The 72089-nt window shown below is 36.7% G+C and overlaps 2 protein-coding genes and 1 long non-coding RNA gene across 3 annotated transcripts; 2 read left to right on the top strand and 1 right to left on the bottom strand.

Annotated features, from left to right (window-relative positions):
* Positions 1–40043: 40043 nt before the first annotated feature.
* LOC126784869 (3-hydroxy-3-methylglutaryl-coenzyme A reductase 1-like) lies at positions 40044–42247 on the bottom strand. The gene has a single exon (XM_050510397.1). It carries the CDS (start codon positions 42134–42136, stop codon positions 40361–40363), a length of 1776 nt encoding a protein of 591 aa, XP_050366354.1. The 5' UTR covers positions 42137–42247; the 3' UTR covers positions 40044–40360.
* A 14648-nt stretch (positions 42248–56895) lies between these two features.
* Positions 56896–57552, top strand: LOC126784756 (uncharacterized). The gene is made up of 2 exons (XR_007670982.1): positions 56896–56973; positions 57333–57552. It is a non-coding gene; the product is annotated as an uncharacterized LOC126784756 (long non-coding RNA).
* Positions 57553–58436: 884 nt separating this feature from the next.
* On the top strand, positions 58437–60440 carry LOC126783784 (3-hydroxy-3-methylglutaryl-coenzyme A reductase 1-like). Its single transcript, XM_050509317.1, has one exon. The coding sequence runs from the start codon at positions 58564–58566 to the stop codon at positions 60346–60348; it is 1785 nt and encodes a 594-aa protein (XP_050365274.1). The 5' UTR covers positions 58437–58563; the 3' UTR covers positions 60349–60440.
* The last annotated feature ends 11649 nt before the right edge of the window (positions 60441–72089 follow it).

Here is a 72089-nt window from a genome sequence, read left to right as displayed (position 1 = left end):
GCAACTTCCACGACACTGAAAGTAATTTCCTCACTCGTTTCGGCAATTACCTAATAGTATGATAAAATACTTAGAAAATGATACGTAAAATATCAGGTGACAATTTCCAGTACAGCTAAATGATGTTCATGCAGCGCCAGTGTTCACCGACCGCCACCAATGACCACCAAATTTCACCATCACAATCTACTTGACATTCCTAACAACTTCCTAGTTCACCACAAAGTCTAATTCTGAGCCTAAACACTTCAATTTAACAAAAACCGAAAAGCCCCAAATTAAAACTTAGGATTTTTTTTCTTCGATTCTCATAGCACACAACGTTTTGAGTTAAATCTTTTGGAGGGTTTGTAGTATGGAAGGAGACCTTCAAAATGGGATAAGAATCTTACCGATTAGTTGCCGGAGGAGGGAGATCCGACGAGTTGAAGTTTAGCGAAATATACATTTTCGGGAGAACTTCCGGGCTTCACCGCTCCTAAACGGCGGCGAGATGGCGGGTGGGTCTACCACCAATCGACAGGGGATGCAACAACCTTTCAAATGTGATGCTCTATGGTGGCCGGACGGCGGAGATCCAGCGGCCCAAAGTCGACTGCTCGGGAGAGAGAATTTCTGGATTTTTTTCGGAGTGAACAGTACCAATCCGAATGTTTGATTTTTCTCCCCCTTTTTCTCTTTAATCCCCCTATTTATACTATTTTCCAAAAATGTCCAAATACCTTTTGATTCGTAACTTCTTCATACGAACTCCGATTTAGGCGTGCCACATGTCCACGAATTCATATCGATGAGCTCTACGACTTTCATGTAAGAAGTTTTCTAAGAAACCCCATGAGTCAAAAGTCAACTCTTAAACTCGTCAAATTGAATGTTTCCGAAAAATTAATTTTTCGAACCATTTCGTTTTCATCCTCGGCTAATAAAATTAGACAATGACCAACTTAATAATATCTGAGAACTCATTGGAAATTAGATACGAATTTTCGGGCTTCACCTCTCAAATAAAATGACTTCTCATTTGCATTCAAGAGCCAAATATTTTCCAAAATACTACCTCAAACATCCTTCACCAAAACAGCAAGTCATTCTCCTCCATATACAAATTTCATCTCCACCGAAATCACCATTGAAGACACACCTCCAAGGTTCATACAACGTGTGATTCTCGCAACTCTTCTTCATGAGTTTGTTCATTTTTGATTTTCTACAATACTTTGTCTATGAATATTGTAGTATGATATTTGTGTGCGATTATTGTTTTGTATTAAGAATCAAAATTTTCAGATTGTTTTATTGGATTTTTGATTCTTTGCCGAATTGATAGTTTCCTATAACTATTGAGTTTGTATTTTCTATTGTTGTATTCTAATCATCTTTCTCATACTTTTAGATAATTTTCAGATATGTGCATATGAATTTAGTGCTTGGATGCAGTCCCTAAGATTGTGTTTGAGTGCTAAATTCATCAACCATATTGACACAAATCGAATCATGCCCTAAGTAGGTTCTGTTTGTGTTGATTAAAAGTGGTAAAAATTCTGGAAATTTGCATGTGAAACCATGGTGGGTGACGCCATACATGAAACATGTCTCCAACAAAGATTTGGTGCTTAAATGTAATCTTGTTTGATTTTTACTCTAAGTGTTATTGAATTCGATTGCAAGCAAATTTAGATTAGGCCCTAAGTCAATATAAATGTTAAATGAAATCTCTTTCATGATTAGATGATCCCCTAAGGCTCTAATTGTATTGGTGTCTAAAAAATATTTAATTAGTCGAATTAGAATGCATGATAGGTTCGAACTTTTAATTATGTGATGTAATGGTAAATTTGGTTTAAGTTTGTTAAAGATAAGTCGATCATGTAAATAGTAATTTAGGATTTATTTTCATTAGTAGTTAATAATCAATCTCGAACCCCCCATTAGAGTTTCATTCAATTCCCCGGACTGAACGATCCCTGCTTTTTCTATACTAATGATGACATTTTACAAGGTTTATTATAAACGTTTTAATTAACGACCTATCATAAACATTATCTTTTCAGTATGTTGTCAAATTGTAAAGCAAACTAAATAATCATTGTTTCATTATTTATTAAAATGTATAGATTATTTTGAGACTCCTGATATTATTAATATATTTTTACACAAAACAATAAGAGAAAAAATGTGCATAGGTGTTAGAGTTATTAGTGGCTTTGAATTTGAAATACTTTATTAACTAGTGCTTCTGCTATATATTTTCTAGAAAGTTTAGATTGTTACAGAAGAATGTAATACGCATCGAATAGGGAGAAATATCTTCTTTATTCATTGATAAGTAGACTTTATGTATATGCATTACATTGAGTATCCCGTTGAATAAGAGATTATATTTTTTTCCTTATATAGACTAACATATACTAATAAGGACAAGATACACCAGAAGATTACAGAGAGTAATTCTCCTGCAACACTCCCCTTGTATTGCGATCCTAATGTGTCATAGTGCAATATTGTTGCCTCGGTAAAAACATTGCCAAGCAAAATAAAAACCTCTTAGGTAAAATAAAAACTTGGTCGAAGGGAAAAAGAGCAAAACTCACCAACTACAATTGATGATAATATGTGGTATAGAGTCCCCCTGAAGTCTGTAAAACAACTCCCCCTAATTGGTAACTCAATCTCAGAGTTTAGATAAATAGTATACGAACGCTCTTCACATTCTTCAAAAGTAGCAATGGCTCAATGACTTGAATATCAAATCTCGCCAAACATTCTTATGTGAAACATGTACACTTATCCGTACATGGATCAAAAGAAAGAAAATAGCATAACAACTCAAAACAAGAGTTTGCAATGAAAAAACAGATTCACGTGTGGTATGACCTTCACACACTTAAACAGTCATAAATACTTGATACAATAGGTATGGATGAACTGTAAAACGTTCTGGAAATTAGACACCCATGGATTTCCAGTAATTTATGGTCACAACCTAGTTCATTCTGAGTTGATCAAAAAGCTCGGTCGAATGTGACTGGGCTGCAGTTTCCAGACATATCCGTCCTATTTCACTAAAACAGTTATAACATACTCAATATAATAGATATAGTTAAATGGTTGGTGTCTCTGGAAATTAGACACATAAAGCTTTCCAATGATACCAACTTCACCATTTCCAACAAGTGAGATTCCCTATAGGGCCCGTAGAAGTTGACATACGAATATGGACAGATTCTGATATCGCTTCATTAAAGTGTTTTTTATGTTGGGATATAGGATTTGATGTCATAAGCATGCTGTGACCAAGCATTGACATGTGTGTGGGCGCACTCAGCCATCATCTTGGCCTTATGAGTTTAAACCGAATGAGGTGTCGAGTCAAGTATATTACAACAAGTACATGCATACACATATCGTATTTGAGAGTTTCATCTTTTAAGACTTATCATCGCTCAAATGGCAGAAGCACGTCTTTTCCTGACTTTGACTGATTCATGGAATACTTGTAGGCATTAGTTCAACGTCCTTACTGCCTTTAGCCAACCGATGAATAACATTATCAATAATGGTCATCACTTTCAAGACCTAGTATTCTCAAGATCTTTTCATTCCTAAGGTGCAGTTGCATGCAATATTGCATATCCTCAAACAGTTATGGGTAAATTATAAGCTTTAACTGCTTAATTGTCGCTCCTGCTCATCCATTCATGCAGAATGAACATGAGGTTAGAGGGATGTCCAATCCCGACTATGCAATAAAAAGTCTTCGAAGTGAATTCTCCTACATTGCCAGGGTGATGAGCCTTGAGTTTTGAGCAAAGAGCTTTGGAAAACAGCATTTGGCTCTTAGTTCATCAATAGTCAATCACACTTCATTTTACTATCCCTACCTTAATCAATTTATCGCACTCCGTGGTCTGGAGGCACTTGAATTAGGTGAAAACCAATCCACTTAGGATCTTTATCTATTACTCTTAACTTAGTCTGAACATAGATGATATGTGACCACAAGCTGCAAATTCAGTTGTTTTGGAAACCACCTAAATGACAAGGTATTATGAGAACAAACTATCTCATATTTGATTCCAGGGCGTTTTGCTAGAGAGTTTGTGCCATAAGGTGAGTCTAAACTCTTATCTTTCTCACTACGCCTAACAAAGATATAACCGATAGGATTTACATTTGCGGTGTTGGGATTACCTGACCAATGACATATCTCTTTGTTAAAACTGGATCGTACGGCTTTCCAGGAGGCTATGGCGACGACAGGAGTCGATCATCACCATCAATTCCTGCTGGATAACACTTTCCATATAGGTCAATCTTCAATGTTGGAATTTTGCTTCAACATAGTATGTATGATTCGACATCAAACTCATTCAGCATCGTCATTCTTCGAGATCTCTCATTTGGATTAGTATTAACATTGAGGCGTCCCCCTCCAATGATAACCATCATCCAAGAAAATAGACGAGTGAGTATCATTGAACATAGATCAAGTTGTGCCATAACTCGCATTCAGCAAGTATTATCGAACCAAGTGGTCTCTCTACACCTAGGTTGCACGGACACGTGACTTAGCCCCCGTATCGCGTGTCCCACACGGACACGGACACGGATACGCTCGGACACGAGAAAATACGCTCGGACACGCATATCTTATACGGACACACGTATCTTGGATAGGGACACGTCATGGACACGCGTATACTGTATGGGACACGCAATGGACACACAAATACTCAATTTAATAGAGAAAATCCAAAATTGTGAGCAATGAAATTCGAACCATGAATGTCTCATTTACCTTGCAACTCCTTAACCACTCCTGAAGAATGACTTTTATTAACATTAATGCATATTCTAATATATAGGAATGTAAACATTTTCAAACTCTATAATTTTTTAAATAAGTATATATATTAAAATTAATATTTAATTGACGTGTCCACTATGTGTCCGTGTCAAAAAAATTAATTTATGGTGTCCGCGTATCGTATTGTGTCTAATACGGAAACTCGTGTCCGTGCTACATAGGTCTACACTTTCGTAAGAGCCATGGCCTAGTGATACCATCTACCACATTTTTGGAGTCTCCGCGTCACCAACAAAGAGTGACTACATGTCCATTTGTCAGACATCAATCCTTACAGGCCTAGTTGCATCATGTATCTCTAATCTTGTTACTTCCATTTATATGACTATTAGGAACATGATGAGGCACAGGGAGACAAACCACGACAAAACAAGTCATTGAATTTTGAACAAACTTGTTCTTCTCTCCCCCTAACGACGGGGAGATTGGCTCATCAAAAGTGACTAAACGAGATCGCATGTTAAACTCTTTATATAAAAAAACATAGGTGGAAGTTCATGTTTTATTCAAAGACGAATTTAAACATCAAATAACCCATCATTATGCACTTGTGGAGGCGTAATTTGGCACATAAAATATGTGGACGATAAACCGTTAACAAACATGCATATTGTTAGACTTGAAACACTAACATGTGAATCGTTACAACCGTAATGTCAATGATGGTGATATAGATGGATATATCGTAAAACAAGACAAGCTACAAGCCGTAGCTTATGGTTCGAATTGTTGGTTCGTTGGAAGCCTAGGCACATCAACAACCAATACCGAACCTCTGTTTTACACTTCCTTGAATTGTTCACTGACTTTGCGAACCCCGAATGCTATGAAATTTTAGGATCAAGTAAACACGGGTGTTAGGAATCCAATGCCACCAACCTCACTTCCGGAACCAGTCGGAAAGACACTGAACCAGCCGGAACACTTGGCGGAGGTCAGTCACATGTGTCAAGCGGTTCACCATGTTTTAGGTCTCCAAATGGGCTCAAATTTTGTGAGTAGGTAGCCTTGGATGTGAGGAATCAGTGGCCACAAGTAGCACCTCAATAGACAAAAATAAGTGAACCGGTCCTCACAATGACAAGTCTGCAATCTGTAAATCCTTAAATGTAAGACTTTTTCAACTTTTGTCATTGTTTTGGGTGCTCCATAACATCTAAGTGTTATGGTTTAAGTTTATCCATGATATATATATCACCACAATATATTTTATCCTCAAAGTGAATCATGATAAGCCAATTTCGGCTTCCATCTTATGTCACATTCTATTTAGCATAACAGGGTGTATGTCACTCCTAAACTTTGCTAAAGAATAGGCTTGGAGATTGAGCATAGTTAATGAATGACCATAAAGGGGGCTTATGCACATGATAATGCATAGATTACATCTCCATTACTTTGGAGGAATTTTATTGATCCGTTTAACTTCTTTGCTAAAAAGAATAGCCTAAACGAGTCATCGATTCATTATTTCGAATCATAGTATCGTGAAAGAAATACAATTCACACTATTTCGACTCATGAGATGCGCTACATCATTAGAAGTGATACATAAGAACTCGTTTATAATGAGTTTATAAGTGATAAATAATGTTGGTACAAGGATTGTCTTCAAGTAGCTTATCGTCTCACCAATTTGTATATATGGTATCGTTGTGAATTCATCAACATAGACAACTACTATGACAAAAACCATTTCATAGGTTCAATTGCTCTCTTAATGCATAAAAACATGTGACTTGAATCATAATGCCATAAGGCATTTAAACTTGAGCACTTGAACCGCTCTTAATTCTATGTGTGATGATCTCGTCATCATAGTCACAATGGATGAAAACTAAATCCATTCATAACTTTTCATTTAGCTATGCACTCAACGTCTCTGTAACATATTCATAAACAAGAATATAGAGACAAGTAGTCTTATGTTAAGATATAAATATCACAAAATAAAGCTCGGCAAGTGCATTGATATAATCCCAAATGACCGCTTAACGTTACTTAAGGGTTTTAGACCCTCAAACGTCATTTACGAGTGATTTTGACATGCAAATATCATGCATATACACCATAGATTCAAATACAAGGATCGGTGTTGCCTATGCATACCCAAAAAAGGTTTCCGGCTTCAAAAAAATAGAGCCAAAAATGCTAGGAGTTCGTGAGGAGGCCATGCGGGGGAGACTGCGGAGACCGTGGGGGGGGTGTGCAGAGGTTGCGGGGGGCCTCGCAGGGCTGCTGCGGGGCTGCCAATGGCCCTTGGCTCGGCCAATTTTTGATGCCATTAGGGGTAAAACCGGGCGGCGGATGGAACATCTTGGCGATACCGCCAAGGCCATAGCTCGCTAACCTGTTATAGTTTGCAGAAGGTTTAAGTTGCCTAATCTAAAAAATTAGGTTCTCCTAGTGGTAGTAAATTGTTGCAGACCTTCTAATGGAAAGATAAAATTGAGCAGTATGCTATCAAAGTTGTTAAATTTACTATGGTTCGGTGTAATCGAAATATCTTTCCGTTATATATGTTGGAACAAATAAAATTATTTATTTTCTCTAGTTGGTGATTTTTAGAATACACGTGGTTTGTTGACCCTTATGTATGATATTATTGTAATTTATCATTCTCTGGCATAAGTATTTCTTGCAAATCCATTTATTAGTGAAACTGTTGTCACCAAATGAGCTTCTAGTTGTAGTGGTGAACATATGAGTGTCATTTCTTGGTTGTTTTGAATATTAACTAACATGTTAACTAAAACAAATGTTAATTAATAAATTGTTGATGCAAAATATCTCATAACCCAATACAATTTGATCTAGTCGCATAAGCTTCTCTAAGTCGTGAGTTCGACTTACAATATACGTATTGTAGCATATTGTTGTTGTTGTATTAGATAAAATTAAAATGATCTAACAAATGCTTAACATATATAACTAGTTAGATAAAACAATTATTACGATTATTTTACACTTTTTTTTGTTTTTGAGAATTCTAAACCTATTTTGAGGCCATTTATATTGCTTAATTACTATCTCCATCACGTCATGAAGTTTGTTATGATCTTGTTGTGATTCATGCTGATGTGCCTTTGTAAAGAACAATATTTTATAAATTCATATGTCAAATTAATATAGCTAGCTAGCTAGGATCATTACACCAACAAATTAAGATAATCCATTAGTTTTTAAGTTTTTATTTTATAGTTCCATATGATAGCCAACCAAAGGAGAAAATAGTTAAAAGAGTGACAACCACTTATTCACAAGTCAACAGGTCAATGTATTTTTAAGTTCAGGTGAAAGAGCAATATGCTTGTGTATCAAACTATTAATCATAATAATATCCAGGCGATTTCAGAAATTGTAAAGCAATTAGTCTCTTGTAATATAAGTACGGCTCCGTGAAAATCGATATCAAAATTTGATCAATCAATCTGATCGAGGCCCATGACTACTTTCGATCGACCTACTTCAATCGACCGGCAATTTGAAGACATAATATATCATAAAGAATTATTGATGCATGGTGTAGTGTTTGCTGTTAATCTGTGCTTACATACATGTTTATTATTCTTAAATAACATAGATAAATACACACACATATATAGGTTGGCGCCATGTGCTTCACGAGGATTTATATATATATATATATATATATATATATATTCTATTAAGGGATTCATCTTTTGGGTCTTTTAAAGGGATACGTGATTTAATCAACTTTCGATCACATTTTAATATCTCTATCATTTAACATTTAGAGTATAAAGTGTAGATCACTTTTATGAATTTTTAACAAAAATAGAGGTGTTTAAAATATCAAAACTGAGATTTGAACTTATAAACAAAAATGGTTCAGGTTTGATAGATTTAGTGCGTTAATTACTTTTACAAAGTTTGATACTTTAACAATTACATTTTATGTTAAAATTTTATATAATCGATCTACACACTACACCTTAAAAATTAAATAGTGGAGATGTGAAAATATAATTAAAAAATTTGTTAACGAGTTACTCTTTAAAATAAAAAAAATAAAAAAATCCCTCATTTATATATATATATATATATATATTAATTTGGTTGGCGCCATGTGCTTCACGTGGATATGCATATAGAAACAACAAAACAGTTGATACCGATCGATGGAGTGATTGGAGTTGTGTCGTGAGCTGTGACCTCACTATTCATGCACTAAAAAGTTTAATTCACACGCAGTTGAACAGATCGAGCAACAGAAACAGAAAAGGGTCGACTGAGCAAATGATGAATCGAAACGATACCAAAGACCCAAAGTAGAGATAGAGATAATGATATTTATGTATGTATCGTGGATTCTGATCTAAAATTACAATAAGGTTGTGATCTCAGCATGCATAAGAAAAACACGACTGGTAAGTTATGGCATCTATCTGCTTGATTTTCAAGTCTTGCATTCATTTCCGTTCTCTAGTACTGCTGTACGTACTGTCGTTCATTTAATTGATTACGTGCGAACGTACCAATTACGTTTATATTTTGCTTGAACGATAACTCGAAAAGTTAATTAAGTAAGGTCGCATTCACCATTTTACACTTCCTTTAATTAATTTCCATGATTGCTCCTCCATTAGTACGTATATATCGTTTGTGTCTATACTACTTTTTTTTATATATAAAAAATTGCTAGTGACACCCTTAATTTTATTACGAATTAAGAAAGAGATAACGTTCCATAGTCCATTTATAAAATGAGCAAGTCTACTACGTACCCCTTGTTTCTGAAAAGATTCGTCAATAGCCAATACCACTCTAATATCAATTAGTCATTTAGTCTCAACTGGTTGGCGCCTATTTCGTTTACTGAGAGTGTAAGACTTAGAATTCAATCGTGTGGCACTGCCATGTGGTATACCCAATCAATTATAATATGTCATAGTATAATTAACATGCACGCGGTGAAAATGGTAAAAATTTATTTATATAAGAACCAATTAGAAACAATCACAGTAAAAAATAGACCAATAACATTAAGGTGGTACGCCACATGAAATATATAGCGGGTATATATAATAATTTCTCTATCAGAAAAGACCAATTAGACATTTAGACCTATTCCAATGTTAATATCATCTAAACTCAAAAATAATGTTGGAGAGCTATTTTATTGAACATTAGGACATGTAAATGGGTTACATGTCAAGTGATCTTTCCAATTGTATGTCACCGTTGTTTTAAAGCAAACAGAGTCGTCAGTAGAGTGTAGTTATTTTTGCTAGTTTGTGTTTTGTTAAGTACTTGTTTGTATGAATTTCTGTTACTATTTTAGGGTTTTATAATCAGAGGTTCAGGATTCACGTCCCCTAAATATTTGAGAACAGCCACACCAACCATTTATTTTATATAAAGCTGTAGACATATACATATATGCATGAGATTGAGCTAGGCATTAAAAAAATGAAGTAGAAGAGATCAGACCAAAAGAAGTAGATGATGATGAACGGCGGAGGATGATGATAGAAGACACAATGGTACAGAAATCAAATAACCCTTTGATTAAAGAAGAAATTATTGAAAATGGTCATTTGAAGGTAGAAATGATAAAAAAAATACCCTTATTTATCACTTGACAAAAAGATACATTGTTATAGTATGTACATGATAAAAAAGTCTATTTTCATATTTAAGAATGATAAAATTGAATTATTTTCATTATTTATTTAAACCATTATACCCCTTCATACTCTCTCTCTCTCTCTCTCTCTCTCTCTCTCTCTCTCTCTCTCTCTCTCTCTCTCTCTCTCTCTCTCTCTCTCTCTCTCTCTCTCTCTCTCTCTCTCTCTCTCAAAGGAAGGATGAATGCCAAAACCAAAACACCACCTGAGTCGCCGAACTCCCCGAGGATCGAGATCTCCTCTTATCTCTCTCCTCTCTCCTCTCTCCTCTCTCATCCTCGTCGGAGTCGCCGACTCTAATGGGTCTTCTAGCTATGGAATAGGAGGAGGATAAGGTTAGGCTACGGTTTGACCTTTCGGGAACGACAACAACTCATCAATCTAAATTTCTAGAAACTAGATCGAAAATGTGGCATCGACCTTGAGTACTCCAGGGCTAACTCCTCAAAATTGGTGACACTAGAGGTGAGGTGAGGCTTTGGCAACACATCAACCATCAAATTCCTTCAATTCACGGCCATGATTGAACCACGGTTGTTTAGTTATGAATTTGTATATATATAATGCTTTTATTATTGCATTGCTCCATTGTTATTGTTTCATGCATTACAAATACAGTTACGAAGACAGTTACTTAATGTTAATATAGTTACAGAAACTATTACATCAACAATCTCACTATCATTGTAACTATTATGTTATGTTACTAGTATTATATGCCAATCATTATAGTTATTTGGTGGTGTGACTGTACTTGTAAATATGTCAATTAGTTAATGAAATAGTTCGTTTGAAAGTTACATCAACATCTACTTGTTCTTTATGTTGATTTCGAAATGTGACTGTGGTGCAGTATAAACAGTGTTAAATAATCATGTAACTGACCGTGTAACTACTAATGTAACTAGACTACTCTAGTAACTTATGTAACTACTAAACTAACTAGCCACTAAGTATGTAATTAGTCTTGTAACTGCAACATGTAACTAATAATTTATATGGTATAACCCAAGACTAATCCTTATGAACCAGTTTTGTCATGCTCGTCAAATTTGCAGGCTTATCATGATAAAAGAGTTTGGATGTAGGGGGAAACTTTTATACTGGAAACTTTCTAGGTAACTATGTTAGTACTATGTCGCTATTGAGTAACTATTTGATAACCGTGTGTATAGTAATTTGATGGGACGTGCGAGCGTCACACAATTAACCCTGTAACATGTCATGGTTAGTATAGAATAAGCAGGGACCGTTAAGTCCGGAGAATTGAAGGGAATTCTAAACTTTTAGTGTTAACAAATAATGAGGGGTTTGAGATTGATTATTAACTACTAAAATAAAACCTAAATTACTATTTACATGATCGACTTCTCTTTATCAAACTAAACCAAATTCACCAATGCACCACATAATTAGAAGTTTGGTTCTATCATGCATTCTAATTCATCTGATTACATAATTTTAGACACCAATACAATTAGAGCCTTAGGGGAACATCTAATCATGCAAGATTTCTATTAACGTTTAGGTTGACTTAGGGCCTCACCTAAATTGCATGCAATCAAATTTAACAACACTTATGGTAGAAATCAAATAAGATTACATTTAAGCACAAAATCTTTGGGAGACATGCTTCACGGTGGCGTTACGCACCATGGAGTACATGTAAATTTCTAGAATTTCCCACTTTAATTAACACAAACCGAACCTACTTAGGGCAAGATTCGATTTCTGTCAATATGTATGATGAAGATAGCATTCAAATATAATCTTAGGGACTGCATTCAAGCACTAACTTCGTATGCACATATCTGAAAATTATCTAAGAGCAAGTAAAAGAAGAGTATACTAAGTTCTGACAGATATAGCAGTTGTAGAATTCCCTCATTCAAATTGTTTTTCCTATATTTTACCATATTCAAAGAGTCTTTTCCATAGCAATGGTCCTTCGAGTTAACCATGACGTTTACTTTTAAGACATAGTGAATCATCTTAGGGGTAGTCTTGATCCTTCAATTTGTTTTTTTGCGAAATCATTTTTACTGAATAGGTCAGCAGCTGCTGCATGTTATGGTTATTGTGAAAATATCTCTGAATTCATATCGATCAGGTTGATAAATATTATTGGCTTAGTACACCTGTTGATTGGATTCATTCAATAAGTTGATGGTTCTCTAGAGAAGAATTTGATTTGGGCATTTTGTAGTATATTGTAGAATTATAGATGAAGTTTATGGTTTCTTCTTGCACGATTGTAGAATGGATTGTAAATCCTTGTATCTTGTTTGCTATGAGGTGCAAGGAGCATTGTTATGTTATAGATTTGTTGCTTGATTTCTAAAATCTACTATATTTATGATCAATTAAGAACCAAAGATGACTGCTATAGTGTACCAAAACAGATGAGATGGATCAACAGGTTGCGAGATTTCAAGAGTGCTTGATCAAATGTCGATGTCGAACTGGTGTGGTTGCACTATAGGTCTACAAGTGCTCGGACCTGTGCAAGTTCAAGTGGATAAGTGATGATCCTCTATTGCTCTATGTGGCTTCTGCTTCCTGATTTATTAAGGGAGGATAGGCGATGAGCTTTGCGAATTGTAACTACTGCTTGAGTACCTACAAGTACAACAATTGTAGAAATATGCATTACAGAAAAAATAATTCCAGATACAAAGAGAACGGTTGCCACAGCACTGGTTAATTCAACCATGCTATTTGCTTTTAAGACATAATTCAGTCTCTTATAGGGAGTTAGGAGCAATACAAGTAATATCTAGTGATCACTTTGGTTTTGAAGAATGTTTTCTTCTGATTTAAAAGATGGTTAAGCTACTTGGAATATATACATGATGAGATGATAACACTTATGCTGACAGATGACATGGGATGTACTGCTAGAAATAAGTACCCTGCCCAAGATTTTAATTATGGAAGCCACAAACTCAAGCTGTATGGTCGAAATTTCAGGGTTCAAGGAGCTGCTGATAATTGTGTACAATTGCCAAGCTGTCACTCTCTTCTCAGGTTTGCCGTTTGCTCTACCAGTGTATGAATCCTAGATACTTTACAATTTTTACTGAGTCTGAGAGCTATACTTTACAATCCTTAGAAGACATTAATGTTGGAAGACTTGAGATGGCTAACCTTATACTTGATGAACCACAATTGGAGGGATACTTATTTGATGATGTTGATGATGATGATGTTATAGGAATGGAGAACATTGTGGAGGATGACATTGGAGTTGAATGAAGTTATTAATTATTTGTGTTTGAATTTCATTATGTATTTTATTAAAAGTTTGAAACTTTGTTGGACTTGTATTTGTATTTGGCATTTGTGTTGATCTTGTTCTAATTTAAGAAATTATGTTTGTGGCTACTTTTTTTTATTAGGTATATATATTTAAAATAATATTTAATTAATGTGTCTAAAACGTGTCTGTGTCTAATAAAAATTTCATTTAGCGTGTCTGCGTATCGAATCGTGTCCAATACGGACACTCGTGTCCGTATCCGTGTAACTTAGCTTATGTGATATTTTCTTGTCCTTATCAAAACAAGCTATTTGATCTGCTAACAAATTAACATTACCATTGTAATAATCACACATTTAAGATAGACAAGTTAGACAGATGTTAGAAGTTGCAGTGTTATATATATCAACTACTTCAACATGATGTCCTAAAGTTAAATGTTAAGAGTCCAAATGACTAATTGAAAAACAAAATTTGAATTTAAACAAACATTAATAAGAGAATTTTAACCTCTGGAACTTCCAAATGAATGGCATCTCATCTTTCTCATACATGTAAGAATTTTCCTGCACATAGAGAACCACAATATATGTAAGCATACTCACATAGAACCAGAGCCAACCTATATATTTACCAACTTCAAATGTAACCAGGAATTCATCCAACTCTAGTGTTTCAAACTTGAGTACTTTACACTGGAGTGCATCTCATCATTGTCATCCGCCATAAACATATTTTTAAGTTAAGATTTTAAAATTTTGAAAACAAAACGCCATGCCTAAAATGCCATGGAATGTTATATGTGTAGTAGTGAGGGTAATTCAAATGAGTACTCTTTGGAGCATCCATTAAAAACCATGGAGCAACAAAGTACTCAATCGTATGACTTTTCTAATTTGAATTTAAAATGATGACAGACAGAAGAGTATGAGATTGCAAAGTTGCAGACCAAGCCCAGAAGAGCAATCATCAAAACTAATTGTGACACAACAGGATAAGTCGATCAAAACCCATTTCCGGAATTAACATAAGTACATCAAAGATTGAACATTACCTAGGAACAAGAATCAAAATATTAAACAAAACATCATTACTCACTAGAAATCATGAATGAGAGCTTGATTGAGGCTTCGATCGAACTCAGATCGAATCCTGATGTTTTGATATACGAAGACAGAAGAAAGAGAGGCCAGAGGTTATGTAGATAGGTGATGCTTCTACAATCGAGTAGTGAAGGAAGAGACCCAGTTTCGATGTTGAGGTTTATCGTGTAATTCCATCAAGTTGCTGAGGGTACCCAGTGGGATTCTGAAAATTTCATTTAATTTGGCTACAATATTCCACATGTTCGCTCGGCTTCTGCTTCTAAAAAAAGGTCTAGAGGTACTTCGGCTTTTCCTTCTAAAAAGTCGGCGCTTCTTAGAGAATCCCCTAGTCATGGAGTTTACCAAACACTAAATAGAGCTTAGCTTATAATCACTAAAGTTGAAAAAGCTTTTCTCTGAATTTGTGCCAAAATTTGTTCCCAAAATGCCGCCTGAATTTCTGCTCTCCCAGCTTTTCTCTGCATATACAAAATATGATTTATTTTCTTTTTTTTTACCATCAAAACCATAGTTGGTTTTTTTGTGAGTTTGTGACAGATGGACATTCAGAAATTCACAATTTAGTTTAATTATTATTTATGTATGACCCGATCATCTAAACTATTTGAAAATCATTTGAATTTTAAAAGTGTGATTTACGGAACCGTTCATATTAAGTAGTTACCGTTCGATTATTAATTTAATTTAATTTTAATATCTTAATAATTATCAAATTAGCTGAAAATTAGTAGAAATGATCGTGTCATAATATATATATATATAGAATAATGTATAATGAAAATATTTGACAAAAAAATGAGAGAAATAAGTAACTTAACTCCGTATTACAAAACAAAGCTTTACATGTGTGTGTATTAATCTTCACTCTTATATTGTGGGAGCCTATTTGGTGCTTTATCGGCGTATAGACACCGGCACAACGTTGATTATCTAATTGACACGTGGTTTTCAGATTTTTATATTGAATTACCTGTCAGTTTTCCATTTTTACTCTTTTTGTAATCATTTTTTATGTCATTAACTCTGGCGACGGCGGTTTGCCTCCATCTTCAATAATACACAATGGTCTAAATAGCGGTTATCGGCATCGTATCGGTTTTGTAAAATAAAGATATAACGGGGATATATCGAGATATATCGGATTATATCGGATTTATCGTTTTTACTAATTTTTAATTAAATTTAATATATTTGTAAACATATACATCAAAATATACCAAATAAACTTGTGAAATTGAAACTTATAGAAGTAAATCTATTAAATAAACTTCATAAAAAAATATTTACTTATTTTGACAATTAAAATACATAAATAGTATTAATTAATAAAAATAAAGGTGATCATTCATCATAAACTCTCTCGTCATTGAATATTATCAACGAAATTTTCATTTTCTTTAAATTATTTTTTCAAAACGATGTGGTTTTAAAAAAATATTTAAAAAATGGCACCGATATATCGGGTCAAACTTGGTTTGACCTGATATATCGCCATTTGACTTGATTTTTCGGGTTGACCGATATAATAGACCGATAAACAACTTATCGTATCGTTTTCTTAATATCTCTGATATATCGGGGATATATCGAGGATATATCGAGATATTTAGAACAATGATAGTACAGCGCCAAATAGTGTTTTTAACCAGTTCCAGGGGCTAAGGACAGAAACAAACAATGGTTGAAGAAAGAAAGGTGCTCCAGTGAGAATTAAGCGAAGCTAAAGCTACGAATAACTCATGTTATTCGTCTTCTTCTTCTTTGTTGTACGTAGGTGTGATGAAGATTTTGAGCTTCTTCTATTCTATATCTGATGAAATCTGTTTTCTCCCTCCACTCTTCCAAACTTAAATCTCGAGAAAAAACCCAGAGCTGAGAGAGAGAGAGAGAGAGAGAGAGAGGAGAAACCCAAAGAGAGACACACAGAGAGAGATTGATTGATTGATTGATAATCAATCAAGATTGATGTTGTTTGTGGTGAGTGAGTTGGTGGGGTCGATAGGTAAATTTAGCGGAAGAAAACCGATGATGCTGAGAGGGTAAACGAGGAAAACTCATGCAATAATTCAATAGTGGAACCACATATCACATGCATAATGGACACGGAAAAACTGAAGGTGCATAGAATCAGTTTCCCTTAATACTGTATATCAATCCAAGAGCAAAAAGTTTCATAAAAAAATGAACTCCTAAGGGCGTGTCCTGTAACGTTTTTTGAAATCATTTTTACAAAATGAAAAGGATAAAATGAATTTCAAGTTTTCAAAATCCAAATATGCATTTGGCAGATTAAAAAAACTAAAACTAATCTATCTAGTCTTCTTCTTTCCCTGCACATTGATATTTTCTTTTTGCGTTGTCAGTGTTCCTCAACAATCATGTAATTTTTTATTTACTATTTCAGCATTTCCAGTGCAAGGATTCGGATTTGTAATTCTCTCTTGGTTAAACAAATTTTTGGGTAGAGATTGAAAAAGACGATAGCCCAAATCCACATTTTTGCTCAAGATCAGATCGAGGAAGATAATATTGCAGATAATTGAATCCTTATCGTCATTCGAACAATGAGATCCTTCAACCAAAGGGCCAAACTGATACCCCACACTACCAATTGATCATTGATCGGAACCAGATCTGACAATGTCCCCGTCAAAATAGGAACTTTGATCAATCCTGCTTCCTCCTCTTTCATGACAACTCCTCTATTTAGAAAAAGTAAAACTAAGTATTGGAATGAATAATTTGTTGAGTTGAAATTTGCAAATGCAACAGATAAAGCATATGAGATTTATGGAGGTGAAAGACGAAGATACTGCTGAAGGTCTGCATAGATGAGAGTGTAGTACTGTTTTATGTTGAAACATATATATTGTCGGGCATGTTCTCGTAAAACAGTGAGAACTATATATTGACGTTTCCCAAATTTACTCATAGTCTTGAAATTGTAAATATGAATATGTTTTCCGTATTTTCAAAGTGGAATGCTGCCGAACGGGTATCACACGTTTTTGTATTCATAAAACAAAAAACAGTATTATAAAACAATACCGAACATGCCCTAAATTTACCAATCTATCACTTAATTCTTACAAAAAAAACATGAGTCTATTACGTAAAATCAAAATAACAGGAAGAAATCATAACAAAAGGAAAAAAAAAAGTTTAAGAGAGGCTATTCAATGATTCAATAATTATTAACCATGCTCCTCCATACATGCATTCAATGATTCAAACAAGAGAAAGTTAAATAATATCGAGAACATAACTAGTTTCACTAAAGGAAAATTGATTTTTCACGACATATTATTACGACGTGCATATAGTCGTGCAACTAAAAGCACGCCATAAACGTATAAGTTTTAGGATTTGTTTGACGACATGCACATAATGCGCGTCTTCATTTCATCCATTAACTTTTTGACTAGATATTAAATTACGAAATTCTCTCCCGGGTGGAAAGAAAAGAGTTGCTCAAAATTTCTCTCTGACCCAACACAGACTTTACATCTCAGGATTCCCAACCATAATCTCTCACTCTCACTCAAATCTCAATACCAAAAGGACCGGCGATGTATGACGCCGACGCCGACGCTGGAGCAAGGACCATGATCCTTCTTGTCAGCGACAGTGACAAGTAACATAGTGATGTGAGCTCATCGATGTCGTAAGCCCTCTTTCGATAGATCTCAAAACCCTAACTCCAATCTAATTGAACGAATTGATCTAAATGTGTAGGTATTAACATTAGAATGGAGAGGAGATCTTATTGGAGAGCAAGGATTGAAGACGACCTCTTCGAAGCCATCGAGGCGCGTAAGCTTTACGAACCTTTATTTCAGTCCAACTTATCTTTACATACTTCAATTTTAGATTGTGATTATTCCATATTGCTATTCGATCTATATATGATCGCAAAACTGCTTCGATCTTTCTCTGTTTTCAAATTTATGATGGATTCTACTTGTTCTTTTTTTTTTTTAATTATTGAAACAACTTATTATATCTTCTATCATGGAATTAAGTGTGTATTTCTCATGATTTTAAGATTCGACTTGAAATTTGTAGCAAAAATTACTTCATAAGTGATTAATTCGGACTTCTAATGGTGCAATGAGTTCTGTGTAGTACTTGTTGGGATCATTTTGACATTTGAGAGTTAATTTGGATTGTGAATTTGTGATGCAGATGAGTAATTTTATAGAGGAAATTTTTGTACAAATTTTGTGCCGTTGGAAATGGAGGTTCACAAATGTAAGGGCACCTATTGGTAATTCTTGTGGTGTAAATATATCTGATAAGGGAAGAGGGGAACAAAACAATTCTATACTTAGGTTGCATATACATGTACCTAGGCCTATTTTGTGATACCCCGAAATTTAGTATTTACTACTTAGTTATATTAACTAAGTAATACCTAGGCCTACTATAAGGTTATATTAACTTAGAATTAATTCAATTTTTCTTCTAATATTTCTCTTTAGAAACCAATGATGCTAAGGTTCATACTTTCAAGGATATAAAATTTCTTTTTGTAAGTATTAGACTACGATTTGAGTACGTTAGCTCATATTTCTTGCGTATGCTCGATACTTTTTTTGTAATCGAGTTTAAGACTATTACTAATAGTATTATCTTTTATGCATTATATTAGTGTTAAATAGTGCAAATATATTGAAAATCTTATAAAATGAATATATTAAATTCCTTTACTTTTTAGAATAACACATATAAATGTATTTGTTATATCTACATATATTTATATAGTCCCTATCCAGAGTGAAGCTTCACTCTGAAATTACAGAGTGAAGTTCCAATTTTGGCACACTTTTCGGTCAAAATTTTTTCACTATAAGCGATTCAATATTTAAGTATGGTATTCAAGATCATCTCTACAAAGTTTCATTCAATTTTACAATGGTTTGAAATTTCAAAATTGAGATTTACATGAACGGTTTACGTTGAACAGTTTTAATTCATTCATTGATTTAATTTAATTTCAATACCTTAACGATGTCTGAATTAGATGAAATTTTGTAGAGATGATCTTGAATACCATGCCTAAATATTGAATCCATTATGGTGAAAAAGTTTAACTGATAAGTGTGCCAAAATTGGAACTTCACTCTGTAATTTCAGAATGAAGCTTCAATCTGGATATGGACTGTATATATATAATCTTTATGCCAATACATTTTAAACCTAACTGATTTTTTATGTTTTATCCCATCACACTATTTTTTTTATTTGTGAACAACCACCCTAACTAGCTAGGCTATTACTCAATATTAATTCTTGGTTTCTTAAGTCAAGAAGGGTAGTTGAGAATTAAATTTTTGTGTTCCTTCTTAGCCTATTTATATTTGTGAGCTGCCTCAAGCTTTCTTCACACTTCAAAATCAGAAATCATGGAAGTTTAGAGTTCCCTTAGTTGATAGAAAACTCAACCAGCCAATGTTCCTCAAGCTAAAATTATAGCTTTCACTCTTTCTCTCTTAAACAAGTTCATTTTTTACTAATCCAACTTTGGATTCACATCAAAATATTCATTTCACTCCTGAAACTTTAAGGTAAGTACATCTTACATTCTTATAATCTTTTGTTTTTTTTTAAGATTTATCAAAGTGCATAGCTAAGGATAAAATAAAAAAGACCATTTTTTGGTAAGAGTTATATTTTCGTATTTCATAACATCTAAGTTTGTCCAAGGTAATAATAGCATTAAATTCCTCATAAATGTTTAAGTTTGTCTAAGTTTGTCTAAGTTCGTATTTCATGAATTGTTTTTCAATTTAGGCCTTTGAATCACTCATAAATGTTTAGAAATGGAGAAGTTATGGCTAATCAAAGTTAGAGTTAATAAACTCACTGAAAATCTCTTATAGCACTCACGACTTTAAAAACTCATATCTCACTCATTTCTTAACAATTTTCCACAAATTTTATATCAAATTAAAGTTTAAGACCTCTACCTTTAATCTGGAAAGTTTCATAAGAAATGATGAAATATTTGTTACAAGTCGAATACGTAGACATCTAAGATGATAACTTGATGTTCGATTTCTGCACTGCTATTGTGTTTGAACTTATTGGACTCAATGACTTTGAGCTGGACTGTATAATTTATCATATTGGATTCCTTATGAAACATCCTTGAACATAGACTCCTCACTTATCTAATTTGGACGTTTATTGATTGAGTTATCGACACAGAAAGTTGACGGACTTTAACATTATTATTTGAAGGACAATTGCTACTTTGGACAAAGACTTTCCTTATTATGGGAGAGATGACTACTAATCATTTGACTACTAACTAATATTGTTTAATTATTTTTAATTTAAAGTGCATTTACTTTATTGCACATTTACTTTCAAGTTTATTGACTTGTTTATTTCATGCATACATTGAGTTATTGATAAGTATTTATATCTTGGTGTAAGGTTATATACTTTATTAGTATTTAAATATTGTCTTAATTACTAAACTTTATGATATTCTATTGACGATATTGAGTTGGAGGTGTGAAACCGGGTGATTAGTACTACCCCATGCTTAAGTGAATTAATGGTAAAATTATTTTGTGCTTTGTGAGTTAGCTTTGGGCCCTAGTTCCTACATATAGTGCTCTATTATACTCATAGGAGAATTAACCTTAAGTATACATACTTTGGTTTTGGACTCGGTATGCTAAGGCTTATCTGTGTTTTGGGTAAACGTGAACCCTAACATGTGACTTTGTGATTAATTACCAGTTTTCTTAAAAATTCACTTAATTGATTGAATATATTAATGCTGATATGTATATCTATATGCATAAGTAAGATTTCGTGTGACCAAATACACCTGGTTCTTAGTACATTTTACTTGGTTGTACATATTTGAATTTATCATTAGTCAAATTATTATAAGAATGTAATATGTACTTACTGGGTCTGTGTTACTCATGATGCTACACAATCTTATTTTCAAGTAATGAGTAGATGATTGGGGAATAAGATGAATCTACTAAGTAAAATAATGGTTTTTCTTCAATTAATATTTCAAGACAATAAATGCGACACTCATGTATCTTTACTAAAATTCAGTATTTCTAAATCCGTTGTATTGTAAAATAACTCTGATTTTGTTTCCTAATAAAAGTATTATTCAGACATATTTTTCTGTCGGTTTTATTGAGGAAATTTTATTGTTTTTAAAGTCACACCTCTAATTCAGGAACCATATTTCTATATAATAATAGTCTCGAATTCGGGGCGTGACATATTTGGTTGAAGCTAGAACGTCTTTCACCGAAAAATTTGTGTTTGCCTCTTTCAATTGTTTCGATTTTTGGCTTGATCGGAGTGTTTCAAGGGAATTATTGAGATTTATAAGTATAGACTGGTAAAACTGTGAATTGAAACAAAATGATGCTTTGACGCTGCATAAGTAGGTGTTGTCGGAAACTGAAAGTGATATGTGATTGGTCTTTGGTTTGACAGTTTTTTATTCGATATGTTAGAGATAATGAGCTATATCTTGTATTTGCCTTCATTGAGTGATCTTATTTATGACTTGCAGGAGGAATTATCCAAGTTGAATGAAGAATTGTGCCATTTGAGAACTTTGGTAAGTACAAACCTACTTAATCTACTTCTTATTGGTAAGAATTGTGCCACTTGTGGTTTTGGTTTCTGCCAGTTCTATGAACTGAACTATGAATATGTTTGGAAATAGAAGATTAGAGAACTATAATTGTCACCATCATTGCATTTTTTTTTTAAAATGAAACAACATTGTCCTCTGGCTGTTTGCAGTGCTCTAATTTGGTTATATGTTCATTCTTTAAGATGAACATATGTATGCTATAATACTGAATCAATTCTCACAGACTAAATTTTATTTAGAAAGAAATTTATGGAAAACACATGAACATGTGAAAAGTCTCAGAGGTTGACGAAGGTCCCAGAAACAAATTAACTTCATGTTCATATGAAAGAGTGGGCAATTCAACAAGTATCAGGTTAGCATAGAAGTGTCTATTAACTTAGTTTATATGCATTTAGACTATATACTATATACATATATTATCTTAGTTGGATTAAGTACTTAATATTCTCAAACTCAAGTAATTGCACCTTCTCTTCAGGTTGCTGCTCTTTCTGCAACCACTGCCGGCCTGGGGCAAGGCAAAATAGGCACCAGTCTAGGGCCTCAATTTTTGGGGGCCTAAATAAAAAAATTTGTATGCATGCATTTTTTTTTAAAAAATCAAGAAGAAAATTATTTTTAATTATATATGAGTTATGCTATAGTCACTGATTATATATATATATATATATATCTCTTACTTATTACAATGCATGAGTTATCCAATAATCATTGATAATATCTCTCAATTTTTATTACAATTTTTTTCCTTTAATCAATTTAAAGCATAAAAACCTTCTTAATTCATGTTTTTTCTTTCTCAATCGAAGGCATAAGATGTAAGATTTTTGAACCTCTTTATTTTGTGCTTTCTATTTTTGATTTTTTTTAGTTGAGATAAGATTTCATTATTGTAATTAATTGAAAACGTAGGACTTCTGAGCCATTTATAATTAGGGGTGGATTGGTAGGTATACCAATATCATTTTCCCAATACCGCATACCAACTAACATATAATTGGTATGAAAAATTCACTATTTTTACCAACCAATAAAGTTGGTATACCAATTAATTGGTACGGTTAGTACTCGGTTAGTAATGAGTCTCTACCAACATGTTTATGACCCGAAAATTTAAAAGGTCAAATCCAAATAAGTAATAACAAATAACAATAAAAATACAAAATTTTATACAACTTCAATCAAACTACCAAATACAAAGTCATAAATTAAACATGCCAAAGTCCAAAAATTATAAATTTAACAAAAATCTACGGTTGAGACTGTTTCAGGATGAAATAATTGTGTATTATTGAATGATATGAGGGCCTATATATAGGCATTACAAAACCACAATCCCGTAGGATTCAGAGTCCTAATCTATTACGGAGATGTTAATCTATCTCCTAACAGGAAACCTATTAGGCTAAGACACACACAAGGGTAGAATAGTAATTCTCCCGGAACACTCCCCCTTGTGTCGCATGCCTAGGTTGCATGGTGCACACATCGTTGCCTCGGTAAAAACCTTGTCAAGCAAAATAAAAACCTCTTGGGTAAAAACAAAAGCTTGATCGAAGGGAAAAAGAGCACAACACACCGTCTACATTTGATAGCATCATGTGAGCTAGACTCCTCCTGAAGTCTACGAAACAACTCCCCCTATTAGTGCCATAATCATGGAGTACAAAGAACAACGTATACAACATTCATTACATGTTTCTCAAACGTAGTCTTGGACTAATGATTAATCATTAATCTAGCCACACATCCTTAGATCATACATGCTATACTTAGCCAAACTTACATCTTAGGAAACAAGATTGCATAACAACTCAAAACAAGAGTTTGCAATGAAAATCAGATTCTCGGATATAATGACATTCACTCACTAAAATGGCCATAACTTCTTCGTCAAAATAGGTATTAGCGAACCATAAAATGTTCTGGAAAGTAGACACCCGTGGCTTTCCAATGACATAAAGTTCACAATCTAATCCGATCAGAGCAATTCACAGTGCTCTGTCGAATTTGACTGACTTGTAAATTTCCTAACAGAACTGTCCTACTTTGCTAAAATGTCCATAACTCACTCAATATGATAGCTATGAAAGAATGGTTGGTGTCCCTGGAAAGTAGATACATAGACCTTTCCAACGGTACCAATTTCACCATATTTTATTGAGCGAGTTGTCTTGTAGGTCTCGTTGAAGTTGACCTACGAAACTAGACAGATTCTGATTTGTCACATTCAATGTGTCTTTCTCAAATAAATGGGGGAATGAACCAATGAAGGACTGATTTTGGTCCGAGACGGAACCGTACGCATCCTCTACACTACCAGTGTCGACTGCTACACCAAGGTGTACGTTGATGTTGCTGGAGCTGCTGGCTGCGTTGGTGTGGATAGGATTTGTGTTGGTTCACTAAGTGTAGAACTAAACCCATGTCAATGGAGCAATGCAAGTCCAATGACGATGCATAGGCGCATAGTTAATCACATCATAATGAAAGCAATAGTGTCCCAACAACACTTACATATATGAATGTATAGCTCATTGAATCTCTTCATCATCTATACTTAGACGGAATAGAGAATCAAGAATCAGCTTTCATATGAACACATATGGGTATGAGTTCTTGCAATCGATTGTACTACGTTCTCTTGAACGTCGCAATCTGATTACATAAGCTCTCTGTGGTCTGGAGGCATTTAAAGTCCCCTGGGCACTCTCATATCTGCGTCAAGATCCCTTTACAGATATTCTATGACCACTATCATATACTGCAAATTAGTTTTCATGGACACTACTACTGATCAAGTAGCGGAAAGCATTATGTACATAACGAGAGAATATAACTCATTGTAGTCAATACTAGGATAATGAGACAATCTTTTCGCCATAAGTCCTGCATATATCGCATGACTTCATCTTTCTCATTACACTTACGAACAACGACCAACATAACAAGTCTAGTTCAGCCTGTATTGATTCTTTCCACTTCGGTCAAGTTGCTCATCGTTGATACTTTACAACAGAATAAGAGCATAAGCGAATACATCATCAATCATGGGAGATCAATCCATTAAACACATCGCGCGCTGTATACGATCAATTTGTGAGAATTCTATTATTCTCTAACATCAACAAAAATAGTTTGTAGCGTCCCACAGAAACTTAGTTGATACACATGTTTAGAGAATATCTCTTGATGATGGGCGAAATACTTGTGCCTACACACTTCGCTTCTTTCTGGTTTTGATTCCAGAGAATAATGGTCTCCCCCTCATCTAGGTAGGAGCCAAGACCGAAGCTATGACCCTTACTAGTCCATCTTTGCGTTTGCCGCCCTTGTTTTGTGGTGCAATACCACGGGCGCCGACAACACCACAGCGTACGATGGTGCCATCGCCGGCTTCCTTCCCACTGTCAAGGATGGTGCCAACGGTGCTAGGACCAGGTCATATGAAATTCTCTCATATTCTGAGAGTTCCAACCTTACCGGCACATCACAGCATTTATGTGCGATCTCGTCACTTTCGCAATATCGGTAAAGTCATTGAGCATCGAATCTTTGACTTTCTGGAGGTATATAATGCGTTGCACATTTGCTCACTTTGAGTAATACGGAATCTTAATGAGACATAGTGACACACCACGTCAATTCCTGGCGTTAAAACCGAAATTGGTGCATTCCATATCTCCCCCTAACGGCGGGAAGTATGTCTCATCGAAGTGACCATATGCTAAAATCGCAGGATAGAGATCAACGGTTGTAGATTGGAAATAGCGGACAAGTGTTGGTGATTCATAAATCATAACCAACCAGAACACTTAATCGTTTCAAGTAGACCCATTGAGATAACTATAATAGAGGAACATAAACAACTTTAACCAAATAGGCGTTTAATGAAAAGAACGTTAAGATTGTATCCAGTAACCATCTGGTACGCACTAAACGCTTAGCAAGTTATGGGTCTAAAGCAAATAAGTGTCGCTGCATGCAACATCATTACAGATCTCTATGCAAAAATCGGCAGGTTAGTACAAATAACCAAGTCCGAGCTTTACTGGATCGTACAGTGAATGAACATGAGTAATAATATGTTCAACGACGATCCCAGTAGACATGCAAAACAAAATCATCAAAGTCGTGGAGGTGAACTCTCCAACGATATCCAATCAAATAGATTTGAGAAGATGTGAAGGGTGGTGAGCCCTTAGTATGATGATCATAGCTAAAAACTTTAGCGAATGCAGCGTGTCTTGTGGAAAGCAAAGCGACGTGTGACCAACGCGTCGATGCTCTTAACCTTTACCATAAAAATACCGAAAAATGTCCGCATTCGGTTGGATAGGGTCCACTAATGTCACCTTAAATACTTCGTAAGAATGGAATGTTCTTGGTTGGAGCCTTAGCAAATAAGGACTTCCTTGAAATCTAGCAAAAGAACAAGCTTTGCAAAATGAGCGATGGGCATCGGAGATTACCATAGAGGCATTAGAAAACACGGGAGCCATCACAAGCTCCTGTGAAGGAGGGGATACCGCCACCGACAGCCTTAATGCCATGGAGCCGCCGAAATAGGCAGGCTCGGCCTCACCGTGCATGGCACGGATAGGCTCGGCCTCACCGTGTGGAGCACGGGTGAGGTGGTCCTCCAATTGCTTCGTGAACATGAAAAATAGATGGTCATGTGAATTTCAAAAAACTCGAATCATCATATCTTGTTCAAAATGACCAAAAAAATAATCATGTCAAAACCGAGGAGACAGCAAAACCGAACCCATGATTCAAAAAATCTTGAGTTACATAAAACTACTGCTGCAGGTAAGCAAAGTTATGTCCGCAGGCTAACAAAGCTATTGTCTAAGCTTGAAAAAGCTACTGTCATTAAAATCTGACAGATTTATTCCTCTCCATTCTTAACACAAATATCAAGATGAAAATCCATCATTGGCATGTATGGCCTTTAAAACTTAGCAAGGCACGAAGATATAGAACACAATCTCCGCACGAGATCTGTAAAACAACTACCTGCATCGTAGGACATTGTGGGTGGTTACGCAATTAGTAAGACACTCGATTTCACGGCGGGACATGCTCAAAATAAAATTAAGAGAGTCAACAACGCGATGAACTTCTCTAGACAATACGCCATAGGATATTGTAAGAGGGGGAATTGAAACAAATGTGCAATCCCATCGAGTGTATCACATGGCAATAGAACTACATTCTTCAACTTAAGAGTTGGAAAAACATGGTATTGGAGCAGTTGAATACCAAACAATTTGGGTGGTAAAGACCATCCAATTGGTGCGGGTGGTCACCAATAATAATAAAATCGTTTGAGCTATGAAACGACTTGGAGAAAACCGGAAAATTAACCGGAAAACCATATCAAAATAACTCAAAACTGGGTGAAATTTGGACTGGGAAAACGTGGCAGTAAAAACTGCTGGAAATAGGCCAGAAAAATGACGAGAAACGACGAAACAATCGTCGGAAAAACTCACCGGAAACCGGCGGCACCGATTGCCGGAAAACCGGCCGTCGGCGGCCGGAACTGACCGGTATGGAGGCCGGAACTTTAGGTCCGACAGGGGACACCGGTAGGAACCGGGTGGCGGTGTCGGAAACGCCGGAATATGGCCGGAAGGCGGCGAATACGCCGAAAAACGTTCTGGAAACGCCGGAACAGTAACCGGGATAAACAACGTCATTTTGACGTTCCGATGTCCGTTTTCCAAATTTGAAGGTCCAAAATCACAATGTAGTCCTATTGGGGTCCCATGTAACCCAAAAGCGGCCAATTTAAAAACCACGTGAGTTGCAAACATTGACCATGCATGCTAAGCCAAAGCAAATAAAACGACATCTTGTAAACAAGAAATATGAGAAATTTTATTGAATATGCCAATATTTAATACAACACAAACAAGCTTCTAATTCCAATAGACGACTTAAGCTAAAGTCGAGCAATAATCATGGCAATGCCAACGTCATACTTGAAAAATAGTAAGCAGAAGACATAGTCAAAATAGATTGACTAATCCAAAGTCCGTAGCAACAAAGTCTTGCATATCGGATTGGGCGGAACCTTAGCCTGAGGCTAAAAACTGTGTTTACTTGAGAATGGAAGAATGTTACGTTTCTATCTCCCAAATGCCCTCAAGAAATAGATACAGGTGCAAAAAAATGACATGTGTTTCTCGGATGTGGAGCATGCTTCAAGGTCAACTCTGGTAATACAACGTCATAGACGTTTATTGAATCAGTTTAAGTGTGTCCCATAGAATGTGTTATTTTTGGGATCTTTTGTCAGCAAATAGTGCTGCTTCAGAGTAATGAATTTCAACTCAAATAAATGAGTACGTAGACCTTGAGATTATCGTTTATAGACATGAGTTTAAGAAAACTCAAACATTCAAATAACAGTCGTGATGACGACGCATCCATAAGAAACGAGGGCTGTATAGGTTCAAATAATCGAAACAATTCAAGTATGTAACCAGAATTAGAAAGAGTTGTGATGTATATGGTCACAAAATAATCTATGCATATCGGCGATTCTCATGATCGCACCCAAAACAACGGTGCACTCAGGCGATCACACGAAATCGATATCTTCCCTTTTAAATAATAACGTGACTCCCCCAGGACCGTCACACAAAAAACGTCGACCAAGAAGGGGGCAATCATATCCCTCTTTGGTCTAATCGGCGTAATAAGAAAGCCGGAAAAGAAGGCAAAAAATGCTAATAGCACCCGATAATTTATATATATATCTTCAAAAGCAGCAACTTTAAGAAAAACATACTTGTTGGTCTGCCAAATAGACCGCATATAAGTAAATTGCTCTGCAAATCGATCGTCATGCATGAAATTGCTTGATGAATTCATTTTCGATCTTCGTCCGATGACATAAAAATCTTGGGAGGATACGATCAAAATCGTATGTAGATGACAAAAGTATCGTCCATCTCGGCATGAATGTCATCACCATAGTACGACGAGCAATGATTTTACCTATATGAGCACGTGAAATATCGTTAAAAATAAAAACGTGTCAATGAACATTTAAATAATAAAATAAGAAAAAGGAAAAGGAAAGGAAAATATAGTATGAAGCCCAAAAGGCTATTGTGCTCGGCAGGCCATATGCCCAAAAGGTAGAGAAGACGGGAGTAGCTTCTCTTAAGCGAAGAGTTTGCTTGTGAAGTTCGCGTTTCTTGCATAGATATGCGGGAGGAGCAATTTTGAATCCTTTGATGCAGGGTCTTGCGGGGCAAAAAGATGTTTTTGCGGAACAAATACGGAGGAGACCCTGCAGGGCTGCGTGCGTGCGTGCTGGGGCTACGAGCAGGGCCTGAAGGGCCTGTGATGCGGGGGCTGCAGGGCAGGATCTGCGTGCGGGAGCTGCCAGGGTGCGTGCAGGGGTGTTGCAGGGGCAGCGTGCGGGACTGCGGGGGTAGCAGCGGGAGGGCTGCAGCGACGGCGAGCAAGGGCTGCGCCGACAAGGAACGCCAACGGGAAGATGCCGGAGGCCGGAGACAACGGCGGCTGACAGTGGAGAAGAGAAAAAATTTCTAGGGCTCTAAAAGTTCAGGGTTCTAGGACAAAGTGCGTGATAACGTGTTTCAGGATGAAATAATTGTGTATTATTAAATGATATGGGGGCCTATATATAGGCATTACAAAACCACAATCCCGTATGATTCGGAGTCCTAATCTATTACGGAGATGCTAATCTATCTCCTAACAGGAAACTTATTGGGCTAAGACACACATAAGGGTAAAATAGTAATTCTCCCGGAACAGAGACTTATTTTTCACTAAATCTACGGTTGAAAAATTTATGGATATATATAGTTTTTAAGAATATAGATATTGTTTTGCATGAGTTGTTGTAATTGTAATGATAGCCTAGTGGTAGTTTACTTCAACTTGCATAGAGAAAGACCAAGTTCAATTCACCATGCATGCATATATTGGAGTTTTTTTCATAAAACTTCTATTTCGGTTTGTACGACATACCATGATACACGAAAAATTTGTACCACCTACCAACCATCTTTTGAAGTATGGTACGGTATATTGTATAGTGTACCATGGTACGACTTAATAGTATACTAATATATTTAGTACGGTTGGTATATGAATTGGTTAGAATGGAATTGTGTACCATGTCAGCCCTAATTTATATACTTAGAATAATAAATTTATTTCGTATTTGTTTGTACGGATTTTAGATTTGTCAATCTTCAACTTTCAACAATAAACTATGTATAATTAGGATTTTTCTTTTTTTTGAACATTTATTTTGGGACCTCAAAATTATTATTTTTTTGCCTTGAGCCTCCATGCACACAGGGCCGGCCCAGACTGCACCCTGATCGGAGAACAAAGCACAACCAGCCACCGAATTTGATATGCATGCTGCAGCTAAAGGAAGCAGAATATCTTGGCCCATCAACTGTATTAAGCTGCTTTAACTTTAATATATGCTCTCTTGAAGTAAAAGTTTTAGACTTTCAGCATTATGGTTTGAAACCGAATGTTCAGATTTCAAAACTAAATGTAACGTTAGTAGTTTCTACCTAGCTACTGGTACACTTACTCTTTTTTAATTAATTAAGTACTATATGCAAATTTTTAAAGAGATGGGCAGCTTTCTTAATTGTCCTTGCTCTTTGTTAAGACTTCTACGATAGTATTTTCATTTAATTGGAAAACTTCAAAATAGATTATTGAAAAATCTAGCATCTGTAGTTGTAGTACCATTAGGAGATTTAAATTGGGATATGCATCAGATATATATCTCCTCTTTTAGAGGTTACAATTTCATTTTATCACGTTGTGAAAAGTGGTTTCATTCTGTTATTTTACTTTCTTTGCACGTATGTTGGTGTTACCGTCATGGATATCCCATGGTATGATGTATGTAAAGTTAGAGTTATTCCCTTAAGGGGTTTCTTTATCAGGGATAACCAATTAATATACAATCCTTATTTGATGTAGGCTTACAGAATTGTACTATGTAGTTTACTTTTTTTTTTTTTTTAACAATGAGGGCTTGTGAGGCTACCCTCGAACTTTGATTGATGAAATTGGCAAATACAAGGGGTGAACATAAATCCTAAACCCCTGATTACAAAGATCTAAAATAATATCAGACATCATCTACAAACTTGTACTCAACTAGGCACCAACTAACAAAGAGTGCTCTAACGGCTACTCTATTTGCTTTAGAATAGCGGTGACATATCAGAAAGATAACTCGACTATTACTACTTCACGAGTTGTAGATGCTGCCTTATTTCTAGCACCAATGGTATGAATGATTCTTTATTTATTATTTTACTTTCATGTACTAGGTATGTGCTCATATCATGTATTTTTATTTAAATAGTATGTCAGATTGCTACTTGGGAAGCCCTATCCAAAATTCCTAGAGTATAATTGTAAGTCTTTGTGCAGAGGTGCTTGTGCTGCTCATGCAAGTACTCTCTGCACGCCACACAAATCACATAAATCTTATTTACCTTTTAATATCTATATAATGTAGAACATTTACATTTGTTTTCACCCACCTCCCAACATCCATATACTGTAGTGTTAGGATAAGGGCCATTAAGCTCTTTTAATAAACCTAGGCTACTCATTTCAATTTGCAATATTTTACTTATGTACATAATCAGATGATATGCATGATGTTGCTGATAATTAATGACCATCTTGACTATAGGATTTGATCTAGACATAAAGCTCAGAACCTGAAGGCAACTTACCACAAGATTGAGTTGGAGTCTCGAGACAAACCCGTGCATCACTTGCTAACTAGTATCAGTCATTGGCCTCAGTGCTTATATTTTGGGTTCATTTCTTTGGAAAGTAATTTTTTATACATTAATTAGGACGAAGTAGGTATTGTTTTATATAGGCCTCATTATTTAGTCTGCAAATCCGAAAAGCCCGCGAAGTCCCGCAAGCCCGATAGGCTTTTACTTGGCTCGGCCTGTGAGAAAACACGCCAAAGCCCGTTTTCGTGGGTAGAGGGCCGGGCCTAGATTACAGATGTGAAACCTGTCCCGGCCCGCCAAAAGTCTACAAGGCCCGGCCTGCCAAAAGCCCGCAAGGCCAGGCCCGTAAAAGCCCGTAAAATAATAAAATATTATACATACATATTTTATTAGGTTTAGAATAAAACTATCGCATTATGAAACAACTATATGAATGAAACTTCTCGAGATCGATCGACACTAGCCGATATGATCGGTATATATATTTAGTGATCCTGTAAAACTCATCCAATTCATACCTCATTTGACCGTCAGAATTTCTGGTAAACCGAAAATACCACTAATGTGCCCTAAGGGAAGACCCATTACAAAGATGTGAATGCCGAAAACCGTTTGCATATTTGAAACACCTATTTTTTGTTGTTTATCGTATGTGGTCGCACTGAAGAAATTCATTTGGCAAAACCCCGGTCAATAGGGTTTCAATATGTCAAAACACAACTTTTTTAGTTAACCGTTGGTACGAACGGTCAAACCATATCCAAAACGAACGAAATTTTTATGGGTTCCCTAAATATATATACCGATCACATCTGCTGGTGTCGATCGACCATATTTCGAATTGGAGTTGTTGATCGACGAAGTGTCCACTAATGTATCATAACCTTTATATTAGGTTTATAATAAAACTATCGCATTATGAAACGACTATATGAAGGAAACTTCTCGAAATCGATCGACACCATCCGATGTGATCGGTATATATATTTAGTGACCATTTTAAAATTTCATCCAATTCGGACCTCGTTTGACCGTTGGAATTTCCGGTAAACCAAAAATAACACTAATATGCCATAAGAGGAAACCCATTACTAAAATATGAATGCGGAAAACAGTTTATATATTTGAAATCACCTAATTTTTGTCACGGAACGTGTGTGCAACGAAGAAACCCATTTGGCAAAGCATGTTCAAAACGGATGAAATTTTTACAGGGTCAATAAATATATATATCGATCACATCTACTAGTGTCGATCGACAATATTTTGAAACTAGAATTAAATTGTGAGTTTTTTTTAGAATGTTTTCTAATAATTCTTTTATTGATTCAAACCCTTAAATTATAGTATTATGTTTTTTTTCTAATACAAGCCCACAAGGCCGGCCCATAAAGCCCACAAGACCCGGCCCGCAAAAGCCCGTAAGGCCCGTTTTAGGTGGACGGGCTTCGATCTTCATATTTGTGAAAATACCCAGCCCGGCCCGTCTTTTACTTCAATATACTAAAACCCGACCCGGCTCGTTGACGAGCCCTAGTTTTATATATGTATCCTTACATTTGACATGATTATTTCATTAGAGTGAAAATTAAATTTTAAGAAGGTTTCCCTTTATTTGTTCTACTCTTAATTTTGTTATATTTCCAGGCTATTAATTAAGATCTTTTAATTTAAATCATTTAAAAAAATCAGAAAGATATTTATGCCATGCATAGTGAGCTATAAATGGTAAGTTTACGGCGTGCAAAACATGTTGTAAAAGGTCGTCTATAGCGTGTAAAGTGTGTCATGAGTGAAAAATTACATCGCACAAATGCACACTGTAATTGAAATGTTATTTTACGACACAGTCTTTAATGCACACTGTAACAGTCTTTTACGGTGTGCTTTGCACGTTGTAAATGGTCTTTTTTCCTATAGTGTCTGTTAGCCTATTTATTTATTAGTCTCGTGTTAGTCTGTTAGGCTAGCTAGAAGAACTAGTTTGGCTTATCGAAGAACTACTATTCAAATGTAGTACGTACAAGCCAACAGAAAATTATATACTGTGTAAAGAAATTAATAGTAATTTGACTTCATTTGAGTTCTTGCTTTAAACGTGAAAAGTTAATATAAACATATTGAATGAATATATATATATATATAGAGGTCGGATCAAGAGCAGACAGTCCTCACAGTGAATATTCGCCTGTTCTGGTGACCATCAACGCGCAACGACGACGCAGATGGTGCCTGTTGTGCTACTCCGCTCTCGGTAATCCTGTCTGTACCAGCCGGAGTTCTATCGTCGGCTCACGGTGGTTAAAATCTGCAAATTTCTCATAAAGTCGTTGTTGCGCGTCGTCAATCGCCGGAATTGCCGACATTTGCATTGCACCAGCAGTGCGGACGTCCGCTCTCGATCCTCTCCGTATATATATATATACATATATATATATATATATATTATATACACAGATTATGATTTATAAATTCTAGGAAGATAGCGAACGTTGCATTAGCGGAATCCCCATTACATATTGATCTGCTTATGTTCACGTGGTCTATTTCACAGTTAACACTTCTAATGCAGCCGTGTTACGGCCATGAAAGTTGAAAGATTGTATTATATGTCGATCGATAATGATTGATTGGAGCCCGGTGTATATGTTGTTAGTTTCACCATAGCAAAGCACACAAATCGTTCAAGTAATGTTAATTTAAATGTTTTTTTTAAATGGCAAGAGACTATTTGTCGCAAAAAAATATTTACTCCAATATTTATTTTATTAAATGAATATCATTGTATCTGAACATCACCGCTGTTGATTTAAGTTAAGTCTCAATTTATTTTAAGTCGTGAGGGAGGAAATTAAACACCATGATTTGATATTCTTAAAAAAATGGTTTTCAAAAAATTATATCATTAGATGTATGTTGTTCCGGCCTTTTGAGTAAATAGAGGAGTGTAATGCCCGAGATTTTTAATCTCGTTTAACTGACACGACTAATTAATGGTACATGCAATCTCACCCTCCTCTTCCTCGCTTCATTCTCTATACAGTGATATCAGCTGATCGACCATACAACCATGCTTTTCTTTAAATCGAAATGGATGCAGTGAAGGACGATCGGAGACCCAGCTCCCCCGTCAAACTAGTAAACTTCCCTGCCTCTGAGTTGGGTAAGCTAGCTTCTTATCCTTATACCCATTTCGATTCCATCATCAATTTCTTAGATTGAAGCCTAAATCTCTTTTTCTTTCTTTTATGTTCCTCATCATCACCGCGTCGCCACCACTCCTCAGTCATGGAGCTTTGAGAATTCCGACTTGCAGCTGAGGCTCGGATCATTCCTCTCGATCTCCTTAGGTAAGTCGACCTCTATTACTACTTCCTAATTCTATTGAACTTAGATCATTGAAACTTACCGGTTTTGATTCACTTCATTCTTTGCTTTGCCTATATTATTGAACCCGGCCTCTAGTGGTTTTTCTCTCACTTACCTGATGATGAGATGACTACGAGATACTTAAGGCAGTAGTAAACTTTTGGAGAGCCTTAGGAGATGCTGCAGCCAACGTGCTCAATTATGGGATTTCTCGAGGTAGCAAAATCAGTCGTTTTGCCTTCTGAATTGTAGTATGGAGTTTGCTAAGTTGATTTGGAAATATTGCGAGTCTTGTATGTTGAATTAGAAGAATTCGAAGACGAGTTTTAGCGTCGGTACTGTGATCGGAGAAGCATGGGGTAAATCCCCTAGTTTTTATAGTTTCAAAATTACACCTTTTACCATTTTATTGTTGACTTTTACTGTTTTACAGTTTAATTTAAGTTACATTTTTATTGTTTTACTAAATAGCTTTGACGCTTTAACTTTTTAACTAGAGAAAAATTTAGTGAAAATTTAATTTTAACTTGGTGACGAAGCTAATCGATAGTTTCCGATTTTCGTCCGGTTCGAAAATTGAAAACTCTTTAAACTTATAAATGTGTCGGTAATCAAATAAGTCGTCGATGTGATCATAAGTGCCTTTAATAACCTTAAACATACTTAGTATCATTCGATGACTAAAGTTAGATAGTTTCCGGGAAGTAGTCGATAAAATGTCAAATCAGGTCAACATAATCATCTCTTGGTCAAATCAGGAATGACTTGATCAACAAAAGTCTAAGGTTGACTTTCTTGGTCAAACTAGGAAAGATGGTCGAGTCTTGGATTTGTATTTGACTCTTCTACACTTCGTTTGATTCAGAAACGATGTTACAAGAGTTATTAAACACTCGGAGCAACAAGTTTGGAGCTGGAGCTTACATTTTGAATTTGGGATTCTACACGTCATTCAGGTAGGGGAGTTAACCTTCTCATGCTGCTTTGGTTAAATTATAAATGTTCATAGTCTAGTTTTCGGAAGTTATATTTATCATTGATGCATTAAATATTTGTAAAAACTCAAGACTATGCAACATTTTAAGATATGCATGATTGTTTCGAGAGTGACAAACCTCAAAGTGATGGTGTTCTAGGATATCGGTTCAGGACTCCTCGGTGTCGAAACCATAAAACCTCCGGATGGGCAATGTCTTGTTACTATTCTACCTTGCACATTGTCCTTTTATTTTAAGGCATTCAAATTGACACTCTCACTCTCTTATTTTTATGTTAACAATAGGGGCAGTTGGCGTCGACTTAAGAGGTTACTTGTTCGCCTCCTTGTCGTTAAAATCGGTTGTGCATTCCCATTATATCTATCATAATCTTGTGAAAATGGCCATATTGTTTTAGCATGATATTTGTAAAGCTTGCATTGTTTCAGAAAAATGTTTTCTCTAAGATCTCAAAATCACCCTCAAACGTTTTATAAAACTTATTTTATATCTTTAGCCAGTTTTTTGTTTTCAAACTCATATGTGGGCTGACCTTTACTGGCAAGCTTGTACGACGCTCACCCCTACTATAGCGTCTTACATGTTATGATAGAGAGTCATTGTACATTTTTAACTTTGTGCTTATCTTCCCTGCATCTATATCTTATTTTTGAGTAAAGTTTCTCCGATATTGTTTTTTAATACATAGTCACCTTTTGTAAATGTTATTCTTTTCTTGGGTTGTTGTATGTTGTAAAATTGGGCCGGTGACTTTTATCACCAGCGTCCATTTCTTATTTTGTTGAATTCATAATTCATGTAATTCGCGGAAATATTTTAAGTTATTTGTTCTCTTCTAGACTTGTCGAAAAAAGTATCCACAAGTTTTTCCTTTATCTCAATGTATACAAAACGAACTTCTTCATTTTGTTTCACTTGTATTTTTAATTTAAATATATTGCTTGCATTTATTTTCGAGATGTGACAAGGAGTTGGAAGTTGTAAGAATTGAAGATCCAACTCTAATGTCGAAAATGAAGTGAAGGTTAGTTGTGGTATGATATGTGTAATATATGTCATATAACAAAAAGTTATGCTATATCAGCACAAGTGAGACCCTAGAATTATCAAGAATTATGTTCAATTGTGTGGAGCAAAGAATAAGAATCAAACTAATATCATGTCCCTATAAAATCCAGGAACTAATTTTTATTGGGTTTTCTACGTACTAATTACTTTTAGAGTCATCACATTAATTTAGAATACTTTTGCACTCAATATCTAGGAATCATAGAAACAACAAAGTGCCCAAAGCTATATGGATGCTAGCTAGTTAAGAGTTTTTAATAGTTTAAAATGAAATATTTTTTTATTTATTTTAAATATTAAACAAAAAGGTTGAATGAATCGAATTAATATACTACATCATTGATTTGAAGACTAAATTCTTGGAATTCTTTCAACTACTTTTGCGAACAAGAAAAATGAAAATTGAAGTGAAAAGCGTCCATTGTCTAATGGATAGGACAAAGGTCTTCTAAACCTTTGGTATAGGTTCAAATCTAATTGGACGCAGTTTATTTCCATATGTATATATATATATATACTTTTTTTATATGTCTATTTCAATAAATAAGAAAGATATTTTGAATAACGTTTTTAATATATATATTAAAGAAATAATTAATATGTAATTTGGACAATTACTTTACATTACAATTTAGAGAAAAAACCCAAAATGATACCTGAAGTATCATCAAATGTATTTTTTGGTACCTACGAATTTTTGTTACCCGAATTGGTACCTAAACTATTGCACCGTTACCCAATATGTACCTCCGTTAGTTTTTTTGTTAAATTGATGACGTGACATATATTTAGAAGGACAAAATTGTCTATACACAATTGTTTTTTATTTCCTATCTCTTTTCTTCCAAAATTCTCACAAATTCACCAAATTGATTGAAAATTTGTTGGACTTGATATATCATACCTATATTATTTGCAAATTTATTTACAATATTTTTTATGAAATTTGTATTTTAAGAGGAAAATCAACTATGGTATCACAAAACATAACACAAGTTTTAGTATATATATTTGTTTAGAAATAATAACAAAATTCATTTTAAAATTATTGTTTTTCCTATTACTTACAGTAAAATCTCTATAAATTAATAGTCTCGGGATTGATAAAATTTATTAATTTAGCGATATATTAATATATCAATAAATTAATAATCTATTAATTTATTAATTAATTTATAAATTATTAATTTATCAAGGTATAATAAATATTTTATTTTATTTTGTCCAAGAAAAAAAGTTTTTACTTACATTGTTTAATTTATTACGTATACCTTATTACATATACTATTTGTTTATGAATTACATTTTTCAAAATATTATATTGTTTGATGATGATTATATTAATTAAATTTAATGAAATCCTCATAAATTTAAAATTTATTATATAAATTATGACACTAATAATTTAAATATTTGATGGGGTTAGCTAAATAAATTCTCGAATTTCTATTATCTTATAAATTTAGTGAATTATTAATTTAACACGTTGGCTCCGAGTTGAGACCGGAAAAAAGTTTTATTTTAGCGAGGTTATTAATTAATCGGATATTATTTAATGAGATTTTACTATATTTGATTAAAAAAACTCTAAATACATGTCACATCATCAATTTAACGGAGAAACTAAAGGAGGTACTATATTCAGTAACGGTAGTTCAGGTAACAAAAATTCGTACGTACCAAAAAATACCTTTCAGAGGTATTGTTTTGGGTTTTTACTCTACAATAAGTAGAAAACATCTCAACTTATTTGAGTTATTTGATTAGGCGGGGACTGGATTCGAACCTGCAGTCTTCAGGTCATGAGCCTGATGAGTCGACCAATTCCTCTACCCCGCTTCTTCCACTTCTCTTTCTTGTGGGAGTAATTTCGAATGAGTAAGTATGTTGCGGCAACTAAAGAGTTATCGAGACTGACCGCAATTCTAGCCTCCATATCAAAAAAAGAAGAAACAACAAGACTCATCGTAATAACGCTTATTTAGTCAAATGTATTTCGCCCCGATCTATTGCTTTCTTAACCCTTCTATAATAGCGTGTTCCCCTAATATGAAATCCTGCTGATGATTCTTAAGCTTAAGCCTTTTCGAAAAAGCCTCCGCTCTTATAGGTCCCGGTCTAGAAGCCTGTAGAATACGCAATCCGTCGCCAGTCCTTTCTAAAATGGAAAATGCTATCATTGGGAAATCCGTCTTTACGTAGAGCCGTTTCGAGCTCTTTGTCGAATTGAAATTTAGCATTAATTAGTTTTTTTTTTGTCAGAGAGAGGAGGAGCATGGAGGCCAGGTATAGTAGAAAACATCACATTAAACTTCATATATAAGTACTGTACGATATTTCCATAACTTACGTACGTACATGCATGCATGATTATTAATTAACTAATCAACGAGAAAGAACTGATTGGGTAACAATTGATAAGAGGAAATTTCATAAGATGAGATATTTGATTAGATTTAGAAAAATATACAAGGCTAGGATATAGTTTACAAGAACCCTTCATTGCTATGGAGTTTATCTCTAAATGTTCCGGCGTCGTTATCAGTAGTCTGGTCATTTGCACCGTCGACCATCATGGCCTTGTACACTTTGGGGTCTTGTAGTTCTTAAGTGGAAGCAACTGCTGTGACATCTTTGTTAGATCTATTGTACTTCATGTGGCTCTTAACGAGTTGTCCTGCTGCAATTGCAGACATGAGAGATAGCTCTCCGGCAAGAACAGAACCAGCTACAACACTGGCCAACTGCCTTGCGTTTGTTCCTGGTGCCTCTCTGTTAGCTCCCTTCACACCAAGCAAATTCAAGCAAGCTGATTGAGACGCAAGTTGAGTCCCACCTCCTACTGTACCGACCTCAATGGAAGGCATGGTGACCGAGACGTGTAGATCCTTGCCATCATTGATGGCTTCCATCATGGTGATACAGTGAGAACTCTCAATGTTTTGAGCAGGGTCTTGACCAGTGGCTAGGTAGACAGCCGAAACGATGTTACTGGCATGTGCATTGAAACCACCAAGTGCACCAGCAATGGCAGATCCAGTAAGGTTCTTGAGCATGTTAAGCTCCACCAAAGCCGCTACGTTAGTTTTCAACACCTTTGAAACTATGTCTCCCTTGATAACAGCTTCGCAAACAACAGATTTGCCGCGACCCTCGATCCAGTTCACTGCTGCAGGCTTCTTGTCTGAGCAGTAGTTACCAGAGATGCCAATGACATCCATGTCTGGGAAGTCATTCTGGAGAAAATCAAGTACGTTTTGAACACCTTTGGAGACCATGTTCATCCCCATAGCATCACCAGTGCTACAGCAGAATCTCATATAAAGGTTCTTCCCGGCAACGGCGCACTTGACGGTCTGAAGTCTACCAAATCTGCTAGATTTGTTGAAGACCATAGAGATGGTTTCGTAGTTGTTGGGGTCTTCCATGAAAAACTTCAATTCAGCGGCTCTTTTGGCAGAGTTGAATCTGACAACGGGTGCTCTGGTCATCCCATCTTTCAGTAGCACACTGGAAGCTCCACCAGACAAGTTGATAGCTTTGCAACCTCGGTTAGTACTAGCCACCAAGCAACCTTCAGTTGTGGCCATGGGAACTGAGAACTCTCTTCCATCGAGCATAAGAGGCCCAGCAATCCCCACAGGAATGGTAATATACCCAACTGGCATTTCACAACATTGACCCAAGATGGACTCGTAATCAAATCCTTCCAAAGGCAAACCCTCCAAAGACTTGCCTGTAACTCTCTGCAAAGCCTCACGCCTTATTGAAGCTGCCCTCTTGCAGTCCCCAAGCTTTGTCTCGAGTGAGTATGAAGGAATGGTTCCGGCAACCACTGCCTTGATGATCGCTTCGTCTTCTTCAGTTGGTGGTGGGGTCGCGATCATTGCCTTCTCTTCAAACACCTCTGGGGCAACTTTAGGAGCAGCTTTCAGTGATGAAGCAATAGGAGCCATTTTCGGTAATGAGCAATCAAGGGCCTGGACACAAGGGACTTTGCGAGCATCTTCCTCGTCATCATCGGCTGCCCATATGTCATTGCTGGGCTGGAGAATGAGAGACTGGACGAAATCGATGCCGAAGAAGCCGAGGAGGTAGATGAAGGAGACCACAAAGGCTAGAATAGCCACGATCTCAGAGAGATTGATGATGTGGAGAGGAGTGTTGGTGCGGATCTTCTCACGCCAGCTTGTGAGCAAAAAGTAGACGACAGAGAAGAAGAGTGTGAAGAACAAGGTATTGGTGAGGTAGAGAGGAAGAGGCATGGCGTCTGATGCCTTCACGACGTCTTTCTCATCGTCAACAAACTTGACCTTCATTTTCAAAGGCTTCCCTTCTTTGGTGTTATTGTACTCCATCGCCGATCGCCTTCCGACTTCCATCTTAGCTTTTGGATCTGAAAGAAGCCAAACAGGCCCCGGGGGATCGGACGGAAGGAGAGAGAAGTAGGAAGTCTTTGATATCGAGTTGTTGTGATGAGTTTAAGTTAGAATGGCGGAGGCCATTCATATATATAGTGTTGGCTAAGCGTGGGAGTCGTAGCTCGCGTGCGAAGTAGGAAGCTGCATGGAGGGTCATCATCACTATCCGTGTGGTTGATTGAATAAATAAAACAGTCAAAGGAATACAGCTATTATTTTAGCTTATTGAGAGTTGTCTCTTTCCTCACTGTTTCTTGTGTATGAAACCGAATGTGAAAACCCTAAACCTAGCATGTGGTTTTTGAATACTTAGGTGAGCGATATACAAATCTGTCAAAGATGGAATCATATATTAATTGTACCGGTATTCTGATTTATAAATTATAGATGAGCCGCCCAAAGAAGAATACGCTTGGAAGATAATATTCACTTATAATTTGCAAACTCACAAGTCAAAAACATACAGGAGTTCGAGGCTTTGTTGTTTGACTAATTTAGCAACATATAGTTGGCATGGACTTAATTAGTTCATTTAAATGATTTAATTGTTGAAAGTGAAGGGATTCGATTCTATGGGTTTGCATATAAAAAAAAAAAACAAGGCCTCATCCGTTAGTGCTGTTGTGATCTTATTAAGCTATACCACTTACAAATGCAATCCATGAGTTTAACGAGAATTTAGTTCGACAGTGATACAACTGGATATGCTATGACCTCACTATCCATTCACCAACTGCTTTACATGCTTTCAACAAGAATGAAATCAAAAGTGTGAACCTAAGGTTTTACAAAATTGCTGGTGATCGATTGGGTGCAACGTACTCTTGTATTTCTCTTCTTTATTAAGGTCGCTGTTTATTGAAGTAAATCGAGAGATTAGATTTGTACATGAAGGAGCGGAAGGTGCACACTATGTTGATCGGGCAAGTCGATGCTTTGTGCGCGTATTGCATGCATGAAAAATACGAGAATATATACATGATCGATTTGTTTCTTCATTCTATTTATGTGAAAGTTGTAGATTACAAATTAAAGACAGAAAAGGGATATATGATATTCTAAGTCTTGCAATTTTCAGTTCCCAGGCCATTTGTAGTTAGATTGATGGGATTAGACGCCCTGCTTATACCCATGGATGCCAACATGAAGATATTTTCCAATAAGAACCATCTTGTTAAACACTAATTTAGGATGTTTAACTATTAATTAGACCTATTTTGAGCACATTTTTTCATCTTAACCATTTAGATATTAGGTATATATAAATAGATTAGATATACAAATTTTTAGCTAATTTAGTGATCGTTAAGGTTGTAACAGGGTGTTTTTGTGGTGCGACTAGGCCCAAAATCTATCGAGGAAAAGATCCAAGAACGATTTTGTTGTGATTGATCGGACTTGATAGTAACAACAAAAATTCACTTATAACAGCAGCGATTCACTTATAACAACAACGATTCACTTATAACGGTAGAGATTTGATTGACCGTAACAGCAGCAAGTCGAATTTATACGTAACGTACAAAAGGTATAGCAGCAAATCAAATTCACATGAAACTTACAGAAAGCGTGGTATGGGAGCTGGATGCTTGTGAGTTTAGTAGAGATGGGATCACATGATTTGGATGATGATTAAGGTGTGGTGGGTAAAGATTTGGATAAGAGAGATAGAGCTTGCTCTCTTGCTTGAAGCTACTAGGTTTTTTTGGGTTGGGATGAGATCGGATGAGTTGGAATGAATTGGGATGAATCTCCCCTAGGTTGGAACGAGTTCCCTCCCCTTTGAATCCTCATCCATCTCCCCTCTTTATAGTGGAGCTAGGAAAGGAAGGAGAGCCTAAAGGACCGCTGGTTTCTGGGATTATTCTTCATCTCGGATGCGTGGTCTATGGATAGGGACGGTGATGGCAGGGATAGGTCGGCGCCTTGGTGCTGCTGTCACCAACCAAAGATCATGGGCTCCTTAAATCATGCTCAAAGGAAGTTGTGGGGATAGGAAATCAAAGAGATCGTAGATGATCTAGGCGTGATTTGCGCTCCCTAGTTTTCTGGTGTTGTCGGAAATGGCTGAGCACTAGTCTCAGCAGCAAAAGGAGAGAATGTGCCTTCTGTTTGAGGAAGAAGCAGCTGGGATGAATTTGGGCAATGGGTTATATGATGGGTTTTGGGCCAAAAATGGTGTTGGGCTTCATTGGGTTGAAAATCTCTTTCTCTACTAGCCCAATGTCGAATTTAAAGCCACATAATGCATGAATTTTGGTTTTCAAGCCCAAAATTTGTTTACGTGCTCTATTTCGACGATGGACCTCACAAGCTCCGTTACCTTCCAAACCATGACCCTCGTGTAAGTCCAAAAGCGTAGCTTTGGTCTACGAGAATTGTATGACGTGTTTTAATTCATGCTTGGCTTGAATATTAAACTTGGCGTGATTTTAAGACCGTTGATTCGATTCTTCGCATGTGGGGCATTTACTTTGGGCTTGTAGAAAAAGAGGCATCAACAAAGGTATTAAAGTAGCTCAAATTAATGAATGAACCAAAACTGTCAAATATGAATCATTCAAGTTTATAATGAGTAAATCACATTTATGAATGTCTTAAAAATTGTCAATTTTTTGAAATTTTGCATGGGTGATCTACTTATATATATCTAAAAACTAAACGGTTGAGATATAGATATGAGATTTAAAAAACTAGGTGAATTAAAGAGGTCATTAACTAGTGTTTAACAAGATGGTTCTCATTGTAAAGAGCCCTGCCAACAGGTGAACATGTACTCTAGTATGTTTAATTTGTTTTTTTTTTTGAGAAAATCTGTATTACTTAATCATGACTTTAATGTTGAAGAGGAGAGATCTTACATTGTGAAATGTAACAAATAATATACAACTTATAAGTGAATGAATAATGTCAAATTGTATCAAGGCTTTTTGAGATTTAATGAATGTGGTTAAGTTGTGACAGTATTGGTACATTGTTAATACATGAGCTACGCTTGTCCATGTGCAATATGGTATCAGAGCGGGTCCCTCTCAATTATTTCCCCTCCACGTATAGGGATTCCCCAAGCATACTAGGCCTAAATTTGAGTTTATCAAATTTCATACCACGTATTCAAAGTGAGCCTTGGACTGTAGCGTTAATTTTTGATGTGGAAATTGGACCGAACGAATTACACGTGAAAACCTAAAAAAATTAGGTTGCACGCGAGGAAGAGTGCTGAAGATGAGAAATTTCACATCTGGAATGTGATAAATAATATACAACTTATAACTTGATAGATAATACTAATTGTACCGAGGTCTTTTAAAATTAAAACTCAACACCTTAAAAATGGTTAAGTTGAGACAATATCAGTACATTGGTGATCCACGGATTGTGTAACATTTAATTTGGTCATTATATATACATTTGTTGGTTTCTCTAATTTTCCTTAGTTTATCAAAATTGAAACAAATAGCTTAGGACAAAGGTAGGACCATAAGGTAGAAGATCTGTGTTGATAATGACTCCATGCGACCATGCCATTTACAGTTTATACGTACACCTATAATGAGTATAAATTAATAATATGTACTCATGCATCGAGGAGGTTCACTCAAGACCGCTATCTAGTTGATCGAATTTCGTTCTAATTAAATGGGAGCTGCCTTAGTTTTTATTGAACTTTTTTGGCATATGCTTATGACAAGTATGCACGTTAATCATACATAGAAACTGCAGAAGCATGCACAGATCGATGAGCGGCAGCAGCCCACAATATGAGCGGCATGAGATGGGCAGTGCCGTTATCTCAAAACCAAGTGGTTTTTTGTTTTTTTGTTTTCAATTTTTCTGAGTTTCCCATTACTTCTATGTAAGTAATTTCGATATTTCATGATTTTTGTATTAAATCACAATATATCACAATATTTTGCAAGACACATGTACGTATAACGATCGGCGACGTAAACGATTCTTATGCTCGGTTTATGACTTCCACCTGAATGGTTAATTTATTTGATTTTACTGATTATTGAATTTTTTAACAGCTATATTTGTTTATTAGTATTACCAAAAATATTGAAATAAAAGAGAATTTAGACGTACCTATCTTAACTGCAACTATTCTTCTCCCGTTAATGTTCAGTAACTAATATTAATTAGCATATATTATTTTTGATTCCTTAGATCAAAGAAATAGATGTGTGATAAACTATAATTTTACTTGAATATATTAAGATTACACAGGATTCTTCCCATCTTAACGAGCTCCTCTTTGATTCTACTCATCTACCAAACTGGTCGTTTGAACCTCTATTAGATCTTATAAGAGCTCAGATAGTTGCGTTTCCTATGTCTAGCTGGTCTGGGATCAGCCACTCTGCTAGGATCTGGCTGCATGGTGTGTAGCTAATTTAGCTTTTCAGAGAAAGTGTGAGGACAACTTGTTGTTGCACCTCCGCCATCTCTTGTTCATATTTTACAGTTTGATGCTGTGGCTGGAGATTAGCTTCAGCCTTTTGCTTGCTCCTTGGTTCTGTGCTTGTTTGTACTTCTCCCTCCTTTTAATGAATTTCCAGTTGTCAAAAAAAAAAAAAATACACAGGATCATTTCCTCGTGGATTCATTACACCAACCTTTGAAACTCTATATACGTGTCTGATTTTTTTTTTTGTAAAGAAGTTTGGAACTCAACCTAATTGGGAAGTTCAGCCCCACGCCCGATTCAATTTATTTTAATATTAATATAATTTTGCAAGAGGGGACGTGTAACCTGAACCTCGTGCTACAAGGTCATCTTCACAAATATTCTTGTAGATAACGTCCTAAATGATAGCAGAAGTTTCCTCTAACCAAACATAATGTAAATAAGAAACGCAAGTAAGGTGAGCTAATCTGTCTGCTACACCATTTACTTCCCGAAAAAATATGTCTAATTATAACTGACTGAAAAGCATTAAAAAATACTTACAATCATCAAGAACATGACTTACCTCTGAAAGATTTTCCTCCTTGCTAGAAAGGGCAGCAACTAGGATGGCCGCCTAGTTGCTGAATCACTTTCAATATCAATGTCGTCCCAACCTTGACTAATACCAAGGAGTAAGCCAGCTCTACACCCTCCGCTTCCATTCTTAGAATCGAGTGTGCATGTACAAAAGGCTTAGCAAGTGCGCAATCCCCATACATTAAAATTCCTAGCCACCACCCCTATTCCGCCACAACCGCTATCACCGAAAAAAGCAAAGCGCCGTCAACATTTTTTCAATCTCCCTCGAGGTGGAAATTCCCACTTCATAACAGCACGCTTTTTCGTACTCACTGATTTTGGGTGAACCGGCTGAAACGCCTCCAAATGCCTCCCAACCCACTGATTCATGTTCATGGGATTGCACACCCCACTAAACCCTAAACTCTATACACGTCTCCGATTTCTATTCTATAATATATATAACTGTTAAAAGGATACAATGAAATGATGGCAGATTCAAAAACTGAGTGTAACAAGCAATGCAAGAAGAAAATCAACAAAATCTAATTTATAGGTGCCCCGAAAGACTCCTGAGAGGCTGAGAAATAGCTAATTAAGCCATGCAAGTTTAAACACTACCGATTTTCACCATGATAGACATGAGAAAAACTTACAGCATGCATTTTTTTTCCAGAAAATGTAAGCAAGTTGTGCCACGTACTACATATTAACATCTATAAACACTCCCAATTGTCGATTTCTAAACAATGGAAACCATGTGTTGTTCATGGTTCAAATAAATGGGATATAGAAGAATTTATTGAGTTTCAGCTCGAAACATCTCATATATAGTTTCTTGTCTTCTTATCATATATCATTTTTTAAGTGATACAAGTGTGCTACGATCCATTTTTTTATGTAAAAGATCTTTCTAAATCTTGAGTTAGTGCTAACGAGTTGGCTTTCAAATAATACCGGCACCGAACACGGTAACGAAATATGAGTTCGGCAGGCACGTAGTTTATATTCGTAGCAACTGGCAAGTGTGAACTGCATGTGAAAATAATAATAGGTACGCAATCTCTTTCTCCTCTACTCGATCTTGTTATTATCAGATCAAATTAAATACTTACCAGGCTCTGGATTTTGGACTTGAATCCTTCTACCATGATTTTATGTTTTATATGTCATACCGTCAAAGCTGCAAATAAGAATATCATGAAGAGAACGTACGAAACAACCAACGAAGTAAAACAAAATGAAGAACAACAGTGCTTACTGTTGAAGACGTGTACGTTACTTAAGGAAGTGTAAAATGGAAAACGACATTGTAGATTTTTCTTCTCTTTTATTTTGTCTCTGAACTGTGAAGGACGTAGTTGGAGCCACGTTAAACCCTACTAGGTCCCGTGCACCAGTAACATTTATAACTAATATGGTTTCCAATCAATCAAAATAGCCTTCTTGGTGTAGTCAATGTTCTAAATATCCCGATATATTCTCGATATATCCCCGATATATCCCTGATATTAAGAAAACGATACGATAAGTTGCTTATCGGTCTATTATATCGGTCAACCCGAAAAATCAAGTCAAATGACGATATATCGGGTCAAACCGAGTTTGACCCGATATATCGGTGCTTTTTTTAATATTTTTTAAACCACGTTGTTTTGAAAAGAAAAAAATTAAAGAAAATAAAAGTTTCGTCGATAACATTTAATGACAAAAGAGTTTATGATAAATGATCACCTCTATTTTTTATTAATTAATACTATTTATGTATTTTAATTGTTGAAACAATCAAATATTTTTTTATGAAGTTTATTTAGTACATTTACTTCTATAAGTTTTAATTTCTCAAGTTTATTTGGTATATTTTGATGTATATGTTTATAAATATACTAAATTTAATTAAAAATTAGAAAAAACGATAAATCCGATATAATCCGATATATCTCGATATATCCCGTTATATCCTTATTTTACAAAACCGATACGATGCCGATAACCGCTATTTAGACCATTGGGTGTAGTGGTAAGAGGCTGTAACTTTCTTTCCAAGGTCTGTTGAAACAGCTCACCAAAGTGATCAAAGTCATCAAACCATAGGTTTACATTTAAAGATGACACAATATTTTCGGTGGAATCATACAACTAAGAGATATGTCGTCTTTAATTAATAATTTTGAAATAAATTAAGATTGCTTAATTAGTAAAAGTTTTGTTAATAAATTGAGATTACTTAATTAGTAAAAGTTTTGTAATAAATTGAGATTACTGGATGTAGTACCTACTGATTTAACTGCAGAAAATAACAAAGCCGACGAAAACAGATGAACCAAGAAGCTAGTAGCTGCTGGCGGGAATTTTTTATTATAAGATTACAGAAAATAAATTCGCGCCTTTGTAGTATATATATAGCCAATGCCGATCGATCTAGCTATTATATATAAGTCCAACTTGTAATTTTCAAATGACGCATGAACAATTCAAACTATTGAGTCAGTGACTCGTTAATATATTTCAATTTGGAGATCAATTTGGATTTTTGCATTCCTTCACTCAATGTTGATCGATTCAATTATTAAAGTTTTCATTTCTTAATTTGCACGTTTTAAGTAGCACTGGAAGTCATGTCTGCATTTTGCATAAGGTGGCTACTCATATGATATTTAATAATCCTCAACTTTTTTTAATGAAAAATCATATAGGATGAGCGCGCGTTCTCAGAAAAGGAGCCAGCCATACCTCCATGTCCAAATAGATCGATCATGCATACATATACAGTTGATCAATAATGTTTTGTCTCTCTCAAAATTTCTTTGTATTGGAGTTCACGTATGGCACCATATAAAGTAGGGTTGGACTTTTTGATACCGAAAAAACTGAAACCGGCCATAACCAAACAGCATTGAAGCCGAGAAACTGGAACCGGACGGAATCTTCGTATCGGTGTAAGAAATCAAACCGAATCGAGCAATTGGTGCCGGTTATCAGTTTTATACTTTCAAAAAACCGGTGGAAACCGAACCGAACCGAGAATTGAGAGGTAAGGTTATAACTTGTATTTGGTGACCATATATAATCAGGTGCTTATGCAAAGAATAGATTTCGTAATAAATATATACATGTAGAGCTATGTGATTTTGATTTTTGTATATGTACAATCATGCATGCAGAGATCTAATGTAATGTTTGAGGGTTTTGTCAACTAGCCCTCATGTTAAGACAAGTCAGAACATCTAGTGATGAAGCTCATGAGGTTTAATGTTTATTTTGATTAATTTGTTGTGTTTCAGCAAAACACAATACAATTGTTTAGTTAATATTTGAGTTCTTAATTATTTATTTGGTGAATGTAACTTAATTAAAGTATTGAACTTGTACCTTATTTCTTCACTTTTAATCTTTTTATTTTCATTAGTTAAGTACAAAAGGTCAATAATAATATTAGATTTTGTAACCGAAATAAAAACCGAAACCGAACCAAACTATAGGTTAACCGAAATCGCGGTTTCTATATATATTTTTCGGTTTCGATTTTAAAAAATATGAAACCGAATATTCAGTGTCGGTTTTCGGTTAGTGCTCATAACCGAACCGTTGGCACCGAGTCCAGCCCTAATATAAAGCTAGGGTTTATAATTTCTCTGATGTTGAATGTTGACTGATGAGCTAGAACTTAGAAGTGCGCGCACAAACAGATTATATATATATATATATATATATTTTTTTTTCCTTTTTCTTAGGTGCGGTGGTCTACCTTAATAGTTTTGGTGCGGATTTCTATTTTTATAATATTTTTTGATCGAATTTTCTCATTTTCACTATATAGTATCTAGATAATATTGTATTATACATCTTTGTAAAATTTTAGCCAATTTGGTAATCGTTAATACCCTCAAAAATGCGTTTTTCATTTAAAAATTGAACAGTTCATGTTTGACAGAATTCAGTCAATCCGTTTATTTATTTATTTTGAGGGCCTTAACGATCACCAAATTTGTTGAAATTTTATAGAGATAATCTATATAAAATTATCTAGATATGTGGAGAGGAGGAAATTCGATAAAAAAGTTATGCAAAAATAAAAATTCGCACCAAAACCATTGGTTCAAACCTTCGCAGTCACGAAGCTCTATATTTAATATGTTATATAGTTGAACCTCAATAAATGAATGTTCGATAAATTAATAACCTCAATAAATAATAATTTTCTCCGGTTCCGACTCGGGACTAGTGTATATTACTAAGATTCTCGTTAAATGTATAAGATAAATATTTTTTTTTTGAAATATCTTTAAGTCCCATCAATTATATAAAGGAAAAATTAATTTTTAATAAATTTAAAAAATTAGTTAAAATAATTAATAATTAATCAAATATTTAAAAAAATAATGAATAAATTTCATAATACAAATTAAAGAAACTAATTATTTAAATTACCATTTTAGGTTACTTTAGGCATGAAATTATACCAAATTTGGAAAGTGAATAAATATATAATCCTAACTAAAAATATATATAGTATTCAAACTAAACGATTATCATTCATTCAGCTTTACATAAGCATAAACAACAAAAATTTCTATAAAATAATAATTCATTTATTTATCGATAAATGGATAAACTATTTATTTATCGGTAATATAATAATCTCGCTAAATAATCTTCACAAGTCCTCTCTCAGATTTGTAAGAAACCAAGTCTAGGAATCCCTATTTTCTGTTTCAACAATTTCCCAAGCAATAGGGTACATACCATTATTTCCATCAATACCAATAGCAGACAACAACTGCCCCTTGTGTACCCCCTTCAGATGACATCCATCCAAACCTATTATAGGTCATCATCCTGCCTTCCAACCCTTCTTTAAAGCATCGTAGCAAATGTAAATTTGTTTAAACATAGCAACATCACCATCTAACTCAGTCTAAATCCAAACAGAAGTTCCTGGATTCGTCTTCTTCAACTCCCTTGCATAACTCTCTAACAAGTTGTATTGACCTTTATAAGTCCCTTGAGCTTTTAGCTTTGCCATTCTCCTAGCCCTGTAAGCCATTTAGTATCCAATATCCATCCCGAAATCCCTATTAATAGCATTTTGAATTCCCTCCCTTGACCAATTTCCATCTGCCATAAATTGGTCCATGTACTCTTCAACGATAAATGGAGCATGGAAGTGATAAACCCTTCCCTTGATCAATGAACATTTATGCTCTGGTTTGTAAACCTTGACCATTAATGAAGCAGTCTCTTCATCAGGTGAACTTGCGTAAAGCCAAAAGGGACAGTATGGTGACGTCATGCATCTAACGAGCACCTTGTGCTTTGTGTTTCTTTTAAACCTCAACTCTTTTCTTGTCAATATAGCATGTTTTGAACAGCGTTTTTAAAACCCACAGAGTTTGGAAACACCATTCCAAGCTCAAATTTCGGGTTACTCATGTTAGTTTTCGGGTTAAACTCTTCCCACTCAGAAAATCTCTTTTTGCCTCTAACTCTAAATGGCCCCAAATCTTCACCATCGCTATCAAAACCATGAAAACTTGCAAAACCATCTGATCCATCAGATGCTCCATCGCTTATGTTACCTCCATAACCCATTTGATCAAATTCAGCTACCAAACTAGGATCACCATCCACATGTCTTTCAAACTCAGTTTCATCATCTTTGTCAAATAACTCATAGTCACTATCAACAAAGCCATTGAAATCAGGATCATCAGAATCTGAAGTCTGAGAGCTCCAACAATCATTGGTGACAGGATGTGAGCTTTCTCCATTCCCTCTTGTTTGATACCTCCTTGGAATACTCTCTTTAGGTTTTCCAGCCTTCTTCTTTGGTGCCTCATCCACCTTTTGCTTGTCTTTATCTTTTGCAAAGTTGGAGGTTTGTCATGAATGAACTTGAGAACCCTGAGTGGCAATAGGCTCCCTAATTGAAATCCCAACTGTTGGTCTCGGATATCATGCATGCCTTCTCGGATGGTTATTTGACATGCTTCTGGGCCGATTACTTGCATCCACCCTTGGCCCATTGTTGTGAGTAACTCTAGGCCCAAAAACTTGCAAGAGCTGGTCCACTTGGCACAACAGCTCTCTCGATAGGATTGTGTACCCCATCTGCTTCTTTTGGTTGTTCTCTAAGTGGTGATAATGGCAAGTCATCAATGATATGCCCAGAGTAAACTTGGTGGTCCACTTCATCATCATATACATTCAACTCCCACTCTTGAAACTATTTCCTTCCACTTACACAAACAATGTATAGATCAAGTGTCCTTGTTGTACGGGGAACAAACTGCACCATATCCATAGCATCAAGATCTGTAACTACTGGTAGGTACCCACTTCCCTCTTCACTCCCAGGAATTAGATACCAATACGTGACAAGTCCATGAGTGTATCCCAAATCATGAGCCCATTGGTTAAACCCTGTAACAGAAAGTCTATTTGGATGAACCTCATCCACATACACAACTCCTTGACCACCTCTGTACTGCCTATTAACTCCACCATCACTGTAAAATCTCCCTCTGTGATGAATCCTCACGGTAAACATATTTGGATCTGTCAAACAAAAGGGGTTGTATGTTAGCTGCTATAAATACACCAAAGAGCAAGTAAAAAAAAACACATCAAACATGATAAAAATTTAAATTCATTTTTCGGTTGTCATTAAGACTTCTATTAATTGTGCTAAGTCTTTTCACCCATTTGGGTTGGTGAACAAATTCATTAACTTCAATATCAGTTCACAGCCACGAAACAAAAGCCTTAATCACATGTATATTCAATTCTCAACCAATTTTCTATTTAATATCACCGACAATAGAGTTTTTCTTTTATCAAATTCGAGATGACGACAAAAGGAAAATACATAAATAAACAGTAACTACAAACCCTAAAAAGTCTCTTATTTGACTAAGATAAACAAATGAATATGTTGGACCACAGTCAACACATTATTTGCGTGAAAACAACCAACAATAATGAGATCTGTAAAAAGGAAGGAATATTTTATCCGATACCTCTAAATCCAGCAGGATCTCCACCCAACCTGAAATATCTCCAGTAGGTTGCAATATGCTCCTACAGTTTCGAGTTAAGAGGGGTAAAAGAACAATTGTAAGTTTCGTATTTTCCCTGCCTTATCCGTTCCAGTAGATCTCACAGATTTGAGATCTACTTTTTACAAAATTGTATTTTAAAATGTGGTGTATATATGTTAGTAGTAACTCAAAGTTCATGTACTATTCGTAATTTTTTTTCCTTGTCAAAATTACAACTCTCTCTCTCTCTCTCTCTATCTCTCTCTCTCTCTCTCTGACGATGGCATGTTCCTCATCACCCCAAACAATAAAGCTCTCTGCATCCTCTCATATTCAAATCTCATTTCAATTTTGATCTTAAAACAACCATTGGCACAACTTGACGAAACAAATGGCTGCAACGGCAAAGAGACCCGACGAAGCAGCGAAGGGACTGAAAAAAGTAAGGTGGCATTGTTGGCCGGATTTTGAAATCTAGAAATTTGTTCTTGAAGGTCAGTAGCTTTGAGTGTCATTATTTACTAAGATCATTGAGGGTCAGTAGCTTAATTGCTCGTTTGTTCTGAGCTTATTGAGAGTTAATAGCTTTATCCTTTGAGAAATACTAATCTTGCAAGTTATGCTCACGATTGATGGTGTTCTTGTCCTTTTTATTGAACTTATTTAGTCAATCAGTAGTTTTATCTCTAGAAGGCTCTTATATTAAGCCTACTGAGGGTCAATAGCTTTGTACTATGAGGAATAGTTTGTTTGGTTCGCTTGAAATTGATGGAGTTCTGATTGTAGTTGAGTTTATTAGGGCAGCAACCACATATATAATCTGAAAGGTGAATGGTGATAATTGTGTATGTATCTCAATCTTAATTTGCCACTGAATTTTAGTAGTGTTATTGTGATAGTTATATAGCTTCGTTCTTGACGGTCAATAGCTTTAACCTTTTAAGTTTTAATTTGCCACTAAATCTTAATAGTGTTATTTGATATAAATTTGTGAAAGCACATGGGATATAATTGGTAGTTGGGAAAGTTTCATATACACCTCCGCTTCCCCCATTTGGTTTTTGTTCAAAAGCAAAAACGAGAAGCAACATCTGTCTTACTTTTGAAATTCAACTGTTGGGAGCGATTCTAAAAAAAAGCGGAAATTTAGAGTTACCAAACACCATTAGTTCCACCCCGAAGTGCTTTTGAACCAAAAACAGGTTCCTAAAGCAATGCCAAAGTGGGCCTGAATGTCATTAGTTTTGCTGTAGTCAAAGATACTCTCATCTTCAAATCTGTTCATATTCCCATGAACATGTTTCTCAATTGAAAGCTAATTCTAACTTCTATTGGTATAAGGAAATCAATCATATATGTCTTTATACGTGTACGTGGCGCAGGTGATGACTGGGAAGTCTGCTCGCACGAGATCATCATCGGATTTTTGCATTAATGCCCTGAAAGAGCTAGCATATTAGATCACAGAAAAATGACATAATTGTCTAGATTAGGGCTGTTAATCGGTTCCGATTCCTGAAGAAACCGTTGGAACCGAACCGTTTAACAGCAGTTTAATTCGGTTCCTAGAAAAAAAAATGAAGTTATATAGTAGAATCGAACCGTTTTTAAAACAGTTCGGTTCGGTTCGGTTCGGTTTTAAAATTTAGACTAACCGTTGGATTTTAAGTATAACAAATACTAACTGTTAGATTTTAGACTCACTTTCCCTTCAGTATCCCAAAGAGGAGACTGTTACTCTTGGACCTGATGTCCGTGACGGAGAGCATGTTTTTGGTGTCGCTCACATCTTTGCCTCCTTCAATGACGGAGAGCAGTGGTCGACTAATTTCACACAAACCACGGTGGAAATCTGCGGAACTCATCCGGAATTGGCAGAATCTCGTGGGTTCAGGTCTTGATCACACTGTGGAAGTAATGTATTCGACGTGAAGTGAATTTTCGTCAAGGCAGGTGGGGGTGGTGGCAGAAGAGATAGATAGGAATTGTGATATTCCGCTGAGTTTTGAAGACGCATTTCCATCAGTTTGCAATTGGGTTTGTCAGATCCTTATGTGCAACAAGTTAGTAACAAGTTATTATCGATTTGGAATCGAAATTCACCCTTGTGTATGTGTATGTGGATGTGAGTTTCCTCAAATGGGGTGAAATTAGATTCATAGGATTTATGTTGTATGTTATTTATTTGAATTACCCAGTCGTGATCTCAACTGAAATACTAATGCCTTCTGTTTCACAGTGGATTACATGATATAGAATCCCTTAAATGATAAGTCAGAGACTTCCTCCTTTTTTCCTTATCAACGCACATGAGAAGCAATGCAGTTAGTGTAGATGAAGAAGAATATGAACAGTCAACCACCCACTTTAGATTTCAGCCAGTCCATTTTTCATTTGTGACCACGCTCTCAGCTGATTTCGTTGTTGGAAAATTGAAGTTTATGGTAAGTATAGACGAGGAATAATGTTTTTGTGTCATACTGATGGATTGTACATCCTTTTAGAAAAGTAATTGTGCTTACTTCATTTCTTTGGCAGAAACAAAGATTTACAAAATCTGAAATCACATATCTACTTGTCATACTTCATGTGTAAGAATTGTAGTGATGATGGCTCATTTTGGTGAAAGGAAACTGAAGATGAATATGTCCAATTCTGGCTTTAATTTTCAAGTGTGAGTCCTTTTCAAATTACTGTATATATGTGCAGGAGGAGAACATGGGGTTGAACGAGCAGAAGATTGATTATTAGTGGACGATTACATGTCCTTGCCATTTACTCAAAATGTAAGTCCCATAATGTATTATTTACAGTGTGCTCATGATATTGCATATTCCTTACTCTTATTTTGCTAAAACTAAATTTGAGGATGCTGATTTTGGATCTGAAGGTGATTAGTGAGACTCTAATAATGGCAAATATTATCAATGCTATTTGAAGAAAAGCTCTTTGAGATGTCGAAATCAAAGGTCAGAATTACACTCTAAGAACCTAATACTTAAACTAAAACCACGTCTTCAACTGTTTTCTATGTTTTTTTAAATTAACAAAACAGTGGAAATTCATAAGTATGAATATGTATATTTATATGTACATGAGGGTAGGCACTTCGAGTTGCTTATGATTTCGATGTTGGATTTTACAGGGTATTTGATTCCAATAGGATGGTGTGTTTTGGTGTCTTTAGTTCTATCCACATGGATGAAGAGAACTATGAACATCCATATCAGTTTGTTCCATGGAGATGGGAGGTAAGTTAGAGGTTTATTAACTAGTTTTATATTTCACTTTCTCTTGATGATAACCCAAACTCTGTGTCTTTGCTTGTGTACTAACTAATCATGCATATAATACATATTAATTTCTTTGACATTGCAAAAGGGAGAAGCTGTTTTAAACTAAAGTACTAGTTATACCCCATTTAGTGGAAGACAGAGACTATGCCCTAATTTGGAATTATCTTATCCCGAATTACCAATTTTCTCATATTTCTTGTCACCAGTTATAAGTATGATATACTCAAACTAACATCAGTCTTGAATTTAAGACAATGTTTTTTTGGAACCATCATGGAACCGTTAGAAACCCAACCAAACGGTTCCTGTGCTAAAAAATACAAAAACCGAACCGTTTAAATAACACGGTTTGGTTTACGGTTCCATCTATTTTTAGCTGTTTTGGAACCGTTTACAGCCCTAATCTAATCATCCGCAAGTTTAATTTTTTTTTTTTTTTTGCACTTTCAAATAACACTGGATGAAACAAAAGTGTGGTAAACAAAAAATAAAATAAAAAAACATGTCAAAAATGTGTAAAAAACTATTGTCATTAAAATTTAAAATCTCTAAAATGGCCTCAGTAGCTCACAGCACTAACACGATTTGGATAGGGTTCTGTCGTGGTGGAGAGACCTTGACCGTTAATATTTTATTTCGTCAAATTATTGAGCATAGGCTGGCTTCAATATATGCGCACACAGCAAGCAATATAGTAAGCGAAGATATACCGGAGAGTAAGAAATTGCCGAGAAATGTCTTAAATTAATATGTTTTTCAAATTTTGTTTTTGCCCAAATGGAATAATAAATTAATAGGTGTACTCGTTTGACTGTTTACTTATTCTCAGAGATGACCCTGTATGTAGCTTCCTACTTCGCACGCGAGCCCTTACTTACACGCCTATCAACTCTTCGCAACCAGCACTATATATACAGCTTCCTCCTTCCATTCTATATCAAACTCAAACCAACAAAGAAAACAACAAGAACAGCAACACATACAAGCCCTGTTCAGTTGTTCAGTTTTCCAAAGCTCACCTTTCTCTCTTCGATTTCCCCGGCTGATTGTTTGGAATCTTAAACATCCAACGTACTTAAGATGGAAGTCGGAAAGAGATCGGCGATGGAGCACAACACCAAGTCAGGCAAGCCTTTGAAAATGAAGGTCAAGTTTGCCGACCATGAAAAGGATGGCGTCAAGGCCTCAGACGCCTTGCCTTTTCCTCTGTACCTGACAAATGCGGTCTTCTTCGCTCTCTTTTTCTCCGTCGTATACTTCTTGCTTACAAGCTGGCGTGAGAAGATCCGTACCAACACTCCTCTACATGTCATCGATCTCTCCGAGATCGTTGCCATCATTGCGTTTGTAGCATCCTTCATCTACCTCCTTGGCTTCTTCGGCATGGATTTCGTTCAGTCTCTCATTCTCCAGCCTAGTAATGACATTTGGGCTGCCGACGATGATGAAGAGATTATTTTTAAGGAGGACGCTCGCAAAGTTCCTTGTGGCCAGGCACTTGATTGTTCAATTCCCAAAATGGCCCCGATTGCATCACCAAAAGCTGCTCCTAAAGTTGAACCAAAAGTGTTTGAAGAAAAGGCAATGATCGAGACTACAACACCAACCGAAGAAGATGAAGAGATTATCAAGGCTGTTGTGGCTGGAACCATTCCTTCATACTCACTCGAGACAAAGCTCGGGGATTGCAAGAGAGCAGCTTCTATTAGGCGTGAGGCTTTGCAGAGAGTTACAGGCAAGTCACTTGAGGGTTTGCCTTTGGAGGGATTCGATTACGAGTCTATTTTGGGTCAATGCTGCGAGATGCCAGTTGGGTATATCACCATTCCTGTTGGGATCGCTGGGCCTCTTATGCTTGATGGAAGAGAGTTTTCTGTTCCCATGGCTACAACTGAAGGTTGCTTGGTGGCTAGTACCAACCGTGGTTGCAAAGCTATCAACTTGTCTGGTGGAGCTTCCAGTGTGCTATTAAAGGATGGAATGACCAGAGCACCAGTTGTCAGATTCAATTCTGCTAAACGAGCGGCGGAGTTGAAGTTCTTCATGGAAGACCCTGCTAACTACGAAACTATATCCATGGTTTTCAACAAGTCAAGCAGATTTGGTCGACTTCAGACAGTTAAATGTGCTGTTGCAGGGAAGAACCTCTACATGAGGTTCTGCTGCAGCACCGGTGATGCTATGGGGATGAACATGGTCTCTAAAGGTGTTCAGAATGTCCTCGACTTCCTCCTGAATGACTTTCCTGACATGGATGTCATTGGCATTTCCGGTAACTACTGCTCTGACAAAAAGCCTGCTGCTGTGAACTGGATCGAAGGCCGTGGCAAGTCTGTAGTTTGTGAGGCTGTGATCAAGGGAGAGATAGTGACTAAGGTGTTGAAAACTAATGTGGCCGCATTAGTGGAGCTTAACATGCTCAAGAACCTAACTGGTTCTGCAGTTGCTGGTGCTCTTGGTGGTTTCAATGCACATGCCAGCAACATTGTTTCCGCAGTCTACCTCGCTACTGGTCAAGACCCTGCTCAGAACATTGAAAGTTCTCATTGCATCACCATGATGGAAGCCATAAATGACGGAAAGGATCTTCACATCTCAGTGACCATGCCTTCAATTGAGGTCGGCACCGTAGGGGGAGGAACTCAACTTGCATCTCAGTCTGCTTGTTTGAACTTGCTTGGAGTGAAGGGAGCTAACAGAGAAGCGCCGGGATCAAACGCAAGGCAATTGGCTAGTGTTGTAGCTGGCTCTGTTCTTGCTGGAGAGCTATCTCTTATGTCTGCTATTGCAGCTGGACAGCTAGTCAAGAGCCACATGAAGTACAATAGATCTAACAAAGATGTCACAGCAGTTTCTTCTGCTTAAGAGAGATTGCAACCCTTTGATCTCGAAATTTTTTGTATATTGATCACTTTGTAAATTTCTTCAGAAATATAATCTTCTTATTCTGCACAGTACATATATACATTGGCACTTCAAAATTAATTGGAGAATTAAGTCCCCGTCGGGAGTAGAGAATGCTCAAATTTATCCAAGACATTTAGCGTCGGTACTTTGATATCGTTACATTGGTACTAATATCAGTTTTGAGCCTGTGATAATAACCAGATGGGAATTGGAGTAATTATTTCCATTTGTGTTTGGTGGACATGCTAATGAATCTTTCATATGTTCAATCTAACAACTTTGAAAATTCGTTTCTATCTCATATATTTTTCATCTGATAATTTTCTTTTCTTGGGCCTTTGTATGGATTGAGGAAGTCAAAGACGAGAATAAGTACGTGTGCATTGTTTATCACAATGAAATAATATGATTAATTGGTAGAAGTGTCACGTAGTATTCCGATACAAATAATTCCACATTTGCTATTAAAAAACAACTAACGAATTTAGAAAAGCTAAACACAGTAATATCATAACTCTTAAATATATATTAGAACCATCCAAACAACATGACCAAATATATTACCCGCAAGTCGATAAAAAGATAGTGTATTCCATCAAGGGGTTTAGCTTGAAAAGATATACTCATATAAGTTATGTTGAAAGTATTTTGCATTAGAGGAAGATATAGCCATCTTTCTATCTCTAAGGTGCGTTGACCACCTTTTGCTTTATGGGTTTTTTTAGGTTCTAAGTTGAAGAGAGTTGTCTAAGCTCTAGTGTTCTATTGCTTCTCCTTCCCCACCAAACTCCATCAATGAGGCCATGTGAGTGAAGTAGACTTCGGTTGGTGATTCTCAATTAACAATCAGAAAAGTTACTATGTGTATTCATAAAGGTTTGACTCTTTTCATAATATCAATGTGTTCTATATAAGATTGAGACTAATCACAATTTTAATTTAGACAAAATTGCTAAAATACACCTTAAATTTGGTTAAAATTGTCAATTTGTACCTCAAACTTGTATTTGAGTCAATTTACCTCCTAAACTTGGTAAAAATTACCGATTTGCACCTCATCCGTTAAATTTAACTGTTTCTATCCAATTTTGCGTCACATGTTATGCACATGAGGGGTATGTTGTCATTTTCTATTTATATTTTTCTTAAAGATAAATAAAAATATTCTTTAAAATGAGGATTATTTTTTTAATCAAATTAGTTATTTACTGTTCCGGGAGAATTACTACTCTACCATTGTGTGTGTCTTAGCCTAATAGGTTTCCTGTTAGGAGATAGATTAACATCTATGTAATAGATTATGACTCTGAATCCTACGAGATTGTGGTTTTGTAATGCCTATATATAGACACACATATCATTCAATAAATATACAGTTATTTCATCCTGCATCATTTACATCTTTTTTCTACATATTTAACCCTACTTCGAATTATATATTCAACATACTCACCCATTAAAATAGTGTGTTGTGTATATATATATATATATATATATTTATATGTACACATTGTTGGAGGAGGAACAAAACGAGAATAATAACGACGTAATGGAACAGAACGTAACCGTTTATTGATTGATAATGTGGCCTATATATAGGCATTATATAACCACAATCTCGTAGGATTCGGAATCATAATCTATTACAGAGATGCGAATCTATCTCTAACAGGAAACCTAATAAGGCTAAGACACACACAATGGTAGAATAATAATTCTCCCGGAACAAATATTTATTTTTAATTTTCAATGTATTTATTTATATTTTTCTAATATCTTTTAACATATCATATCACCTAAAATAATAAATATATAAATCAATAACATGTTTCGAAAAAAAAACATTGTAGCAAGTGTTTCACTTAAGTGATTTTTGTTTGAGGATGAAATACTTGTATCTTATTGAATGATATGGGGGCCTATATATAGGCATTTACAACACCACAATCCCGTAAGATTCGGAGTCCTAATCTACTACGGAGATGTTAATCTATCTCCTAACAGGAAACCTATTAGGCTAAGACACACACAAGGGTAGAATAGTAATTCTCCCGGAACACTCCCCCTTGTGTCGCATGCCTAGGTTGCATGGTGCACACATCGTTGCCTCGGTAAAAACCTTGTCAAGCAAAACAAAAACCTCTTGGGTAAAACAAAAGCTTGATCGAAGGGAAAAAGAGCACAACGCACCAACTACTTAAGGATCTTAACATGTGATGTAGACTCCCCCTGAAGTCTACCAAACTCTAGTGTTCCGATAAACGACGCATGCCAATGCTCTTCACATGTTTCACAAAAGTAGATTTAGGCAAAGACTTGGTGAACAAATCCGCAACATTGGATTCTGAACTCACTTGATTGATCTGAACATTCAAGAACTTCTGTTGTTGAACGTTGTAGAAGAACTTAGGCGAAATATGCTTGGTGTTGTCTCCCTTGATGAAACCTAACTTCGTCTGCTCTATGCAAGCAGCATTATCTTCATAAATGCACGTAGGTTGATCAGTTGTAGAGACTAATCCACAAGAATCACGAATATGGCGAACAAGTGATCGTAGCCAAACACATTCTTTCACTGCTTCATGGAGAGCGATGATCTCCGCGTGATTCGAAGAAGTAGCAACAAGAGATTGCTTTGTGGATCTCCAAGATATCGCCGTATTCCCAATGGTAAACACATAACCGGTTTGAGAACGAGCCTTGTGAGGGTCAGAGAGGTACCCTGCGTCGGCATAACCAACTAACAAGTTGTTTGGAGTCTTTGCATCGGGGGAAAGAGCTGCACGGGACCGGTGGCTGCTCTCGGCACCGCGCACGGTCTCCACGCCATGGCGGCCGGCGGCGTCGCTGCGGCGTACGGCGGCAAGGCCGGGGTCGGTGACGGCGGTGGTGTGGGGAGATACCGTGGCGGTGTTCTCTCTGCAATAGGGGTAGAACAATCCCATGTCAAGGGAACCTTTCAAGTATCGAAACAAATGCTTGATTCCATTCCAATGACGTAGCGTAGGTGCGGAGCTAAATCTAGCCAATAAGTTTACTGCGAAAGATATGTCCGGTCTAGTGCATTGAGCAAGATACAATAGTGCCCCAATCGCACTAAGGTATGGAACTTCAAGACCAAGAACGTCTTCATCATCCTCTTTAGGACGGAAGGGATCCTTCTTGATATCTAGACTTCGGACGACCATGGGAGTAGACAATGGACTGCATAGATCCATATTGAAACGTCGAAGCATCTTCTGCGTGTAATTTGACTGATGCACTAAGATGCCGTCGGCCCTATGCACAAGCTCAAGGCCGAGACAAAATTTCGTCCTCCCTAGGTCTTTCATCTCAAATTCCGACTTCAGATAAGACACGGTCTCTTCAATCTCATCAAGAGTGCCGATTATGTTCATGTCATCAACGTAGACCGCAACGATGACGAATCCGGAATTTGTCTTTCGTATGAACACGCATGGGCATAGTTCATCATTCTTGTAACCCCTTCTCACCAAGTATTGATGCAACCGATTGTACCACATTCTTCCGGATTGCTTTAACCCGTACAACGAACGACGTAATCTGACTGCATGAGCACTCCGTGGTCTGGAGGCACTTGATGGAGGTAAAGGTAGTCCCTCAGGAGCTTTCATGTATATCTCTGCGTCAAGATCCCCATAGAGATAAGCTGTGACCACATCCATAAGCTGCATGTTTAGTCTTTCGGACACTACCAGACTAATAAGGTAGCGGAAGGTAATGATGTCCATAACAGGAGAATAAGTCTCTTCATAGTCAATACCAGGTCGTTGTGAGAATCCTTGCGCCACGAGTCTTGCCTTATGACGCACGATCTCGTTCATCTCATTTCGCTTACGAACGAAGACCCATTTATGTCCAACATGTTTGACATCTCTTGGAGTCAATTCAACCTTTCCGAAGACTTCTCGCTTCGCTAATGAGTCAAGTTCTACCTGGATTGCTTCGTTCCACTTCGGCCAATCTGCTCTGCGTTCGCATTCAGCTACAGAGCGAGGTTCAACGTCGTCTTCAGACATGATCTCATGTGCGACGGAATAAGCGAAAACGTCATCAATGCATGTAGTGGCTCGGTTTCGGACCGACTGCTCACTTGTGTAGTTCACTGATATTTCGTTGTTCTCTGGCATCAAACAAGGTTTCATAGCGTCCCACGGAAACACTTGAGTTGATTCATGGACATAGCTGTAATCAGAGACAACTTCATACGATGGTGATTCATCGTTGATGACGCGCTGTGCCTTAGTCATTCGCTTCTTTCTAGGTTTTGAATCCCTAGAGTTTATCGGTCTTCCCCTTTTTCTTTGAGGAGCCGAGGCCGAAGCTGCTCCATGCTGGGCCATCTCAGCATCGTCGCCACAAGGGGCGCCGGCAACACCACGACGTACGGTGGTGCCGCCGTCGGCCTCCGTCCCACTGTCAGGGGCGGTGCCAACGTTGCTAGGTCCAGGAGCTTGTCTTCCACGCCCGTATTTCGGGACATCCAACCGTGCCGGTACGTTCGCAGCGGGTATGTTTGATCTCGTCACTTTAGCAATATCTACAAAGCCGTCGGGCATCGAATCCGCGACTTTCTGGAGGTCGATAATGCGTTGCACTCCTAACTCACTTTGAGCAGTGCGGGGATCATAATGAGACATAGTGGGGACACACCACGTCAATTCCTGACGTTCATTTGGAATGATAACATTCCCATCTCCCCCTAACGACGGGAAGCATGTCTCATCAAAGTGACAATCTGCAAATCTTGCAGTAAAGAGATCTCCGGTGGTTGGTTCTAAGTAGCGGACAATCGTTGGGGAATTATAGCCAACATAGATACCTAATCGTCTCTGAGGACCCATCTTAGTACGCAGCGGAGGCGTAATAGGCACATAAACGGCGCAACCAAAGATGCGTAAGTGTGAAATATTGGGTTCGTAACCAGTTACCATCTGGTACGCACTAAACGCTTGGTTAGCCGCGGGTCGGAAACGAATAAGTGTCGCTGCATGCAACACTGCATATCCCCACGCAGAGACCGGCAGGTTAGTACCCATAACCATTGCCCGAGCAACAAGCTGAATACGCTTGATGGTAGCCTCTGCTAGACCGTTCTGTGAATGAACATGAGGAACGGGATGTTCAACTTCGATCCCAATAGACATGCAGTAATCATCAAAAGTTTTGGAGGTGAATTCTCCAACATTATCCAAACGAATGGATTTGATAGTATAATCGGGGTGGTGAGCCTGAAGTTTGATGATCTCAGCTAATAACTTAGCAAATGCAGCATTCCTTGTGGATAGCAATGCGACGTGTGACCAACGCGTCGATGCATCAACCAATACCATAAAATATCGAAAAGGTCCGCATTCTGGTTGAATAGGTCCACAAATGTCACCTTGGATACGTTGTAAGAATGGAATGTTCTCGGTTGAAGCCTTAGCAAAAGAAGGACTTCCTTGAAATTTAGCAAGAGAACAAGCTTTGCAAAACGAGCGATGGGCATCAGAAATTGTCATGGAGGCATGTGAAAGCACGGGAGGCATCACAAGCTCCTGTGAAGGAGGGGATGCCGCCACCGACGGCATGAAAGCCGTGGAGCTGCCGAGTGAGGTATGCTCGGCCTCACCATGCGGTGCATGGGTCGGCACGGCCTCACCGTGCGGAGCACGGGTGAGGTGATCCTCCAATCGCTTCCGGGACTTGAAAAATGGATGACCATGTGAATTCTTAAGAATTCTAATCATCATATCACGTCCAGGGTGCCCGAGACGGGCATGCCAAAGCATATAAGAGTCTGAATCACAAAAGTTGCGTTCAACCGCATATGATTCAAAGATCCGAATGGAAGTAAGATACAAACCATTCCCAAGACTCTTCATCTTCTCTAAGATGCGGCGATGGCCTGCTTTCTCAGAGGTAACGCAAAGATATTCCTCTCCATTCTCAACATAAGTATCGAGGTGAAAACCATTGGCACGTATGTCCTTAAAACTTAGCAAGGTGCGGGGAGACTTCGGCGCATAAAGAGCGTCTACGACGTTAAGAGTCGTACCATCAGGCAACATGAAAGAAGCAGTGCCTCTTCCTTGAATGATGGATTTCGAGCCAATCATTGTAGTCATCGAAGAAGTCGAAAACACTAGATCCGTGAACAACTGCATGTGCCGTAGGACAGTGTGGGTGGTTCCGCAATCAGCTAGACATTCGATTTCACCGCGGGACATCTACAAAATGACAATTAAGAGAGTCAGCGACACGGGAACAATTCTATACAATACGCCGTAGGATATTGTAAGAAAGGGAATCGGAACGAAGGTCGATCCCATCGAATGTATCACATGGCAATAGTACTGCATTCTTCAACTAAAGAGTTGGAAATCATGGTATTGAAGCAGTGAAATACCAAACAGTAAACGAGGGTGGTATAAACCATCCAAAAATGGTGTGGAAACACACACAAAGAGTACCGGTGAGTGCATATAACGGACTTGGAGAAAACCGGAAAAACAAACCGGAAAACCATGTCAAAAGAACTCTAAACCGGGTGAATTTTGGACGAGGAAAACGTGGCAGCAGGGGCTGCTGCAATATGCCGGAAGAATCACGAGAAAACGACGAAAAAATCATCGAAAAACTCGGTGGAAAACCGGCGGCACCTATTTCCGGAAAAACCGGCCGGCGGCTGTCGAAACTGGCCGGTATGGAGGCCGGGACTTCAGGTCCGACAGGGGACGCCGGCAGGAGCCGAGTGGCGGTGCCGGAAACGCCGGGAAATGGCCGGCAGACGGCGAATACGCCGGCAAAACGTGCCGGAAACGCCGGAATAGTAACCGGGGCCGGCCAAGGCAAAACAACGTCGATTTTCGACGTTCCGAGGTTCGTTTTCCGAATTTTAATTCCAAATTCACAATGTAGTGCTATTGGGGTCCCATGTGACCCAAAAACGTCCAATTTAAAAACCACGTGAGTTGCACACGTTGATCATCATGCTAAGTGTCGGATAAATAAAATTCTCAAAGAGATCGTCTTGTAAGCAAGAATTGAGAAATTTGATTGAATGCCAATCTTTAATACATCACACATGAACTTCTAATTCCAAAATCAAAAGACTATTACAAAGTCAATGAAAATAACAATGGCGGTCGGCCATAACAATACTTGAATCATAACGCTAAAGAAGCGAAAACGACTAATCAAAGTCGGGAGTATCCATGGTAGCAACCGGAGGCCTAGCTTTAGAAGCAAGGGGCTCGGGTTTCATGGAGATATGGTGAGTCTCGATCTCACGGTCCTCATCCACATGATTCGATTCGGGTTGTAGAAACTTCTTGTAGGCGGAGTAAGCCTTGATCATCTCTTTGCTAGCGCGACAATCGCGATTAAAGTGCTTAAAGGAGCCACATTTGAAGCATGGAGACATGCCATTACCGGAAGTGGAGGCATTAGGAGGTGCACGGCCTCCTTGGAGTGTGGGACGGTGACGGCCTCCCCCTGAGGGTGCGGCGCCGCCACCATCACGGGTCCATGTATTGGACCGAGGCCGAGATCGGCCTTGTTGCCTCCCACCACGAGAGTTGGTATTTTGGTGCTGATATGGAGCGCTCCTTGATGGATTCTTTTGCTTAGGAGCTTTCCCATAGTTAGACTGTGGCGTAGAAATTCTTTTAGTGCCAACAGGTCTATTGTTGTTGTTGAGGAGAATCTCAGAATGTCTCTCCTTCTTAGCTAAGAGTGCCATTAGGTCGGCAAAAGACCGGATCTTCCCTTCCTCTACATGAGTGCGGTACGTATGAGCTTGAACCTCATAGTTGATTGGAAACGTGTCCAATGTCTTATTGAGAAGATCTAGGTCGGTCTTGATGACACCAACAGTGCCAAGATCGGATTGCAAGCATAGCATATCCTGATTGAAATCATCCACTCTCTTATAGTCCAATAGACGGATGTTATCTCATCTAACGGTCAATTCAGGAAGAAGCTTATCATGAACGTTGTTGTACCGCAAGCGTAGTTTGTCCCATAATTCTTTAGGATCTTTTACGTTCATGTATTGCCTCTTGAGAGTTGCATGGATGTGACGTCTCATAAAAATGAGAGTCTGAGTCTTAGCCATGGGTGGGAAATCAGCAGGAGGGTCGGCAAACATGCCTTCAATCCCTCGGCTCTCGAAAGCGAGTTCCATGTCGGAAACCCAGCGGTGGTATTCCTTTCCTTCTAGATCAAGGAGGCCAAATTCCGGTCGAGATGGCGATGACATCTACAAACACGAATACGGAATCGATTAGATTCAAGTATAATAGGAATTAGAAGGGGTGACGTATATGGTCACAAGAAAAATCGATGCAAGCGGCGATACTCATGATCGCACCCAAAACAGCGGTGCACTCAGGCGACCACACGAAAATCGATTAACTTCCCTTTCAAAACAATCGTGACTCCCCCAGGACCGTCACACAGAAAACATCGACCAAGAGGGGAAACCCATCCCTCTATAGTCTCATCAGCGTTATAAGAAAGGCCGGAATTAAGACAAGAAGAAGGCTAATAGCGCCCGATATAATATATCTATACGTTCAAAAGCGGGAACGTTTATAAAAATTTACCTTGGGAGGTTTGTAGTATACGGGAGTAGCTTCTCTTGAGCGAAGTCCTTGCTTGTGATTTTCACGTCTCTTGCGTGAATATGCGGGAGGAGCAATTTTGAATGCTTTGAGGCGAGCAGCGAGCGGCGAGCGGCGAGCGGCGAGCGGCGAACGGCGAGCGGCGAATGCGGCGAACAGCGAGCGGCGAATGCGGCGAGCGGCGAGCAGCAGGGCTGCGGGCAGGGGCTGCAGGGCTGCGGAGGCTTGCGAGGGGCAGGGGCTGCGAGGGCAGGCAGGGGCTGCGGCGGCAGGGGGGGCTGGAGGGAAGAAGAGAGAAAAATTTCGGAAGGCTCTAAAAGATTCAGGGTTTTAGGGCTTCGTGCTGATAACGTGTTTGAGGATGAAATACTTGTATCTTATTGAATGATATGGGGGCCTATATATAGGCATTTACAACACCACAATCCCGTAGGATTCGGAGTCCTAATCTACTACGGAGATGCTAATCTATCTCCTAACAGGAAACCTATTAGGCTAAGACACACACAAGGGTAGAATAGTAATTCTCCCGGAACAATTTTATTAATTTATTTCATTATTAAATATGCATAAATATATAATGACAATACTGCCCCTCAAAATGCATAACATGTGACTTAAAATTGGATGGAAAATATTAAATTTAACGGATATGGTGCAAATCAGCAATTTTACCAAGTTTATGAGGTAAATTGACTCAAATGCAAGTTCACGGTGCAAATTGACAATTATGACCAAATTTAGGGTGCAAATCAGCATTTTTGCCTTTAATTTATTTAGCTTTTGACTGGCTTATGGAATTCCCTATATTATATCATTTATTGTGATATTTTTCTAGATACACCGTTTGAGAATTCCTTTTATTCATCTAATCATGCCCTAATAGAGTTTAAGTGAATAAATAAATAAAACAATCAGAAAAGGGTCATAACTCATAATAAGGTCTCTCATATCTTAAAACGCAGGTGTTATCAAACTGTGCCATTGCGTTTTTTTAACAGCGGCATTGCGAATTCCAATTTACAGTAAGATTTGTCTAATTGTGTATGCAATCAATAGAAACTTTGTACTCGTTCTTGGTTTCCATTGGTTTTGATCTCTTCCTTTAGCTGATTGATCATAATTCTTTTGTTCTTCTTTTTGTTTTCTTAGTTTCTGCGCTCTGGATAGATCTTTATAGCCCTGATTCAATTCAAATCAATTGTCTATTGATTCGTTTTGAATATCAACTTATATTTGCTTAATTCGGGTCTAATTTGCTAAGCATCTTTCACTTTGGTAGTTTAGATACTTCGTCAATTTGCTGCCTACTTAATCTGGTGTCGTTCTTTGTCAATTTGTTGAAATATCCTTGATGCGGTTGTTGGTTTTGTCCTATTTTGTTTCTGGATTTTTTGACATCGCCGTTGTTATATACTTGCTTCTATCTCAATTTCGTTGTTTAGATTTCATACTAATTTTTGTTGCTAGGTTTTTGAAGTATGTCGATAACTACACTGACCTTTGTAAGAGGTTCATAGTGTGTTAACTGGATACGGGTTCATGTGTCCCGAGTTTGGAGACTAAAATGTGAACATAGTAGAGACTTATTAGTTTGCTTGATGCATAGGTTACATAGTATTGTTTTAGTTTAGTTTTTTTTTAAAGGTAGAACACCTAGAAAAGTCTAGGGGCCGCATGTGTTATTTGATAGAAATAAATTTTGCAAGGGGGGAGGGGGGGGACAACGAACTTAAACCCCGTGCTACAGAAGGTAAACCACATGTATCCTCGTAGAACACATCCCGAATAAAGTCAGGAGGCTCTTCAAACTATAAACTATCAACATAACCACCACAAGCAAAGTGAGCTAGACGATCTGCTACACTATTTGCTTCCCGGTATGTGTGCCTTATCGTAAAAGAAGGAAACGCCAAAAGATACCGTTTACAATCCTCTATGACTCGACCCATATCCGATAAATCTACTCCACCAGAACTCAGAGCTGCAACTATTAGGCACTAATTAGTGATTAAATATTAATTAAAAGTAAGAATGAGTTATTTTACTAGACCTTCAATAAGGCGTAAGTGTTAAGTTCTACTTAGATGAAAACTATATTTATTTCTTAAACTATGACAGATATCAGATCAAGTGAAATAAGATTTTCTGAAAACTAACTTGGTTGATTGATGTTGTTGTAATCTATCAATGTTCTCCTAGAATCTCTCATTGATATCTCTTTTGTTAATGGGACAAAATAAATGAGAATAACGTAAGAGCTCTAGCATAGATCAAAATGATATATATATATATATATAGTTCCTATCCAGAGTGAAGTTTCACTTGAAATTTCAGAGTGAAGTTCCAATTTTGGCACACTTTTCGGTCAAATTTTTTCACCATAAGCAATTCAATATTTATGTATGCTATTCAAGATCATCTCTACAAAGTTTCATCCAATTTGACAATGGTTTGAGCTTTCAAAATTGATATTTACACGAACTGTTCACGTTGAACAGTTTTAATTTATTCATTGATTTAATCTAATTTTAATACCTTAACGATGTCCAAATTAGATGAAATTTTGTAGAGATGATCTTGAATAGCATATCTAAATATTGAATTGCTTATGGTGAAAAAATTTGACCGAAAGTGTGCCAAAATTGGAACTTCACTCTGAAATTTCAGAGTGAAGCTTCACTCTAGATAGAGACTATATATATATATATATATATATATATATGCAGTGATTTTCTCTAACTGCTTATTAGAAGTTAGTTAACAGTTCCTTCCATCAAGGAACTGCCTAACCACCTTAATCTGATTTATCGTTGTCCTAATATCTTGTATTTGAATTTCAAATCCTAAACAAAACTCTACTACACAATATCAATCCGATAATATATAATGTGCAGTAATATTTATGTAACAACCTAAGTCCATAAAATTCAGTTACTGATATAGAAAATATATAATGCTAGTTCATAAAATTCTTTTCTGCATAATGTAATTCAATTACAGTAAGCGTGTTAGTGTTATGTATGTATATGTGATTAATTGTTGTTTTATGTATATATATTATGTTTA

Source organism: Argentina anserina, chromosome 2, assembly GCF_933775445.1.
Source record: "Argentina anserina chromosome 2, drPotAnse1.1, whole genome shotgun sequence".
NCBI classification, from domain to species: domain Eukaryota; kingdom Viridiplantae; phylum Streptophyta; class Magnoliopsida; order Rosales; family Rosaceae; genus Argentina; species Argentina anserina.
This window is presented reverse-complemented; position numbering and strand designations above follow the sequence as displayed.

Excerpts from the sequence above, each read along its gene's own strand:
- LOC126783784 (XM_050509317.1), top strand. The coding sequence starts at position 58,564 with ATGGAAGTCGGAAAGAGATCGGCGATGGAGCACAACACCAAGTCAGGC.
- LOC126784869 (XM_050510397.1), bottom strand. The coding sequence starts at position 42,136 with ATGGAAGTCGGAAGGCGATCGGCGATGGAGTACAATAACACCAAAGAA.